Source organism: Blennius ocellaris (genome assembly GCF_963422515.1).
Source record: "Blennius ocellaris genome assembly, chromosome: 9".
Lineage (NCBI taxonomy): Eukaryota > Metazoa > Chordata > Actinopteri > Blenniiformes > Blenniidae > Blennius > Blennius ocellaris.
Genome location: NC_137658.1, coordinates 6,827,291 through 6,897,988, shown reverse-complemented (window position 1 = coordinate 6,897,988; position 70,698 = coordinate 6,827,291). Strand labels below are relative to the sequence as shown.

The window sequence follows — 70,698 nt, the reverse complement described above, 5'->3', positions numbered from 1 at the left end:
TATAAGTAAGTGTAAGACAGGCGAGGCATGGAAAACTTTAAATCTCATACCCATTAACTAACTACCATGATTGATTGAATTGGTTGATCGTGACATGACATCTCATGATTGTTTTCTTCAAACACACCAATTCAAATGTTTTTTTTAATGTGAGGTAACAAAGTCAACTCAAACCTTTGAAAAGGCAGTGATGATCTGACATGACGCAGCATACAGTAACCTTTCAGCATTTAAACGGTACAATCAATAATGATTGAGTCGATAAAGATGATCCACTGATCTGAACTAAGATCGCTGGACCTCCCGTATTAGATAATGCTTTAATTTTGAATGTCACCTGACTTGCAACCTATTTGGTAAACGGCGTCGGTCACAGGTTCAATACGCTCATGTGTTGATTTGTGATCTGGACCGACAGGCTCAACTCATCTGTGCCATCCGCTCAGCCGGGGTCACTGCATGATTACGTGACTTCGCTGCAGGTTCATAGATATTTTTTTTTCTTTTCTTTTCTTCATGACGGAGCTTCTGAAGTCAAACATATCCTCACACCGTCTATTTTTTTTTTTTTTTTTTAACTGGAAAAAAAAAGTCTTGACAGGATCATTGAAACGAAACATTCATTGCCGTGCATATCCGACTGTTTGCAGTGCTCTTTTCTTTGTGTCACAAGTCAATACAGATAAATATATACCGGTGAATGATTTTCAATAGCGACCCACTCCTTGTAGTGCAGTGTAATACCCTAGAGACAATGCAATAGATTCTCCTTTTTGCTTTTCTGGTTTGTGTAACTTGGGAAAGTTTTTTTGTTTTGTTTTGTTTTGTTTTGGGGTTTTTTTACAACTCAACAGAAATATGCTCCTCTCCTTTTGGCATTTGAACCTTGATAAACAGCACAAAAAGAGCAATTTTGCCTTCATGCAATGCTTTCTGTTTCCATAGCTATAACAGAGGTAATTTTCGCCAGAGAGGAATGTAAATCATAGGGGGAAATATATATTATATAAAGTTGTATAATATACAAATATATGAACCAATGTTATTTATGTGAATTTAAGTCCAATTAAAAGTCTGATCCCCAAAGTGCTGGAAGTGTTGTCGTTTCTCCTGTGTGCAGAAAACACCGTTGGACTGTAAGTTGTACGTCATCCACCATGATTCTCATTGAAAGAAATCTAAAAGAGACATGAGAACAGCTAATACAGCTTAAAACTTATCAAGCAATGATATTTTAAGTGGCACGGCCTGCACAACAAGTGCTTTTGGATGCTCACAGGACCTCCAAATTATGTCGCTGCTCAGTGAGGTTACCCGGCTGGCAGGTCGTTCGGAGCTCTCGGTGAGGTTAGTAGGGTTTTACCCTGTTAGCCCTCATCTGTCATCACTGGCACAAGTTCCTCATTACTACATAGGGGCTGTACTGCGTGAGTCCCAGTCGTGCCTGCGAGCATGGCAAGTACACATCCCCACTCTGACCCTGAAACCATGAACAATATGCTCATTTATTTTGCAGGTCACTTCTGTTTGGTAAGCATGGCCGTCCTCGCACGTTATGATGCAAGTAATTTCACAGGCTGCAGGTGACATGTGGTTGCTTTCTCAAAAGAAGAATACAATGACTCTTGTCCCCCATGTCTGGTCAGTAATAGCTCTTTGACTAGCTGCTACAGGTAGCATTGGGACAGAAGGGCCAGGCTGCTTAGACAGAGAAAATCGGGGGAGCAAAAAGACACAAAACAGCCTATGACTGTATTTCAGACCACTGGAGTAGGACCCCCACCTGCAGAATTCTGAGAAGAAAAGAATTTATTTTTGAGTCCGGACTAAAAGTAAAGTTTTTTTTGGAACAGACATTTTGTGCTTCTCAATTTGAAACAACTAACCTGCCGTCCTAATCAAAACAACATTCTCCTGCCGTTTTTGCACGCTGTTACTGCGCAGTGCCGACATTCTCAGGATTTAGTTTTTTCTGCTTTTCTAAATCCAGGTTTTGTTTGCGTTGACGGATTACAGGCCTCGCTGACAAAACCTTCACTCTACCTATCGCCTTCACTCCACAGCCTTCCACAGTTGGCCTGTGATCAGAGGCCTGTCTACCTTTCCATGTGACACAGTTTAGTTGGGTGGTAAATGTGATACTTTCTGTCTCTTCTCTCTCACACTGCTAGGCAGCTAGCTGTTGGAGCAACCCGTAATTACATTTCTAATTGCAGAATAATTAGCACTCCCTGTGAAGCTCGTTAAGTCATTTGTCACTAAAGCCTTTAATGTGGCTTACAACAACTCTCTAATTACAAAAACTGAAAAGTCCACATTTAGGGATGATTTTTCTTTTCCTCATATGGGTTTTGTAGGAAGCACATATCTCAGATTCACATCATTAGGAGGAGTATCATACATTTATATATCCACACCAGGGCTGGAAGGCAAGGAACACCGGACAGCTCATCAGTGCAGGACAATCACCTGGAAAAAAAAAAATTTTAAATACACTAATTACCCAGCATACATGCCATGTATTTGAGTGATTGCAGAGTAACTGAAAGAAACGACCACAAGCACAGGAGAATATGTAAACTCCACACAAAGGTCCCATCAGTTTGACTCGGAAACCTGTTATCAGGGAGTAGTTGTAGTGGCAACTGATGCATCATCATTTTAGTGAGTAAGAATGATTGATAGAAAAAAAACAAAACCATGAGGCTCACAAAACACAGAGTTACTACGTGTGCTTAACTTTCACAGACACATTAGAGATAAGGCCAAAATGCTTCCTTTTCACCTTCGCAATAAATCAAGGTCAGGTTGATTCAGTCTCCAGAGAACAGTGAAAGTCTAATTCATACTTTTATGACCAGCAGGCAATAGATGGTTGTAATGGACTCCCATCTGCTCTCCCAAAATAGACAGTGGCTCAGCTGTGAATAGACTTTTAGAAAATCATTTGAAATGTTTGGTCTTTATAAAACTCTGCATGGAAGTTTTTCTGTAGACGCTGTCAAATCTTCCATTTTTGTTCTTGTTTTTTCAGCATAGACTATAGAGCAGTGATCTATAGGAGCGGCAGGGTGGATTACACTCAATACAAATGCATTCCTTGAATAGAATCACAAAACAGCTTTGCAGCTGCTGATGTTACTGAGGGATATAAAAGGTATCCCTTATACATTTTGACTTTATTTTTGACATGACTTTATTGCAAAACCTACTGAATTGTATGACTCTAATGTTGCTGGTGGTATTTCTACTGCTGATGCTGCTGCTGCTTCTTGAGCATGGCTGGCATGAAATTATGTACTTTTGATAGCTCATTGAACGCAGTAAATTTGACAGCTCAATAAGCCGTACAAATGTACATGATTCAGGAAATGCGAGCACACACAAACTCCTGCCCTCTGAGTCACTCCCCCATTTCTACATTATTTGGCTTAATAGCTTTTCCTCTAAACTCATCAATAACATAATAAATTGTGCGAATAACAATTAAGAGGGCACACCCACAGCCGCCGGGCCTCTATTGGCATATCTTATCACTTCTCTGTATTTGTCTTTTTCTGTTTCACAAAACCAAGAAATAAAATTTAATGCACACGAGGTCAACTGGTCTTCTATTTGTCTTCTCAGATAGCCGGAGTCTTCCCCAAATATCCAAATGTACTATTAACATTCTCTTCGTATTTCTAACCCCTCTACAAAATACATCCAGATCTGTCATTGACTGTGAATGGCCAGATGTGTTTGTTGGAGGTCTGTCAATGCAGTTTAGTTGTCTCAGAGCTTTAAATGCACAGCTGGATATAATGAAGTACAAATCTGCATGGAGCCCCTGGCACCGTGGCACCGACACACACCTGCTCCAGCTGCACCTGAAGTACCTGGACAGAGTGTCATGATATATACCCACCCGCCCCAAAAAAGTCTAATTTCATTACCATCTGCTCGGGAGAAAAACAGACGCTTTATTTCAATCTGTCTGAATTAGAGTCTGATTTGGCTTCAGATGGGAGTTTGACAGTGTGAGTGGGTGGTGGCTCATGTCTCGTAATAGGGTTGTTTTCTTTCCTTGGCTTCATCTACTTACCTTACTACTTAACCTTTGCAACACTCCAGAGAGCTTGAGACCTATTTTCCCTTTCCTGCTAAATATATGACACAGGAAAAAAACCCAACAACAACAACATCAGACTATATGTCAGATAAGAAAAACAGTGGAGTGAAAGAAATGAGCTGCCTTTGGACCTGTTGAGAGACGCAGAGCCTGACTTCACCTTTCCTAAGTGAGGATGAATTAGACCACCGTGGTATGAGAGACCGGGAACTTGGCCTCCTGCCCGCAGGTTGATGGAAGAGAGCTATGAACTCTGGGAAATGAGGGTCTAAACAGGCGGTAGATCACCAGGCCCACTGGCTCTGACTCCACCAGACACGGCCGCCTCTCTCACTCAGACTCAAACACCCAGACACACTCCAGCACCCACACTGCACACAGTCAATATCTAGATTAATCTCTCAGGGTGGAATCAATCAAAAGACCCGCTGGCACCTCGTAGAGCCTGGAGGCTTGATGGTCCTGCTGAAAGAGAGAGATATGTCCAGGCGCTTTGAGGAAATCTTAACAGAAATCTCTGCCTTTCCATCTTTCTCTATGGAGACGACGGAGTGTTAGTTTCATAAAGATACTCTCGCTATCACTGACGGATTGATGGACAGTCTGCAGAGGAAGTCTGAAGGAAATGTGAGAAGGATGGTTGTTCGGAGGTTCAGGCTTTATCCTCTTAGGCAATAAATGTTTCTGTTCCAGTTTTGTTCTTTGTTTTTACAGGAAACTAAGGCCACATTTACACATACCTGGGTTTTTACAAAAAACTGACATTTCGCCCTCTTTACAGTCACAAACAAATCTTCATTTACACATACTCATATAGTTCCGAGCGAGTATGAGCTTGTATATATATCAGTCCTATATTTCTCAGAAACATAACCTTAATATCTTTGCATGATACTATTTATATATTAGTTGCTGTCAAAGTAATAGTAAAAACAAATTCATAAGAATTTACTTCATAAGATGTAGCCAGTTTCATTGATCCATTGTTGTTTTTTTAGAGAGATTTTTTTGTTTGTTTGTTTGTTAATCAACGTTGATATGGAGCATGATGTTGTATTGGAGTTGCTCCACTAGGCGGTGCTGTGGTCACAGTTGGTTAAGGGGAAGAAAAAGAAGAAGTTTCAAAATGTTGTATCTGCTTCACAAACAAACCTGTGTTTTTTTTTTCCTGAGTTTCAGACTTCCTAATCTAGAAGGTGCTCCACTGCACTGTTGGACTCATTCCTGCTTTCACTTCATCCAAACACCTGAGGAGGAAAACCAACAGGAAGATAAACGCAGGCTCTACTGCCATCTTGGAACAGGTAGAAAATGGAATGCAAAGACAGATGACAAGAGTTTACAGATAATGAGAAGTAAATAGGTGTGTCCATGTATTACTGCCAGCTTCTGTGAAGTAAATGTACAGGTTTAACCTGTACCTGAGCTCTCTGAAAATCAACTGGAGCAAACTGCACAGACCCACCAAACTGAAGCTTGGCTGTTCATATGGTGAGTAAAATCTGCTCAGAACTTTAACAGATATTGATTTAGTGATGATTCATATTCAATGAGTCAGTTTGGAAAGCTATGAAGATTGCTTATTGGTTTATTGCATTTCTTCAAATCCTTTTGAAGCCACATGATGCACACCCTTCATGGAACTAGTTTATGTACCAGTGTAGATCTACTCTTTGTGCATTTGACTCTAAACCTTTTCTCATGCTGAACAACTGTGTTCAATGTCTGACTTTGCTTTTAAAGATGATATTTTGGTTATCATGTCATTCTAAAAACAAAATGGTTTTAGTCTGAATATATTAGTCGTGTTTTGTTTTTGGATTTTTTTGGTTTGGTTGTTTGTTTGTTTTCTGAAACTCAGTCTCTACACAGCATGTTTAAGTAACTGTCACACATTTAAAGTACCCTGATATGTTCTACAACCCCGATATATCACATTCCAGAACCAAAAACATTGTACAACTTTGAAGAATTGCAAAACTGACATATTCTTCTTCATCTTAGTGTTAAACATTCACTCTGTATTCTGATTGTTGTTAACTTATCAGTTTGAAGTCCAGAAGAAATGTGGGAGTCACTTTTCCCGACAAAGGGTTAAATATTGTGACAGTAAATTCTTCAACGATTATGAATACAAAGTGATGAGGAGAAGAATAACATGACAAGTAACTCAAGGGGCTTAAACAAACACTCAATACATTTACTCAACCTCCATTTACTCATTATCTCATCTCATCTCATTCATTTCTCTTTGAGAATTGAAACATTACATCCTTAGAGATGTCAGACACCTCATTAGTATTTTGAATGGGTCTGATTTGTTAATTTGAAGTGTGTGTAAAGGATAAAATAATTTACATATCAATTATCTGTCATTTTGACAGCTCTGTTCAGTAAAAAGTGTGTCTGAAACACATCCTTATGACCTGGGCTTACAATCGCAGTACAGTGTTTAGACCAAGCTGTCCTTAAGATTGAGTGCTTCTATTCATACGAAACAATCAGAGAGGGGTTTGGCTTTAGCTGGAGGGGAGTGAGTCTCAAAAGAGCACTTCATCATCATCTGCAGCCACTTTCACAGGTTAATGAATCAGGGAGATACATTCAAGACTTTGTTTCTGAATAGCAGCAGAAGCAGTCCCTGCATCATTTTTATCAAGTTCATGGTTTCAGATAGAAAATACCGGAAGAATCAGTGTATGCAGATATATATTCTGCTGACATAAATAAGCATTAAATGAGCTTTGTTGAAGTATCTTTAGAAAAGTCATTATGAGAAAGTTCTGAATTTGGAACAGTAAAGCACATAAACACAGCATAAGTGACTGAACTACAATTGATTATCTAAACCCACAGCGTAAATCTTTCCCTGTATGAGGACCATAATCAAAATGAATCTGCTTGGTAATTTTGTTAAGTGAACCATGATGACTCCTTGATCCATGTGTGTCTGATCCAGGCACCGAAACAGTCAGCACCATTTAAACCATGCTCTGCAATATCATTAATATCAAGCTGCCTCCTATCTTGTCTTCCTTGATCTTTGATATGTATCGAACCATCTTTCATGCCGATGGAAGCCCATTAGCCGCAGATGATTTCAAGCCAGCATGTTGACTTTATTGGAAATAGGCTCCTGCTATAAATAACTGTCTTTGACCCATGTGTCAGGTTTGACATGGTTGCTCCTAAGGAAGGGCATTCGATAGCCAGATGGAGACAGATATTTGTTTTAAATTGGATCCTTTTGGCAACACAACATGATGATTACCTGCCAAAAGTTTGTTGTTGTTATTTATTTCCAGCTGTGTCTGAGTCTCCTGTCCTATATGTACAAGTGTCTTCACACCAGTCTGTGTGGATCAGGGAACACATTCAGGGCAGACTATACTCTACTATTAGACACGGTGCAGGTTGTGTGGTGAACATTCACAACCAGTTCTTTTTCCCACTTTTGTCCAAATGCCTCACCCACTGGCAGAGCACTGTGTTTACAGCCCTTATTGGCTTCTTCGTGAAACTTGTTGAAGAATGTTTTCGAGCTCTGCAGCATCGTGTCTTGCTTTACTAAGTGCATAACTATTTGTAACCCAATGAATTATTGAACTTTTTTGTGACTTTGCTGCACAGAGCATTTGTAGCCTCTCTATGAGGTGTTACAAACACAGCCTATACATAACTGTTCCTCCGAGTCCTTGAGAGCTTCATCTTCATAAAGGGAACTTTTATACCCTCTCACTCTTTTACTCTCTCTATCTGGTCCGAGTCTCGAGCAGCAGGATTCCTGGGAGTGAGGATGATGATATTGTTATCCCGGGCTGCAGCACCCCACACAGTTTCGCGTCAATATCTTCCATCTACCTTTGATGTTCTATAAAAAGCAAAACCTCTCATTCTCATCGTAATGAACCTGGACTTGAAGCTGTTTCTTGCCTGTTCCACCACTGGCTGAGTTAAACAGAACTCAACAGATATGGCTCATTAGTGTACAGAGGCTTGTGGACAGTTACTTTGAGTCACCTCGATATGATAACATATTATGAGTGAAATGCAGCGTGGAAGTGGGGAGAGGCCTTGTGGGTCACATATGGTGGCGTTGGATCTAAACCAGTTTTGAATATGCTGTCCTCTCCACTTGCAGACACATCCATAAGGGACGAGCGTTGGCTTCCTTCTTCAGCAAGCTGACATTTCATCACAGCCAAAATTTAAATGTCGCCATGTGAGGCATACAATTGTGTCACAGATCTAATATAACTCATAGTCTGGCAGAACTGTGCGACTGCAAGATTATTCCTTCATGATACACATGTTTTCTGAATAAAATCATAAGGAAAATAAACAATCAGATTGACAATAGCTTGCTGGACCATGTTTTAAATGAGTGGATATCAACATGGATGGATGCTGCAAGCACAAGTAATCCGTCGTCAAATAGATGAATGTGCACACGGTTAAGTTTTACCAAACAGCAGCAGATTTCGCTGATGTGGCTCACATGATGAAACCTCTCTGATGTGTGAAGAACATTTTAGGAGTGTCAAGTTCATGATCTCTGTGTGGGTCTGTAGAGCTGTTGTATAAATTGAAAACATTAAACTAGAAGATGAGAATTATTTGAATGTATATACTTAATCAGCATAGTTCAGACACTGAGAAATTAAGGTGGCTTCATTTATCAAGGTCATCAAACCAGACAGTACACAATTTTTGGATCCCTGTGACCCCGTACACATTTGCACCTGTCCCGTCTCAGAGAAGGAAAACTCATAACCTATCAGCAAAAACAAGGTAATGTGGGATCTTCCTTTAATCAATCTGACTGAGGCTTACGAGAGCATTTGTTTTAGTTCTGCCAGCTCCGAGCCTTTAAGCTCGGCCGCATCCCAACACTTTGCTGCACTGCTTGCTCGTCTTGTCAGACCTTCCTCCTTTTAGCTCAGCCCTCTGGTGGTCTTATATCCTCCTTTGTTTGAACAATTACTGCAGATGGTTGATTGGGAATGCTTCAGATGGTTTTGTGTGATTGTCTGCAGCAGCTGGCCGTGAATGCTCTGGATCACATCGTTAATGTCGGTGCTGGGGGGAAAAAAAACAAAAAAAAAAGATATGCAGCTTCCAGCAGAACCGAGTCTTTGAATACTGGACACATACAAACGCGCTTCTTAATATACGTACATCCTAGTATCCCGTGAAGAACTAATTATCTGTCTTTACGTACGTTAAAATATGCTACTGTACTCTCTGTACTTAAGTTTTCTCTTTCATTGCTTCACATTTCTCCACTGGCTCATCAACTTTCTTTCTTTAACTGACATTTAAATCAATACAGATCTGAAGGAAGATCAATACAGAGAAACATGGATTGTTCTGTCTAAAGCAGTCATCGTGTTTTTTTAAGAAATGAGAGCTACACAAATAACAGCATGCAGGTTGATGTAAGCAGCAGCATATTTAAGCACGCTAAAGCAAATCAAGCTAAATTGCATAATTTGTTTGATTTTCTTGTCATGATGAAGATTAAAGAAAAATAGGTTTTATGGTGTGAAATACTGAAATACCCTACAGAAACTGTAGTTTCGTTTTTGTACTTTTTTTTTTTTTTGCATTAAAAACACTAAAAACAATAATTTGCAAGACATTGTGACTGTTCAAGTTGGTGTGTGTGTTAGGCCAGATATTAAGCTAATTGGTACGCTTATCTGTGCTCGACTTGCTATCATTTACAAGTGCATGAAAACAATTTCTTGCCCCGTTTTCACACACGTTAAGAAGAAAAAAATGAGAGTATTATAACACAGTGGCCATTTCCACTGCAAAGCAGCCTTCAGTCTCTCCCTTTACATAATGCATAATGCAAACTATATATTTTTCCACGCAGCAAAGCAAAAGACAATTTCCATGTAGGTTTCCAGATGACATGCACATCTGTCAACTCCAGTTGCAGTTTTAGAAGGTCAAGTCTTTGAGGGCGCAACGTCGTGCACAGATCTATGAAGATCAAGCAGATATGAAAACTGAGAGAGGAAATACCTACTATTGACTTTGCAAGAAAAGTGGTAAATGGTAAATAAATAACAATAATAAAGCCAACACTGTTTTCACGGCCTTGTTTCTTTCATCTCTATATTGAATATTTTGTGTGTTGCCAAAGTAGTGGCTCACATGCACTGATCACTGAAGAACTGCAGTCCCATGAATAAAAATGTGGCATACACTGTCTCTCTCAAGGACAATTCAACTTGTAGGTACGAAGACCAAGCATCATAGTTATGAGGATTAGTAGATGTCCTTCTTAAACACCTGAGACTCAGAGTGCCAATCTTACAAAATGGCATGAATTTTTTATATTTTCCTTGAAGCGTTTTTTTGTTTGTTTTTTAACAGTTTTGGACTCCGATTTAGATTGACTGACTGACTTTTTCCATCAGAAAATAACTCAAGATGTTGTTATAAAATAAAACTGTGAGAAATTAGAGAAAATTAGATTTTTTAATTTTTTTTATTTATGAAGACAAGATTTGCATTTGGCTTAGCATGGGGTCATTTTTATTTCACCTACAGCCAGCGTCATAAAATAGATCAGCTTTATTTAGTTCTGTCAATGTAGTCATCTGTGCCTCTTTACATCTTGATATGATAGTCTGAAATATCACATGTTTGTTTTAGAGGCTACACAACCTGTCTTTTTTTCTCATTGTTCTGTAGTTTCAAACAGATATACATGAAAAAACTGCCAAAACACAATTTCCCCCCGACTTGAAATCCTCCACCTTGACCCAGAAATCTCAGAAACACTCATTCACTCAGTAGTTGGAGCATCACACACTCATTCAATTGCCTTGTGTCCATGAGCCTGATGTTCATCTATATATTGATCTGTGCCTCATAATCGTAAAAGAAAAAAAAATTGGTATTTTTCACATAAAATGCCCATATTAATCAATTCAATGCAATTCAACTTAATTTTTATAGCACCAAATACAACACAGTCATCTCTTGGTGCTTTTAACAGAGAAAAGAGAAAAACCCAACAAATTATCTCTTTGAGTAAAAGAATCAAAACGTATGTACTTCTCAATGTGTCTCTGCACCAAAAGCAGGGTCAACTTGAGGTAATGGCTGGAACTCTTGGAGGTGTGCAGTGCATATATACACTGCCTATATAATTTGGGGTGATTTTTAGCAGAAACACATTCATATTCAGAAATCAAATAGTACATTTCCTTTCTGTGCATGGTTGGCATATTCCACCTACATGTGTGGGTTTTTTTCAGGCACTATGATTTATTACTGCAGGCCAAACGCATGCTTGTGGATAATTGGTGATAATTAGTGACAAAGGTGTGTGTGTGTGTGTGTGTGTGTGATTATTATGTGTGTGTGGTTATTTCACTTTGTGTATTTTCTGTGATGAACTGGTGACCTGTTCAAGTTTGCACAATACAAAATGTATCAAAGATGGATGGATGGATGTATGGAAGGAAGTTCGCTCAAGCTAAGAAAATCTATATAAGCCAAAGTAAATATCAATGTCTGCATTTTGTCTTTGTGTGAGTAACTATCCAAATAACGTTTCAATCTCTATGCCTTGGCAAAACAATAGAAGAAATTTAAAAATAAAATGATGCATCTGATAAATCAGTCTGCAAAACACAAACACCACGCAACATTAGTTTTGAGCATTACTGTTTATTTTGCTCCAAAAGCCTCAAATAATGATTAGTTGTTACACTCTGCAGATGTCTGTGAGCATGGCTGAAGATTCAGGGTATCTGTGATTCTTTTGTTTGATTCGAGAGGAATTAGTTAATTTAATAATAAACACGTTGTGATGCAGTCAAGCACTTATCTTTTCTTTTAATGAGCGACAAATACTCCATGTCCTTCTTAGCGTTTACTGGTGCCATCTGTATGATTTATGTGAACATTTCCCAATTTCTTCCTCCGCAGACCATGGACCGGTAATAATTGTTTATTGTTATGGCTGTGTCAATATGTCATGTGTCAGTGCCTGAGGTCTGTCTGCGTTTTCTGGGTATAAACCAACGTGTGTCAGCTGGGACGAGTCCGTTTCTAACAATCACCGTTGAACCGAACACTCTGCCACAGGCCAGAGGACAAATACAGCGTCACCACTGAGCTCATACTGATGATTAATGTCTTTGTGGACCTATCATGGCATAATCTAGGAACGTGTGTCACACAGCATGGATCTGAAGGCAGATAGCGAAAACTGCATTTAATTAAAGAAAATAGTAATAATGGGCCTTTCCAAATCATCTGGCAAAATGAGAACAGGCTTGCAAATAAATAAAATGTATTTTATCATACTAATTTGCTGTTGGTCACAGTTTTCTTTAAAACCTTTCATCGTATAACCCACACACTGCAGGGTCTGGAGTGAAGGCAGGTATCTAAGATGAGGTGAGGCGAAATGATTTGAGACTGTTAGAATTTACAGAATTATGCAAATTGCAATGTGTATGTACTCTGAAGTTAAATTTAACTGAATAGAATAATGTACTGGGGGTAGTATATTTAAAACAATTTCCAAACATATAGAGGAAGTTTTTCTTCACTGACCAATACCCATCATATTTACTATGTATGCCCAGCCAGCAATGCTCTCATTTGTAAACTGCACACGTCAACAAAGAAAATATCACACTCGGTGGAGGCTGAAAAAAGCCTGGGTCATTTTCCCCGCTAAAGTGGCAGTTATTTCTACATTTCCTTTTGTGTCTCGGGTCTCAATCTACACACCTCCATATTAATCTGATTGAGTTATGTTTACTCCAGGCCGTGGACGGAAAATGTTCTCAGATGACGGTTTTAAAGGTCATGTTGTTTGCTTCATCTTTCTTTTACATAATGCAGCACTGAGATTCTTGAAACCTTCTATATTAGACCGTCTCACAGGGCCAATGAAGACAGCCGAGCTCTCAGCTACTGATATTATTGCCAGATGCATCATAATGTCACTCAGATTCGCTATAATTGAGCAGACTTTGTCAGGTAAACAATGTATTAATTTTTGTAACTTAATGCTTCACTACCATTGATTTGCTGTCTGATCTGTCACCAAGTGAAGCCAAAGCTAGTAATGCAGATACAATACCAATAGGTTGCACTAAGTGTGTTAGGAGAAAGCTATATAAAAAGTGGGCCTATTATTCTAGTTGTTGTTGTTGCTTAAATTTCTGCTTTCAAACGTACATGCGTTACTATGTATTCCTCATCTAGCCTTTTAGTTCCTGATTTCGAAATCCTGGCACAACTAATTGGAGCATTTATATCACTGTTCATGTTCCTCGGACTGGACAAAGACATAGTCGGTCCTACCAAGCAGTGAAGAATAGTTTCTCTAACTAAAGTAATAACTTTCTTCTGTGAAATAACACACAATCAACCATAATTAGGCAGGGTGGTATAGATGTTGATCCTTTGGCGCAAGAATTGATCCTTGAACTGATATATGTGGTATTGGAAGTATAGATTTCTCTGTATTGATCCGTACATCCCTGATAAATTGTCAGCCAGACCAATAAACAGAACAGGCTCCTTCAACTTTATCATTAAAACATGTATTTATCCATTTACTCATTTAGACTTGACCATAAGATGCAATGTTTTTAAGTTGGCAGAAATGCACATTATTATTATCTCCTTAATGCTGAGTTGTGCTGCTGTTCACTTGGCGAAGGGGAGACGTTCAGGGTGAAGTCGTGCAGGACAAACATTGCGATTGATGTCGTGCCACACCAGGTTGGGATGGGCGCAGTCCTGACCTCTGGCTGCAAAGATATTGATTCAAAAATTCATACTGCTTGCAGCTGATGTAGCGGTGGCAGGACCCTGTGCTTAGTGATGGAGATGGTGCTGGTGGTTCTTCAGCTGACCGATGTAAGAACAAGCCTCTCATTTGCGTTGATTGTCTTTCTGGTTGAAGATGTTGAACTGAAGCTCCTCCTGGGTTGTTGCGTTAAAGGGTGGGTACTCTACTCGTGGGCAAAGGCACCCAAACATTTTCCTCATCCTGAATTCCTCCAGGTAATGAAGGAACTGGATTTCTCACTCACACGTGGGAAAACATGTAAACTCCATACAGAAAGGCCAGGCTGGTATTTGAACCCTGGGTTACATATAAATAATTAACTTATTTTTACCTGAAAAGAAAGACATTAATTGTGTTCGATGATCGTTGTGGCAACGGGGCTTTCTTATGGCTCACACACCTTGCAGAAAACTTGGCACAATGTGCTCAAAAGCATTTTGGTGCCTCAGGTTTGGCTGTAGAAACGATGAACAAAGAGCCAGAGAGTTCATTTAACAATACACGTGAAACCACCTTGCCACCAACAATAGACTGTTTACGGTCACGCTTATTTACCAGAATGCCATGTGTCACAAAACAGAGTAAAAAGGAGCATCCCTTACAGACTGAACAGACTTCACATGACTTCATTCCTGCATGCTATTTCTCTTAGTTGTGTGAAATGGCCCGGAAAGAACTGTGTATCCCTCAGACGGAAAAAAATCAAGTGGCGTACTGTACATGCCTGCGGAAAGACAAACCAACCCCAGACAAGCACACAACAAGCACAAGTGCCCCATACACACACACACACACACACACACACACACACACACACACACACACACACACACACACCAACTTACAGTGAAGGCTGCAGCTCCTCTTCTAAACTTCCACATACGCTCCAAGATCACCCAGCACTCCACCTCAAATCCTTCTTAAGCCTCCTCCTTGACCTTAGTGCTGACAGGAGTTTGATCCATGTAGAGGCTTTCCTCTGATTTGTTTTGACATGTTTTTCCTTTGTTCATCTCTCAACCATTTGTCTTTTTTTTTTATTTATTTCTGTCAGTCTTTCTCCTGCATGCTCAATTGCATTCCTTATTCTTCCTTTTCTTTTCTCTCTCCTTATAAAGCCATTTTCTACATTTTTATGATTTGCCAAAAAACTGTCATCTCTACCAACCTTGGGGGCGCACTTCATGGGATTAGATCTTTGAATTGTCAGGGCGAGGAAGGTGCTAAATGCTCGGCATGTTGAAGATGGAGGGCTTGTAGACAGGAAAACCACCCCTCGGGTACTGATTTTCAATCTGATGGTGGGAGGGGAAAAAAATAATTACCCGAGGTTGGTGATTTATGCTGCCACGCGAGCTTCCAGTAGTGCCTTTAGTTTGCTTCACTGTCTGATTCATTGCGCCGTTATCATGGGCTTCAGTCTGCAGGTGTCAGTTTAAGCATGAGGAAAAGCTCAGCCATGTGCTTTCAGAGACGTAGTAGTAGAGGCAGCTGCCCTCCAGGCCCTGGAAACCTGAAACAACTTTTATATATCAGACCTGGTTTGCCCGGTTTTGCTTTTTAATCATATAAATTGAAATACCACCGAGTTCATAAGTGGTTAACCAATGGAGGACAAAGATCACTGCTTTGATTACCGTAGAACTAGTTGGTCTTTAGTTTTAACAGTGAGGTGCAGTTCGACCAATTTCAGCGAGGATGCTCCAGCCATAAACATGCTTGTGCAAATACTACTGCCAATTAAAACTTTGGTAGCTTTTAAGTTATGTTCCTTTGTCAGTGACATGTACTTTTTAATGATTTTGAAGTTTCCAATCAAGGGGAAAACTGACATCAACAAAACAGAGTCGGTCTGGAGTCTGGATGAAAGCTTCTGAGTGGCTATTGTCATAAAAGCCAGTAATTCAAAATCCTGATGGGAGGAAAATGTGATTAAAAAAATTACAGGGTAATAAATCCTGAAATATTTCGTACACTCATTGTAAAAATTGATTTTCACCTAAAACAAGAGATTGCTTGTGGTCCACTTCTGGTCCAAAGGTGAGAAATCAATCAACTCCTTCACTACGACAGTTTGTGCTTAAACTCAACAAAGTTTATGAGGACTTTTGATTTGATCAAGCTAATTTTCGACAATAAGGTATATTCATCATTCCCTGTGTGAACGCTCATGTTTTATCCACTTTAGTATCGACCAGTTAAAACAAATCACGTCATAGTTAATATTAACATTAAACTGCACAGCCGCATTTAAGCCGTTTCCAATCAACACATAAATATTTATGAGTTTATGTTTTTAGTTAAAAAGCCTTATTATTCTGGCTGTTGTGTTTCACCATTTATCCATTTTCAACACAACTTTATCTGACTGTCAAACATAGAGAGGCAAACAACCACACACACTCACATTTACACGTACGGGCAAATTAGAGTCACCAGTTACATCAAAACATTTTAAAATAATGTTTCCTTGGATTCACTGCAGTTGTTCTGTATAGTTGATATTGTTTCCCTGTGGCTCGTCTGCTACACGTTGGTTTACGTTCTCTTGTTCAGAGCTCAGCTGGCCAGCTGCTTCCTGTCACACACACGAACAGCAACCGTGATGAAAGGTAAAAACTGTTTCATATCTCTTTCACGTCCTATTGTTTTCAGTGACACCGGCAATTTGGAAACGGATTAGAGACATTAATTCTCACTGTTAAAATTGATGCATATTATCTCAGCAAGAGATGCAGGACACCACACCACTTCAGACCAGCGGTGACGTCGAGATTTGTTTGCACCCAGTGACATCGAGATTTGTGTGACGAGTTTGCACCCAGGTGGTTGCAGGTTCTGAGCCCTAATAGAAATTTTATTGGCACAAGAAATCCAGCCATTGTCCCCAACCTAATCCCCATTAATATGAGCCCTCAAGCAAGGCCTCGCAGACTCCTGCATTGCACCCCAGGCGTCACACAGTGGATATCAGCAACACCTCAGGGATGGATTATATGCAGAGCATGAATCTCACATAGAATTTATCCTTCAGTTCACATGAATTTAGAGCGGCATGATGTGGTTCTCAGAATAAGGTTACGCCAAGGTTGGGGGTTGGTTAATCAGTTGTGATTATTGAGGTTAGGGCAAGAGGTGAATCTATGAGAAACTTTAGTGACCTCTTGTCATTCTGTCATCATTCGTTTTCTTTCACTCTATCAGATTGTTGTTCAATCTGATTGTTTCCAAGGGCATCTGAAATCAATATAAGTAAAGACGGCATCTCCTATTGCTTTTTAGATTTAGCCACCTTGACAGCAGCTTTTAAGACTTTAAGAAAAGTTGGAAACGCACACACACACACACACACACACACACACACACACACACACACACACACACACACACACACACACACACACGTACAAGGTCTCCTTCATGTCTGAGCGACCACAGAAATTATGTGCTGATGACACCTAAACAGATTGTGTAATTACTTTTGCCCCGGTGGCCCTGGCCTGTAACAGAGATTTCCAAGTCCTAAAGCTGGTTATTATCAATCCAGAATTGTTGTGTCTGTGGATGTTTGGATACAGCTGACATTTACGATGAGGGGCAATATAAATACAAGTTCATGCTCAACTTGATCCAGTCCAGTAGAAAGGGGGAGGTCCTGCAAGGTTAAGGGCTGCAGGTAACACCAAAGGGGTGGGATGATTAAATCCGACTCACAGAGGCAGTAGCCTGCACACACAGTAACACACACATACACTTAAACTCCTGCGGTGTTAAAACTCATTTACTCAGTTGAATGCCAGGAGGCAAAGGTCATCTGTTTTCTCTGAGGTCTTGTGCTCCCGAAAGCTCTGGATTCAGACGAAACATCATGCCCTGCTAAACATAATAAACTGCAAAACCTTGACAAAGTGATATATTCAGCCTATAAATGTAGCATTTACAAGGAGCTGGAGGCTATTGGGACTGATGGGTTGCATTTGACCTGACATGCCCAAGTCACACATTATTCTATAATTTTCTAATTTGCCCATTTATTGTTCCTGCAGGCATATTCTCCCTTCAAACCAAGAATATAGCAACGTACACTCACCTGTGCAATGAATAGATGAAATGAGAAGGGTGAGAGGGCTGACAGTAAGAAATGATGAGAATAAACTTTCTCTGTTTTAATTGTCAGGGTCAAGTTCACTTGCGTATTAGAAGTGAGGTAATCCAGGTTGAGGCTTTTCCCTTTTGTTTTTTTTATTCTCTCTTGCACCTCCTTGCACAGTCCAAACACATGCATTTGTGATTAATTTGTAATCCTAACATGTCCGTAGGTGTGAATGCAGGTGATGCGTCGGATTGTCTCCCTGTGATCGACTGACAATTTGCCCGAGATGCAGTCTTTTGTCTGGTGACACCTGGCTGGGATGGGCTCCACGCTCTGCAACAATAGTTTGTATAAAATAGATGCAGAAGATGGACGGATGTTCTGAGCCATTGTCGCAACCAGAGACTCAACATTCAGTTTTCTATTAAGTGCAGTGATGATGGCTCACTTCAAGCACTTCAAGCTCGTATACTGGTATTTCAATTTCAGAGTGAAACCCCCTCTGTTGACGAATTGTAATTCTTGTTTGAGGTGTGTGCTGTTGTCTCTCTCGGGTGGGGAAGCAGGTATCGGCTCAATATCAGCAGGTATCAGAAAAAATAAACAGAGGCTGCTTCAAACAGTTTCATCCCATAATGGTCGTGAAATGATTCATCGGGAGCAATAAATAACTGCTGCAATTACCCAGCAGATGCAATAAAGCAGCGGTTGTGCTGCTCTCTACAGGATTTACATGCAGTTGCAAGGTAAAGGCGGACACTGCCACCTACTGTGCTGAATTATGCATCTTCCTATTAAGTCAGCTTCCATCCATCTATACATTGTTTATGTTGCCAGAGCCAATCCCAGGTAACCAGCGAAGTGAAGGCGGGCTACACCGACACAGAGGCCTGGCTCAGATGCATACATCATGAGCTTCAAAAATGTTTTGGTTTTTTTTCACATTTGACATCAATACACATTTGTATATTAATGTATGAAGCCAAATTTAAAGATCGAATAAAGTTTTCTCGTTGCATAAAACATGCAATATGGGATCATTCAGGATGAGGTAAGTAGGCGTCGTAGTGCGGCTAAACCTCAACAGTGTGCGATAGGAAACAACGGACAGCTGAGGAAATCTGTTTTATTCAAGCTTTGTTGCTGTGTTTGTTTTTCCAGAGATGTTGGGGACAGCTCTACAGCTTCTGCGAGAACTGTTTCAAGTCTACTTTCCATATCTTTCCATTGCTTGTTCTTGGTTTGACTTGACAGTTTGATGTTGTACTGAATGATGTGCACACAGTTTGACGCAAAAATCATCTAAGATTTCTGTGCAAGTATACAAATGAAGCATATGCATAATCTCGAAAAGCAAAATCTGTTTGTGCATTTTGTCCTTATTCGTTTTTTCTTTGGTATTCCCCATGGCCATTATTTTCATGTCTTCCACTTTCTCAGGCAGTCAAAATCATTATCAGTTTCATCATCACTACTATTGCCAAATGATGTTGCCCGCATTTTTCAAGCCAATCAAATTCGATTCTTGCTGTAAAACATTCAATATTTTCGTCTCTCTCTGACGATCGGAGACAGAACATGTAAACAAAGATATTGAGTGACTCTGAATTGCATGCATGTGTATTTCTAAATTGCTGATCTGTTCAGGCTAGGGTCACCCATTGTCAGCTGGGATCAGATTAATCACCTTTTTAAGTGGCATGAAAATGGATGACTCCTGAATTCAAGTTTCCTTCATGTTAGCAACTTTTACACAACTTGAAATGGGGAAACAAATCTTCAAACCACATCCACTGAGAAAAGAAAGAAAAAGAAAATTCTCAGCAAAATAACAGAACTCTCATGTCCAACAGAGAAGGTTTTGAAGTGAACAATATTTATCTATTCATAAATTCAAGATGTCTCTTTTCTCTTGGGTGTTGAGGGTAAATCCTGCACAGAACGATGCTTCCTCACCCTTCCGCGCAATATTCAAGTACCGGCACCACGCTATCTACAGTTTTAGTCCCTCAGCGACAGATTAGGCAGGTGAGGATTTGCCACAACGGGTAGTCTTATTCCATGCATCAAATCGTGCTCACGGAGCGTGCCGGCCTCTTGAGTTTCACAGTCCTGCCACTTCATTCAGCTGGGACACACACACCTGCTGTCGCCGCAATGGCTTGCTGACATGCCACTCTGACGAGACCTCGCATCCTTTTCAAGTGTCACCGTATCAAAGTAAAGAAATTAGATTTTCAGAGGTCATACCACCATACTCACAGAGCCATCGTCTTGATGAAACAGCCACGGGTTGTCAAGCATAACTTTGAGATTAGCTGCAGAAATCTGCAGTGTTTGTTCTCCACAAAAAGTCGAGCGGAAGCTACAATGAAGCCCCGGCTTTACGAGTCAGCCAATTAAGTAAGAAGTTTCCAGAGAAATCTTTTTTAATACAATATTTGGTCTTCGTGCTTGAACAGACAAAGTTTCCCCACTGATATTATGCTTCGGGAATTTATAATCTGCCAATTTAGTTTGGGGAGAGAAAAGTGAACTTTGGACTTTTTTTTTGAAGGTTTGTATCTACACCTCAATTGGAAAGATATGCACATTATTCTGCCACTGTTGGGCTTTTTTCTGTCTTTTACTGAAGCATAAGACATGTATTTATAAGAAAGTCGGGGCTGAAAAGTTAGGAGTTTGAAGTTTGAATCCCACTGGCTGGCAGGCTGTACCACTGTGGCTCCGGCCTCACACCCTGGCGGTTAAGGTTAACTTTAAATAGTTGCAAAGAAGCATTTCCAGAGGGATATTAAATGAAACTTAACTTATTCACACTGACATACTTAGATCTGAATGATCGCTTTAAGAAAAAGGGAGTAAAATGTTAAACTCAGTTTAACATTTACCAAAACTAAGTTTTTATTATAATTACAAAAGTTAGCCGATGTAGGTTTGTTTTGACAGGGAAGTGTGGCTCTTATTTGGATTTTTCCTGGTTATTTGTGTTGTTATTTAGTTTTTACATCAAACCCTTTATAGGTTCAGTGGCCATATTTCAATCAACTTTGACAAGTAACATTAAATACTAATGACTTCAAAGGTTTCCTTTATTGTGCTGAAAAATTGGTACATACTGAAAATGTACTGAAATTCTCCCTGTAACAAAGTTTCTATTCAGAATATTGTCTGTAAAAGCCTGGTGCGTCTCCGGCTGCATGACTTCTGCAGCCTTCAGAATCTGTTTTCACAAACTGCTGCTGATGCTGAAGCCATTTCAGTCACTAAAAGGTTGCAAATAGGTGCCACTGATCTTTCCACTACAGGGATTGCTGCCATCTCATCTTCTCTTACTGAAACTGTGTGACGCAATCGCAGTAAATTAATTTACTTTTTTTTTAAATAATTTTACTCTTTGCATCCAGTCAGCCAAAAACATAGCCTATTTTGGGGCTGGTATATGAATATTATTTGTGTCTGTGATGAATGTTATAATGTGTACTGCAATGGCCAAATTATTTAAATACTAAACAGCTAAAACATCTTGAGAGCAAATCCAGTGATTTACAATTGGTTTTGAAAAATAATCAAGGTTTTCTCAATGCATTCTCAATGTGAGCAAAGTCTCTGCTTGATGCTCCAGCTGCCAGCCCTCTGGCAGTGGATGTAACATAGAAACCCCCTTTATCCTGAGATGAAGCCCTTTATTTAGAGTCGAGTCCAGCCATCTCACTGCATCTCCAGCATGGCCACACTGAGCCAGGATTGATCGCCATGTTCCGTCCGTTATTTCCCAGAGTCCATTTCAAAAGAAACTGACTCCCATGTGGATTGGAGACATGGAGCCAGTGGCACTGTCTGCTTTGTCATCCCTCATTGCTCCCCAAAATCTCCATGAAAGTGGATCTGATGATAACCCTAAAAGTCATTTCTTTCATTTTAACTTTCCAATCTTTGAGTGAACGGAGAAGATTTTCATCATTATTTCTTAGAAAGAGGACACAGACTCGGGGCATGTGAGGATATTGATAACTTCTTTGAGTCTCTATTTGCCCTTGACAGATGAGAGAAATGAGGGGTTTGAGAAAGATACACAACGGAGTGTTCACACTGAGATCAATCGATGTCAGAGGAGTCCTGACTGGGATACAAATAGAGGAGGAGATGATGGAGGGATGGGTAAAAGGGGAATGGATGCACAGAAGACTAATCTGGATACACACACATACACACTATGGTTCTGTATAACATAGAAGTGGAATCCTTGTAGTAGACTCTATAAATAAATGCATTTTCCGTATAACATGATCGCACTGGTGCTTTACGCTACCTCACACTTTCCCTCATGGGAATGACAAACCTGGAACAGCTGTGATGTGGTTGGTGAGTTTTCAAATGAATCTTTCATGTGCAAAAATGCTTTTTGTCCCCATAGTGACGACTCATCTGCACTCAAGTTCAAGTGAAGTGCAATTACTTTGTTTTCTCCCTGGGATCAGGCACATTGGGTACGTCGAGTTTATTTCTCTTATCCTATTAAAACAAACAAATGTTTGTTTTTTTCTTTCTCTCTTTTCTTGGTCTGCTGTCAGCAACTACCTACACAAGCACACACACAAACTAAAAGCTACGCCTTGTCTTCCTCTGAGAGGAGAACCCGTTTGTAAAATGGACAAACACACTCTTCTGTCCCGGGGGAAGCGTCTAGTTTCGGAGCGCAGAACACGAGACAACGCGGACACGTCTCCACATGAAAGGCCTCATAAATATTAATCTGTGATTATCACAGTGGGCTGTTGTTATCACTGCACCTGCCTTCTTGCAAGAAATATGGTGCCTGACCACTTGTGCAGCTCCATTTGAATGTTTTTCAGGTTGAGTGTTCAGGATTAGATTAGAAACTGTATTTTAACACTGTTTTTAATTAATAACCAATCCCCATCCACACTCACACCTATGGTTAGCTGGGATTGGCTCCGGCACACCGTTACCCTGCACCAGCTAAAGTGGGATAGATGGATGGATAGATGGATGGATAGATGGAAAGCTGAAGCACCATGCACACACAGGAAGAACATGCAAATTCAACATATAAAGTTTAGTTTGGTTTATTTGTTGTTGTTGGAGCTTACTATAAAAAACATACTGTAAATAGCATTAGTGGTTTCTAAGTAGAATTGTAGTCATCCATTAATTTCTTGAATGAACTTCCATTGATGCATGAATCCATCTTTTATTAATAATACAGTATATGCAATTCAGGGTTGCCTGTTCTCAGCTAGCATTCAGCGGAAGACGACGTACACTGGTTGCCAGGCAATCACACGATGGACGGTGTGAGGAGGAACCCTTGCTCGCACAGGGAGAACATGCAATCTTCACACAAAAAGGCCCAGAGTGCAGAATCGAACCAGGGTCTTCTTGCTTATGAGTACTAAGGACTGCGCAGCCATGTAGCCCCTGTATAAGAAATACATTATCACATCAACACCATATAATCCTACATCAAATTAAAGCAGATGATACATGAATGATTTCTTCTCTCCTCTGAAAACAATTTCAGAATATGCCCGACTTGGATACTGCTTACTACGCTGAGTCAAGAGATCACATCACATAAAAAGCCCAATCACAAACCCCCCATTCTCTCTGTTCATTTGGTTGTATAGATCTCCACCTTGTTACACGCTGTTGTTCATTTCCTCCATCTTGTCCTTTGCTGAGTTTGTTTTATCATAAAGGCTTTGATGAAGCATTCTCCTGCTCCACTGCGAACATGATGGTTTAATGAGCGTCCTGCTCTGCTGCTTTTGCCAAACTTCAAATGCTATAAAATGTGTCCCAGCTGTCATTTCTACTCTCGTCTTTTATGTGATTTTAATATCGTCTGAAAGACGGCGGGGGATGATAATAGCAGTATCTAGATTCACTGTGTGAATGAAACATTCCACTGTGACTACCTGTAAAGTGCTCAAGCTTTTTTTAAATCGTTTGTGGACCTTTATTGACATCTAGTGGACAAAAGTGAAAGTGACGACAATAAACAGAACGCATACATGAAATCCTGACCCTGGAGGGTCACTTCGGTATATGACTTCCCAGCGTGATTTGGATGTTGCCTTGTTAGAGCCCGATATATAACAACAACCCAAAATGTACCACCGACCCGAATTGTAATAGAATTAAATGTAACAAAACCCCAAATGTAATAATTTGTCAATAATCGCTGAGCTGAGCCCAAAATGTAAAAAACCTTTAATATTACATTATGGGCTAAACTCTAATGGTTTGGACTATTTGTTTATACATCTATATCTATATACAATTTATGGTATTTATGTATGATTGTTGTTGCTCTAGTCATATATCGTCTTCTGTTCTCTGAAGAAATAAATTTTTCCACTACAACATTTTTTTTATAAACATTAGACATTTTAAGATCACATTTAAATTTGTGTTAAATCTTTTTACATTATTGACCAGTTGTTACGTTTTGGATTGTTACTACCTATCAGGCTCTAACATGCCCACATAGACAGACAGTTATCAGGCTTTGATTTGAACCTGTTTAATTATCAGAGATAATTATGAGACTTCAGTCTTTGCATCTGCAAAATAATTTCCCAAGGGGTCTCATTGAAAACGTGTGTAGCCACATTCTTTTCTCTCTCGTCTTCCAGCCTCAAAGCCTCAGGTTTCACAATTTCTGCGGCATGCACGTTTGCACAAACTCGCCTTCACAGCACGGTTATGACGCCAATGTAATTTCACTAAAAGCAAGCAAGAAGTCACTGCAGAATCTTAATAGCATAACCCTCTTCAAGTCACAGTGTTGTCCGTGCCAGTATTACTCACACTCAAACATCTACTGCATAAATAAGAAGCGATGGTTACATAAATCAAAGAAAAAAAATTTTTTAAAAAGGGAGTGAGTGTAAATGCTGCATGAAATTCTTTTTACTTTCAGACTCACTGTTTGTAAAACATCTGTGTGGAAAATTAGCAGAGTTTTACAAACTAACCATTTTGGAATTTGTTGCATTTGTTAGGGATCTGTTTTTTGTTGTCTGTTCCCCCTCCCTTTTTCTGTTTCTGTGCAGGGCGTGTGTGACAGGGGGCGTGGCTGGCTCCTCCAGGAGAATGAGGCACACCTGAATCTACTCCACACAAATTGCAGTCTTCAAAACCCTGGTTCTCACTCCACACCTCTGCCAGATTATTCCGTCTACTTGGTAGTGCCCTGTTGGAAGTCTAAGTCTAGTTCTCTGCCATTTTTTGGATGTTAATACTTTTTCCTGTGCTCAGGTTTTTTGTGCCTCTCCTGGAGTGACGTTGCCTGCCTGCCAGCCAGCCCCCTGTCTCCACTGCCTGTCCTGCCTGCCGTTTGGAAAATACATTTTTGAACTATGTTTGATTAGTCTCTTGGCTCTGCTTTGGGGTTCTTACTTCAAACCCTAACAGCATTTTCTGTTTCGAGTCGCTTAATTGCTGTAAACAACCTGTGTGCAACACTTTAACCTTGTGTTGTTTATGGCATAATCAGACTATTAATCTTTGTGGGGAATTAAAACAGATTTTTTTAATTAAAAGTCACAACTGCATACGTTGTTACCGGTACTTTTAAACTGTTTATGCTTTGTGTTTGACATTTTCAAGCGAGAGAGGCACAGGCCTCAAAAGTCCTGACTTTTCTGTCTCAGGACACTATAATCTACAGTTTGAGGTCAGGATGCACTGGATTTTTGCTCAGTATTCCTGGGACCACGCTGGCATCAACAACAAGCTGTGAAGAATAAATAGCAAACAGTGTCTCTGAATATCCACGTTGCGTCCACTGAAGGTGTAGACACGTTTAAGGAATAAGTCTTTAACCACGGCAGCGCGTCACTGCTTCAACTGTGAGCAATCATTTACCATCTCCTCTTTGAACTGCACTTCTAAAGTTAGACATTTGTTCTCAAACCCAACTTGCAGACCTTCTTACAGGATTTGTCTTCATTAAACATGTTCAGCATGTGAATCCCGATGCTTATGGAATGTTGCTCGCTTTTTTTTTTATCCTATTTTAACGATACTGCAACACTTCTGAAGGCCTCTCATCATCTTCCAATGTGCACTCAGCCGTATATTTTTTCACCGTTGCCTTCTTGCAGTTTTTAGTTTGAAGATCTATTTCCTCGATTCCATTTAATCTACATTCATCTCTAGAATTGCTGCGCTGGTGTTGTTGCATCAGTGAAGTTCTTTCCTTGTACACTACCTGCCTGCTCAGAAGACCCCTCGGCCTCGTCTCAAGGGGCCAAATCCCACCTGTCAATGGATCAAATCTGGCTCCAAATTGCCCTTACATTGTGTGAAACGCACAAAGAAGACATCATCTGTACTTCTTTTTTTTAAATAAAAGTCAATTAATTTTTTTATTCCCGGTTCACAGAAGGAGAGAAGAGGCTTCTTAAATATCAGAGGGAAAAAATAGGTGACCAGGTGTTCTCAATTCAAGTGCCAATTGTTTGTACAAATACATTAAGGTAATGTCCGGGTTTAGAGTTTCCCGACCATCAGGCGTAATTATCTGATCCAATGTGGTATCAGTGGACTTTGGATGTGGTCGTGTTGGAACTGTGCGAAAGGTCAGAAAAGCACATTTTCACTAGTGTCCACCATTACACAGATCACATTCTGATACAACAGCCAATGGCAAAATGTGTTTTAATGACGGCGATAAGATTCAAGTTTCTTCCTTTGAACTTAAATGATTATTATTTGAACACAAATCTAACACGACGCAATATCTCCGTGGTTTGTATTTTTCATTTTATTGTGAAATATTCATATACATATTTCCAAATAACACGGGATATCCTCATGTGTATATTGAGGACAGGCTAGTCACCAGACTATGTGATAATCTGCATCAGAAACAAGTGCCTCTACAATACAATTCAGTGTATCAGTCATATCCTGAACTGCAGAGTTGTGGATCAGAGATTTAAATTTTGTTGACTTTCATGACGGTGTAAAGTAAATGCACAGAAAGTAATGGTGAATATATGAATTTTTTTTTAATGCTGCCAATAAAACACAATCCAACCTAAAAATGCAGCTTATCAGCATCAAAATATCTCTCATTTATTCTTTTAACAGGGATAAGTATGGGTTTTATTTTTATTTCGATGTATATGTACATATATGTATATGTATAAGCACCAGAAGAAACTGATGAACAGATATGCAGGACACCTTGCTTGCACCTTAATTACTTACGTATTAAGGTTTTTTTCTTCTTCTTACAATTAAGTTTTTGTTAGACTAAATTGTTCTGTCTTTCTCCTTTTACACTCTTAGAATAACCAAACAAAGTTCACAATCAGACCTGTTTTAGTTTAAGTCACAGTTGAAGAGTCCTCAGGTGAACTATAAATGGAAGTCATCAGGTGACGGCCTGCCCCACAATGCAGAGAACATCAAACAGCTCAAAAGTTTCATTTCTGAAACACATTTATTGCAACTAAGTTGCATAGAGGATTGTTAATATTAATAAATTAACTTGGATCTTTAGTGCATTTCGAATCCCATTCAGAATAACCTAAAATGTTGAAATGTCACAAACCTTTTTGTTTTTGAGTTGAAAATGAGGTTGTATCCAATAATGTATACGTAGTGTTCCTCTATTACCCAGTTACCCCCGTAAAAGAATTCTACAATAAAGTTATAACAACTCGAAATTGCCCTCAGCAACATCTTTGCACTTTTATCAGTTGCCGATGTCTAAGTATTTCTGTGTGTAAAGGGTTCAAACCTGAGTAATCTCAACCTTTCTGCTGTCACTCCTGTTGCATCATGAGGCAGCAACTGAAAGAACGGGAGCAATTTCATTCAGTTTGCTTTCATTCTGCTGCAACAGTTACTCAAATTGCATAATAAGAGCTATATAGCAAGTGTCTCCTGTTGACTCCAAATGGAAAGACACACTGGCAATTAAAAAGAGAAAAGTCAGTGTGGTTTTAAGTGAGCAATACTGTATGAGCTTTGATGATCAATAACTGCAGTGAAGCAGTTGATTTGTCGATGATTTAAAACCTGACTGTTCTCATGTATTCTCTCGGGTGCCTTTCTCCTCCTCCTTGTTCACACATCACGCTTTCACTCCACCTACAGTCTGAGGCAATGTTGCGCAATCGGCACACACCACGTGTCATTTCCCGCAGGTCAGCACAACCGAGCCGATCTCACCCGTCCCGGGACGCAGACGTGACGCGACACATCCACCTGCCGTGAGTGCACTCTTTAAACTGCCTCTCTCTCAACATCTGAACGTATGTGCTGTTGGCGCTCTGCGGTGTTTGTACAGTCTCCCGGCACGCTCCTCATTTGATACCCTGGCCTGCAGACCTTTGCTCCTGTATGTTTATTCATGATGTCACCATCAGTCACTGGTATTGGGCGCATCCTAATGGCCAGATTTCCACCTGCCGAGCACCTCCTCCACACGACATGGTGGGGCTGCTATTTAAAGAGCATCCATGGCTGTTGAAAGCTGCCAGAAAGAGGTCACGTATACCCCTCATTTAGTCATTTTCAATCTTGATTTATTGATTTATTTTTTTCGCCCCCTAAGTAATCAGCCAAAGATCACCATGGAGAAAGGTATGAGCAGAGGAATCGTGACTTTTCGACTGGTGTGAATCTGTGTTGGTTTCTCTAAACATGCCTTTACATCTGACTCAATGAGGACTGCAAACTGTGGGTTTTGTTGGAGTTGCCATGTGTTATTTCTGCGTGATGGTGCACTCAGCTGGTGGAAGTAATCCCGCGAACACTGAGCTGGAATGTGTCCGTGATTTTGTCTGAAGCTGTCAAATGATCCCTGGTTCTTTGTAAACTTTGCTGGAAAGCTGCAGTGGTCAGGTTGATTATATGTATGTGAAGTCGCGATTTTATTAACCTCCCGGACCCAAACTTGAAGTTTGACATATTATGTCCTGAAATAAACCAGAAGCAAGTGTCATTTCAGCGCGTTATAGACGTCTTAAGGGGAATTTGTCTTATTTATGCAAAACCTATTCTGTTGATGCATGAAGCCATGCCGCACCTGTTGTTACAGGAGGATAGAAAAGCTTCCAATGTTCAATTAGAGAACAACTGTAGAATAAAACAAAACTAAAAAAAAAATCTTCAAGGCTGTGAACGCATTACATCACTGGTTACTTAACCATGTTTGACTAATGGTTAATCAATGTACTAGTTAGGGTCTGAGGGAAGTGTCAAAACTGTTAGAACTGGAATATTTTCAGTGAAGTTATGTAATGACATAATATGTACAATATCCTTTTCAGAATAATGAGTGTCAAACCAGTTTATTTTGTAACATGTAATGTCTTTATTTAATCCCAATCACTGTTTTATAGTGAGCTTCCTCTTTTGTCAGTTTTATATGTGCGCGTATTTGTGCTTTAGTTACCATAGATTACTGTTATTCATTCCGACACACTCTCATGAGTTCCCCACTTTTCAGTTTAACCAGATTGCCACGAGTTTGTTAGTGTCAGGAATGAATACTTCATTTATGATGCCATTTGTGTTTACGTGCCCAGCCTAATTTGTACATGCTTTCCAGTTCGGAGTAACATGACTGAGTTCTGGAAGGAGCACTCTCAGGGCGCCACGGTGGAGGAGATGATGCTGGACTCTCGAGCCAAAGAGCTAACTGAGCATGAGCTACCAGAGATCCTCTCCATGCTGCCTCCTCTGGCTGGGAAGGCAGTTCTGGAGCTGGGCGCAGGGATCGGGTGCGTTACACTGAAAGGGCTTTTTAAGGTCCTTCTTCGCTTCGCTGGATAATCAGAAAAATGCCGGTGCTATTTCTCAAATCTCCATAAGAGGTTAGGATGATCTGTGTAATATAAGATAAATGCAATGATTTCCAATTTCCACAAAGAAACATCTTCATCACAATTGAACATGTATAAGATGTTGGATATAGTAAGACATTTTATGGTTTCTTGGAAAATCTTAGCTGATTGGGGTTTATTGCAGCAAAATGACGGGACTTGATAGCAACAGTCTGAATCAGCTGTTAGAAATATTTTGTTCTAGTGGGGAAGTTTTAAAAGATTCAAAAAGAACATTTTAGAAAATTAAAGATGAACAGAGGTTTGAAAAAAAAACTTGCATTGACACTGGAAAGATTGTGAGGCATTTGTAGAAACGTGTGACTTTGAAAGGTTTTTTCTCACACTTCTACAGTCTCACACTTCTGATTTTATACCTGGAAGTCAATATTAAACACTTTTGAGTTCCATAAGCCCTGAATCGACACCAGAAAGACTCCCAGAAGTTATTGTTTTTGTGCACAAATGTTGGTTCATGCAAGAAAAAAAAAAAAAGAAGCCAATTGGGAATTCAATGCAAGAACCATACTATCCTGTCTGAATTAAAGTTATGACGCCTTTTTAGAAGTGATGGACGCCGTGTCCTGCAGGGGGGGAAAAAGAGGAGAGGGACAATATGGTTTGTTGTTAATACAAAGTTTAGTTGCTTATTTCATCTGCGCCAGTTGACTGACGCTCCAGAGATGTGATGCTGTGATTTGTGTCCACAGTCGCTACACCGCCCAGCTGCTGACACAGGCCGTTCACGTGACGGCCGTGGACTTCATGGACAGCTTTGTGGAGAAAAACAGACAAAACAATGGTCACCATAGCAACGTCACCTTCGTCCAAGCTGACGTCACGAAGCTGGACATCCCCCAGGAAAGGTGTGTTTTAAAAGCCCCTCCTTGCGTTTCGCTGAAATCTGAATGTTTATAAACATTTTCAATAATAGAACACTCTGTGTGGCTTCATCGTTAAGTCCTGCATCAACAAAATTTTTATTTTTATATCATCATTTTTAAAATATACAGTAACTTGTACTGTTGCGCCGTCATTTAAATTTTCCATGGAGCATTTTCCTGAAAGATTTAAAGTATCCCCCTCATTTTTCTCTACAGCATCGACTTCATCTTCTCAAATTGGCTGATGATGTACTTGAGTGACGAAGAGTTGAGGACATTATTGGAGAAAATGCTTCGCTGGCTGCGACCTGGGGGCTTTGTCTTCTTCAGGGAGTCCTGCAACCACCGGTCAGGTATCAAACATTTATGGCTCTTAGATCAGACATGGAGATCCAAGACTTAATGTAAAGTTTACAGTTGTGAAAAAAAAATACAAATACTTTTAGTAGATTGATGCAATCAAACTTTCTCCCAAGGTGACAGCAAGAGGGACTTTAACCCAACCTGCTACAGAACTGAGGCCCAGTACAACCATTTGGCAACATCAGTGCAGGCGGAGCCACTGAAGGGAAAGAAGTTTGGTTTTGACATCATTTTGAAGAAAAAAGTCCGAACCTACGTCGAGGTAGAACCACTTTATGTATTACAACATGTTATTCAGCAACAGTCTGTGAAATATGGCCAAGCAGCCGAGGTGGCAAATATACCCCCAATTCTCTTTATCAGTACAGGCAATAATGCAGGGTATGTTGTGTATGAAAGTAAAAATTCACATTTGCTATATTGAAGCAAGATTTTGAACATTTTAATGGAGAGGAGGGGGACTGTTATGGTAAACTAACATTTATCGGTGTAGACACATAAGGTTATTCAATGGCAATAACCAAGTCTGGAGTCAACTTGTATCAGAGATTTTAGTTAAAATCATCTACTTCTAAAGCTTCATTATCTCTGATTATTAATATGAGCTGTTTTGATCCTTTCACTGTGAAAACTGAATCATTATCTCTTGAGTAGAGAATCCAAATATTTGTCCAAAATACTCAAGTTTGTCATTTCATAATAACTCAGAGTGTGCAGGTTGATGGCAGCACCTCCAAGTTACTACCTGTGTCCAAAGGTGTTCCACAGGGGTCGGTCCCTGGGCCATTGTTATTTACAATTCACATCAACAGCCTCGATCAAAATGTTGTGAATTCTAACTGTCATTTTTATGCTGCTGGTACAGTCAATTTTTGTTCTGCATCTTCATTAAAGGAGGCCCTTCGTAAGCAGCTTTTTCAGCTGTTCAGTTCAATGTGAAAGACCCGAGGTTAATGTTAGATGCTGAGAAATCCAAAGTCATGCTGTTTCCACACTCCAGGAAGAGGGAGACCAATCTGACCCCCATCAGTATCCTACAAGGTCACGTCATTGAGGAAGTTACCTCTTAGAAATTCCTTGGAATCATAATCGATGATTCCCTCTCATTTGAGCCTCAAATTGAGCAGATTGTGAGGAAGCTTAAATTGATATTGGATTTTTATTTTAGAGATGGATCGTGCTTCTCTTTTGAGACTAAAAAGTCGCCTTGTTCAGGCTGCTTTCGTGTCCATTTTGAATAATCAATCATTCATCTCACTGTGGTTCTCCTGACTGAACACAGACTAACGAAATGAACGAACGTAATCCCATCGCAGATGAAAAATAATCCGAATCAGATCTGCTGGTTGCTGGAGAAGGTCCCGCGCTCCTCCGACACCCAGAGCGGATTCAGCACCTTCCAGCAGTTCCTGGACAACCAGCAGTACACCAGCCGAGGAATCCTGCGCTACGAGAAGATGTTTGGGGCCGGTTACGTGAGCACAGGTGGACCCAGCACCACCAAGGTACCAACAAAGTCTACCGATCACAAATACAAGAGAGAGACTGAAGTTTACATGCACATCATGACAATGACTCCAAAAAATATCTTCATCAAGTCAACAATGCAGTTATTTGTTGTTGTTTTTTTTGTTTTTTTACTATACTTTTAGGCTTTCATAAAGCACATGTTTGTCTGGTTTGTGCTTCCAGGAGTTTGTGGACCTGCTGAATCTGAAGCCTGGTCAGAAGGTGCTGGATGTCGGTTGTGGAATCGGTGGAGGAGACTTCTACATGGCTAAAGTAAGAGCAATAAAAACTGACACATGTGAAGTCCTGCCAAAAGGGATGACCCTGTTATTTATTATAAGTGCACGCCATGTAGTATCAGTGACAGTCAGCGATTGTGTCATTATCCAGACGTTTGGCGTTGAAGTTCTCGGCCTGGACCTGTCAAACAACATGGTGGACATTGCTATGGACAGGGCGATGGCTGAAAAACTTCCATCAGTACGTGTTTTTCATATATGAAATAAATCTGTTACTATCCAGCCTTGAGCTGTAACATCATCTGCTTTATCTCAGGTGCAGTTTGAGGTGTCTGATGCCACCAAGAGGACATTTCCAGATGGCTCATTTGACGTGATCTATAGCAGAGATACAATCCTGCACATCAATGACAAACTGGCTCTCTTTAAACGCTTCCACGTGAGAACTTTATCTTCGTTAATGTTTTCCTTTTTTTGAATTCTATGGGGCAAAAAAAAAAACATTTGGCAAATGCTCTTCAAATTCCCAATTTTGTCTGTTTTTTGTGTTTTGGGTGCAGTCATGGTTAAAGCCCGGTGGACAGCTGCTCATCAGTGATTACTGTTGTGGGGATCAACCTTGGACACCAGTGTTCGACGCTTACGTCAAGCAGAGAGGTTACGTCCTATATACGCCCGCACAGTACGGCAAGGTAAACATAAACTAAAGGCACCATCAAACTACAACCTGGAATCGTATCTATGACCAAGGACATGATAATATAAGATTGACTTTTTACCTTTACCTTTGCTTGATAGATTCAGTTCAGAATACGTTGGGGTTTTTTTTATTGATCACTGTGGAGCAGTGAGCTTCTGCAGTGGACCTTGGGAGTTATCTGAGTTTTTGCTTGTCTTGCCTGAGGCTGAGGGCCCACAATGGTAGTAGTAGACACTACAGTCTTGTCCTGGGATCTTCTTTGTGTGTATCACTAAAATACTCGTGTACAGCAAAATATCCAGTGCAAGTGACCTCAGGGCTGAGCCGAGGTGTTGCTGATGTGTCGCTTTATTTCATCCTCTCTGTTTCTCTCTTTCCGTAGTTCATTCAGGAAGCTGGTTTCTGCAACGTCCGGGCCGAGGACAGGACAGCACAGTTCATCAGCGTCATTAAGGCGGAGCTGCAGCGAGCGGACGCCATCAAAGATGAATTCATTGAGGTTAGTCTGCGCGAGCGTTGACTCACGGGTGGAGATCGTGCCAAAATTCAACTTTGCACTCATGTCATCTTAATCTGATAAAAACCTAGCTTCCTTTTTAAGTCTGGATGGACTCAGTAACAATCCTGCCTCTATCCATTGCAGGAATTCTCAGAAGAAGACTACTTCGCAATAGTGAATGGATGGAAAGAAAAACTAGAACGCTCGAACAGTGGAGACCAGCGATGGGGACTCTTCCTTGCAACGAGGAACTGAGTGATCGATTGGAAATAAAGAAAATAATAAAAGACCAAAAAAACCCTTGGTGGAAGTCTTTGTCCCTGTTCCGTGAGTACTTTGTTGTAGTTTTCCAGGAGTGTTGATTTCTATAAACAGACATGACTTGATCAGCACTCATTGGTCTCGTGCTTTCCAGTGAGCAACGATCTCTTCATTCATGCACGACAAAAACAAAACTTCCCAAAGCTACATCTACAGATGTAATCCCATTGTGGCTGAGCAGGTTGTTCAGCATGTTATGTTGCACTAAGTTGTCAAAAATCAACTGGTCTCATGTTGTTTATTTCGGTGTCTGTAACTGCTGTCGGCCGCTGCGGCAAAACCACTGACTTGACACACCCAACAGACAGAATAATTGCCACAAAGGACAACAGCATAAATTCTATCAATTTTCATTTATTTTGTTTTATTTATTTTACCTTTATTTTACCCGAAAAACCTTGTTGAGATTAAAAAGCTCTTTTTCAAGTGTGTCCCGGCGCCCTGGCCGAGACAGGCAGCAGTAGAGTAAAGTTTCAGACAAAACAGACACATAAAACATGAGGAAAAATGTCAGTATATTAAAAGAAAACACACAAATTTGCAAAAACAAAAAATATTGTCCACAAATTATAATAAAGTCTATTATTCAAAACATCTGTTGGCCTCTAAATCACTAAGTAACTTGAATGCCTTTTTTCCACACATGAATGTGCCATTACTTTTTGGGGACTATAATATAAACCAATACAAAAAGATTGAAAACTTTTATGTCTTGATTTTTTGGTGTCGCTCTTGTGTCTCCTAAGTGCACTTGTTAAAGGTTTACTGTGACCATGCACTGGAGCAATGAGTAACAGGATCCACGATCTCGGTTGAACAATAAGCCACAATGATGAAAGAAGGACCCAACATTCAAAATGTATCTAATTTGAGAGTATGAACAATTGAGCAATAGAAAATGGGAAGTGCTGATGTTGTTTAACACAGAAATGTGTTAAACATTCATCATATTACAACAACATATATAAATAACAAGGAATCTATTGTTCATATTGGGTCATGCTTTGTAAATTTCTGTAGATTCGTTTCATATGAAAGCATATATTTGTGCTTTTTCTTTCTTCAAATTAGGCCTCAGTTATAATATTTGCCTTTGAAAACTTAACAAATGAAAACACCTTATGCAAGCTATTTGCAGAGGAAATTAGGTCCTTTGGTCCTAAATGACTAGTGTTTTAATCTTGCAAAAATGAAATAGAAAAGAAAACATTTGTTAATACATATAGAATTTTCTCAATATATAACAAAAGAGCTTAATTTATAATATTCTGTAATATTTAGCCAAATTATATATATGTTTGTTTAATTACAAATTGTCTACTTTATTGAGTGTTGCCACATCATTTTAAAACCGCATAAAACATCAGAGGGATCTGAATTAAAATTAGGACCACAAATGCTTTTAAAAAGAAGTGCATGTGCACAATCAGTGTCAGAGACCATTGATAGATTAAGATATAAGCTTGGATCTGTTCTTTAGGTGCCTAGTTTTATGAAAATGAAAGCAGGTAAAACAGGTTGGTCAAGAGTTTTGCTTCTTTGATGTGCATTTCACAAACTAATCGAATTTAGAAACTGATTCTTTGTGGAGTCAGAATAAAAGCGCCAACTTCCATCTGTGAGTCTTTAGACCTACAGTGTGACCGGTCACATGCAGAACCAGGTTCATGGCATTAAAACAAAGAAAGGGCCAGACTCTACAAAGTGAGCGTAGTGCAGTTAAGACTAAAAGAGAAACCAAAACATTTATTGCACCTACCCTTTGTTCATTTGTTAAAAATATAAGCATTCTCTGTGAGTTTGGTTTTTGGATGGATCCCATGTTCACGTTTCAGTTTCTTCAGAGCTTCAGAGATCATGGCTTTGATGGCTAACCCTGTTCTCAGCAGCTGATGAGTCTCGTCTGTTCCTACTTGGAGCTGCTACTCACTGCACAACAAGGCCTGATCCATCAGATCATGTTTACATGCAGACAAAAAAAAGAAATCTGATTTTTCAAGTATTTACATGTAAGCATTGTATTGTCATCCCTCATTTTGTGTTGCTGGCCCAATGTTTTGGAATAAGCTATCAGACAAAAGCTAACTCAGACCATAGATCACTTTTAAACTATGCTGAAACCATGTTTTTCACATTGCATAACATTAAATATTATCCAGTTTAATCATCAAATAAGTCGAATTGTATTTCATATTGTTATAATGTGCAACAGAATATTCAAAACATGTTGCTTTCATACATTTATTCATGTTATTGTATTACAAATTCACTTGGAATAAGCTACATTTAGTACTATGGTGGGTGTTACTTTGACTTATTTGTCACTCTATCAATATTAGGCCGAAACATGTAAATCAGAGTTCTTTAACTATTGGATTCCTGAAACAAATGTGAATGCGATCCAGTCTGAAATCATACGTCAAGCCGTTTGGGAGAGCTTAAGGAGCCAGAAGAGCCGGTTCTTGTCAGGGAAGCAAAAGATCGAGTCATTAAAGAAATGAGCCAGCCCTCAGGACCTCTGCTGACTTCCTCCTGTGGAAGGTCAGTGGACCGCGCGCGCCTGTAGCCCGTGCGCTCCGCTACCCGACTGCGCGCACATCTGGGACACACCGCGGGACGTAAAACACTGAAAACCATGGCGAGGTTAAGCGAGCACGGGATTCGTCTGAGCGCCGTATGTATTTTACGTGTTGTGGGACGAGGTGTTTCTTTTTCCGAGACACTTTCGCTGCAGGTTGACTTGAAATGTAATTCTGGTGCGTTCATGCGCTGATGCAATTCTTTAAAACAAATGACCCTTTCTAGGTGAGTCCTTCATTCCTGAACAGCAACTCGACAAGTCATACCTGGCCGTACAGCGCGGTGGCAGAGTTAATCGGTAAGATTTGCTCGATCTTGCACATTGTTTGTTGTTGTTTATTGTTTATAAGTTGCCAGATGCGCTTTTCCTGTGGCGCACGCATCAAGCGCGCCTCTTCATCTTCATGATCGCACATTATTGTTGCTTTCACTTCTTTCTTGATTTGTAAATATGTATTGAAAAAGAGTTCCCACTGGTGACTATAAATCACTTGGTGGTTTAACAAACTTAACGTGACGTGTCTGAGCTGTTAATTCCACTGGTTGTTGTTGGCACCGAATAGCAATCCAGAGTGCACGTTTGTGCTTCAGCAACAAACTGACATCTGGCAACAGTGACTACAGAAAGTACCTGTTTTGGGTTTTGCGTTGTTGTTTTTTTTCAATGAGTAATTTCTTATGAATTAACACATTCACTTGGAAGTAAAATTGTGATTTAGCCTACACTCACAATGCTTTGAACTGTTCGGGTTATTCAGTCACTACTAAAGTCTTCTGCACTGGTATGTGAAAGGAGGTTACAGTCTGGCGCTGTCATGCACCACCAAGCATGACACTTCTACTTCTTGAGGGAAATAAATGTCTTCAACTGACAATGAGAAACAGCAGATGGATTACTAAGCTTGTAGAGGTCAGTGTTTAAATCTAACAAATGTAAATTATGGTGGACAGAGGCCAATGTTGGGTTAGTGGGAAAGTGAGATATATCATTAAATATACAATAAAAAATAACTGCATAAGTGAATGGCATTACTGTAAAGCATTATTATGAATAACCTACTTAATGTGTATCAGATCATCATAAGAGATCTTGCATCCATAGTTACATAAGAATCAAACTTCCTGTTTTGTTTTGTTTTGTTTTTGTTTCGTTTTTAAGCTGTCTGATCTTATTGACCTTGTTGCCTGCTGTGTTGTATTGAAGGTCATGTTATGAAACATGAAATGTATAATGTAATGGCCGAATTCTTAAGAGCATTTAAGGATCAACGTTGTTTTCTTGATAATTTTTTGCACACTTTAGTAGCATTTTCTTTTCTTAGAATTTGTGAATAAATGGGGTGCTGCTGGAGCTGTACAGGCCAACAGATTATTAATCAACTAAATCAAAGCATTGAGGATTTATCATAATTGGGTCTAGTTATTTGCAAAGAAATGTCATTATTGGTCTTATCTATGTTGAGAATCCAGCATGTAGTTTATTCACTCTGTTTGGTGGTTTTGAGTGTCTTTCATAGATGTCTGATGAGTGCGTTGTGATTGGATAAGAATGTGTTTATATATGTCAGTGCAAAGTTCACCATAAGTGAAGTCGTTTTTGTTTGCCATCAATCATTTGTCCAGACAATGCATCAGACCCAGGAGTGTCCGCTAAACAGATCTGGATTGATGTGGTTAAAGAAGGCGATGACCTCTGTCTGACCTTCACTGACAATGGAAGCGGCATGACTCCAAACAAGCTGCACAAAATGCTCAGGTAAATGATATGGATCAGTATCCTATCTTTAAATAGTCCCAACAGGCCTGACCTTTTTCGTTCTCCCCTTGTTTCCAGCTTTGGTTTTACAGAAAAGGGCTCGGGTCAGGCCAGTCAGCAGGCCATTGGCGTGTATGGGAATGGCTTCAAGTCCGGCTCCATGCGCCTGGGCCGCGACGCACTCATCTTCACCAAGACCGGAGGCTGTGAGAGCGTGGGGCTGCTGTCTCAGACCTACCTACAGAACATCAAAGCCCAGGCTGTCATCGTCCCCATCGTCCCCTTCAACCAGCGGACTAATATCCTTCAGAAGAGACAGAGACGACGTCTCCTCCGGAAACAACATTTAAACTGTTAGACAAAGGAAGTGGCCGTTGGTTGTTGAGCATTGCCTTCAGGGCTGAGGCCTCCCGTGTGGAATTTATACACTTTCACTGTGTCTGCGTGAATGGTTTTCTTCAGTACAAAACCCAAAGATGAGCAATCTTCAGATAGTTGGTTACATTACAACATAGCAGCTCCGACATGTCACACATTACAGGAATGAACTGCTTGATAGTGTCTCTCTTCATTGGCCCGGCGTCGGACTGGCGACCTCAATAAGGTGTGCTCTGCACTTTGCCCTCACTACCAAATCTTGGCTGATGGGTTTATAGAAGAAAGCTGGATTGCTACTAGCCAACAATGGTTGCAATGACATATGGAAAGTAATTTGAATGTCGCGTTGTTACTCATTTGAATGGTAAGTCGTCCAAGTTCCAGGGTTGCTGCCAAAGCAAGGCACCTTTATTTGTGTCTGAACTTTCAGCGGCCGGGTAAATTCAGCGTGCCTTCACAGCAATGAGTGCACAATAATGAAACATTTTTAACATAATGGGAGAGAACATTCAAGCGTTATTGACCTGCGAAAGTAATGTGGTCAATTATATTGTTTTTTTGTGAGCATACAATGCGATAAATGAGGTATGTGTGCGGTAGAGAACAATCTACTTCAGGCTCAGCAACCTGCTGAATCCCTCCACTCCTCTACAGACTTCATTTGTTACATCATTTTTTCTGGCTCTTCAGACAGGGTTTCCAATGTCCTGCAATAGTGGAGCAAATCTGTTTTTCAGTTGCAGCAGACTCGTTGAATATAGGTTTGCTCCATAACCCCCCCCCCCCCCCCCCCCCCCGGACTGGTTTCTACAGGTGAACTTGTGTTGTTAAAGCATGACAGCTGGTGGGATTGCACAAATATCCCATGCTTTGCATTGGGTTGCACTAAGTTCAGTCAGTGGTGAAGTGGTGTCCTTTTACCTCCATTTTCACTTCAGTGAGATTTCCTCTCCATTGCTGTAATAGATCATACCATAGAGGTTTGTCGTAGTGCTCTCCAGAGAAGGCAGCAATCTTTCTGCTGATAAGCAGTTCCTCCACCACTCATTTCCGAGTGAAGCGGTGAAAATATGACAATAGTCTTCTGATTTGTGCATAGCCAGAATTTACTTTTTCTGTTGTTTCTATCTCAAAAATAAAGCACGTCACAGAATGAACAGTATGAACGCAACAAAAGACCTTAACTTGGTGTTTACGGTCTCTTGTTGTGACCGAGGACTCCGAGGCCAGCCTGGCTGCCATTCTTCAGCACTCCATCATCAACTCCGTGGAGCAAATACGCCAACACTTTGACTCCATTCTCTCAACAAAAGGCACCAAAATATTAATCTGGAACCTCCGCAGGTCAGAGTCATACATGTATTACTTTCCACCAGCTCATCAGTAATTATACTGATGACAAAACCTCATTAACATATTTTTTATATTTTTAATATCTCTGTATTAATATGACTTTTTTACTAGCTTAACTTCCCTGTAAGCTTGATGATCTGAGTTTTTAGGTCTGTGTGTTGAGTTCAATTTGAATGAGTGAAAAGCCATAGATATCATGTATTTGTTTCAGCGTGGCATTAACCAAATTCACCACGCAAAGTGACACAGTCAAAACCAACCCTTACCTTTATACAAGAGGAGCGATGTTTACATCTTGAGTTAGTTTTCATTTTTTGTTGTTTTTTTTTGGCACGTCAATTTCTGAAGAAAGAAAGTTGAAACTGTTGCTGAGTAGTAAGAACAGTTTCATAGATAATCTTGTTTCACTTCCTCTTCACACTGGAGGCTGAAAAAGTCTCAAAGATGACCACAAACATCGGCACTGATTCTAGAAGATAAGCCAAACACATTTATATTATAGCTGCAGAAAGCAGTAAAAAAAACAACAAAAAAAACCCTTCTGTTTTTCAAACTTAAAACTCATCAAATATCTTTCAAAGACTGTTGCTTAAAATGCGTATATTTTCCAACAACTTGTTTGTATTTTTCTTCGGTAGAGCCAAAGATGGAAAACCTGAAATTGACTTTGAGACTGATGAGAGTGACTTCCGCTTACCTGAGATCCAGATCGATCCGCTGACAAGGGACCTGAAGAACGGTGGATCCTTCAAAGCTGGGCAGAACATCCCCGACATGCAGTACAGCCTCAGGGTGAGTTGGTTAATTCATTTTTGACATTACGCAACCGGAACCACAGAAACGTCGGGATATTTGTGAAATTGGAGGTGAATGGACTTTACTGACTTTACACATTTCACTGCTTTATCAGTCCCGGTAACTTTTCCATGATCAGTCACAAGCTGTTGTCTTTGGCTGATGCTGAATGTCACATCATTGGCAGCAATCAAGGATTCATTGTTTTGCCCAAGGGCAGGGCAGAGTTTTAAAACACAATACTGGTTTGGAAGACGGTTTAAAAGGACTGCCCAAACAATAATAACACAACAGCCTCAGACCCTGAGGCTGTATGATACTGCAGGTGACATTGTAGATGTTGTAGTTTGAGAATTTGGAAGTGTGGAGCAGGAGTGAAGCTTGAATGCAGTCTTGTCTTTTACTTCAGTGGAAAGCTATAAATGATCGGTTGGTCATTTCCTGCTGCTTTTCGATTGATCAGTGTGTAAATATGTAAACCTTTAAAGCAGTCACACTGTCAGGTATACTAAAATAGCTGGCACGTCTTTGAAAAATTGTGAGTGAAATTGGTGTAAGACCTTGAAAATAATGAATGTCTTTTGATACAAAATTAATGGTGATGGAAATTTTCTTTTTTCCGTGTGTTTGTCTCAGGCCTACCTCAGCATCTTGTACCTGAAGCCGAGGATGCAGGTCGTCCTGCGGGGGAAGAAGGTTCAGGCGAAGCTGGTGTCAAAGAGGCTGATACACATTGAGCACGACGTGTACAAACCACACTTCAGTGTATCCGTTCACATCATCTCCGTTATGAAGATATTTAAATGGCCGCAATAATAGGAAGACTTGTTGTTTTTCCTGTCAGCCACTTTCTTAATCATAAAGTCCAATGCAGATGTTTGATTATACTGTAGTTGCATATTTGTTTCTGAAGTTTTGGTCTACCAAAAAAATCTATTTAATCATTCTTTTTTTCTGTTGTCTAGATATTTTTCCTTGTTTATTATTCACATTGCTTGCTGTCGTTGTGAAGTGTGCCCGTGTCCAGTGCTGCTGCCTTAACTGATGTCTGTCAGAAAGAGAAGGTGAAGGTGACCTTCGGAATCGACCCAAAAAACAAGCAGCACTATGGGATCATGATGTACCACAAGAATCGACTCATTAAAGCCTACGAGAAAGTCGGCTGGCAGCTTAAGGTTGAGTAAAACAGTGATACCGATACCGCTGAACGTGCCAACAAAAATATTTTTTTTAAAACCACTCCATCGGGCAGCTGCCTATAAATACATCTCACTCTGTATCCTCAGACCGCAGGTCAAAGAGAAGGAATGGGCGTGGTCGGCGTAATCGAGTGCAACTTCCTCAAGCCTGCTCACAACAAACAAGACTTTGAGTACACCAAAGAGTACAGGTACAACAGTGAAAAATAAAATACAGCGCAACATTTTTACAGCATGGCAATACTCATTTAAAGGCTCATGAGGTCAAAGGTTATAATTGAATCAGGTCAAGCGGACTTGGTCTTGTGTTATGCAGTGCTGAGCGCTGGTCCCCGGAAATGTGTCGTACAAAGAAAAAGACGCCGCCTCAGCATGCCAGACCTTCCATTTCAAACAGCCTTCTTGGAGGTGTCGGCCACACCCATGACAATAGGCCGGTGTTTACGCGACTGGTTAAGTTGGGAGGTGATGACTTGTTGCCAGAGAATCATTATTTTCCAAAGTGATCTGTGGCCTTGACTGTATCATACTGTTTCAGTAGGTTTAATAATGAACGGTTTTATTCTATTGTCCAATAAGACACAGACGGCCAGGCATTACTTAAGCGTTTTAAACAAAGGCACTCTATTCTAGCGTTTAGGCCTCAAATAGCAAAGTAGGATAATTATGTGTATAAGAATAAATAGTGGGAAGCTCAGGTATTTATTTTCTTTGGGTTCACCCGAGGTTTATTTGTTTATGGGCCGTAAGGCTCATGGTGTAGCTCATGGATACTCAACTGTGCTTTTGTTGACAACTTTTATTGTGGCCATTGGAGTCACGCGAGGCCACCTAAGATTCACAGAGGTCCCTTGTGCTTGACCATGAACATTAGAAGTTTGATTATGGAATGTCATGGAATTTCTTTGTCAGACAAGGGAAAAAAAACAATGTTGTAAACGTCAGCGATATTGTGGATTCTACTATTTTAACCCTTCTCTCAAACCACCTTCGAGTGTTGTCCTTGGGATGTACCACTTTCTGTCAGAGGGGGTAAAGGTTTCAAAAGACACTGGGATGTGTAATTCAGTTTCTCACATACATCCAACACAATGTTGCCTCTTCCCTTCCTCCCTCACCGTGCTGTTATTTTCCTGAAAGTCCAGCTGGGGTAGCCACATGTTTTAAATGTTTTCCCTCAAATGCTTGTGCTCATTTGTTTAAGTACTGGTGGGTATAATACCAGCTCTGTGTTGACCTGATGACATCCCAGTTTCTGTTCCTATAGAGTCAAAGAGCAGCTATTGGTCTGTATGTGTTGTTTTCCTGTACAACAACAATCTGGAGGCTCGAACAAGGGGCTAAACATCTACCAGGCACAGTTCCCTGATTCGGTTTGATTTATTAAAGGATACCTGAATATTTGTGTCGTTATTGTGCTGTCCTGTTAATGAATGCTGATGTGCATGCTTTGCAGACGACACAACTTTACCCTGGTAATTCCAGTATGCATATATGACCCCAATCACTTGTGCTCTTTGATAAATCCTAAGTTTTATTGCCATTTTATTATTTGTTTTCGGCAGACACCAAGGTGTGTGCGGCTGTTTATATTTGAATGCTTTTTGTCTCTTTTGTTGCTCCTCAGGGCTCTACCCTTGTAGAGAAGAGGGAAATAATGTAATGCCTGGGGGGAAACATGAAACATGACACACACAACATTGTCACTGCAACACAGCTGCTCTTTCTTCAGTGACAGTAAATGTCAATATAAATATTCATCTACTTCTCTCTTAATTGTGTTTGCGATACAAGCATGGTTATTTAAGTATTGTGTGTCTTTCATGAAGACTCACCCTTGGAGCATTGGGCCAAAAACTCAATGACTACTGGAACGAGATGACAGCAAAGAAGGACAAGGAGCGAGAGCGTTGGGTTGCAGACACGGACTGTAACAACGAGTGAGTGTCAAACACTTCTGTTTTCACACAAAATAAATCATCTCCTCCCCAACAGGGCTTTCATTGCTGTTGTGAACAAGCAGAGACATTTATGATCCCAGTTTGGTATTTTTATTTAATATATGTATAATGACATGTTATCTACTAGATTTTTTTTTCTATAAAGATAATATCATCACTGTGTGTTGTCCTGTCTTCATGTGATCTCGGGAAGGTGCACTTTAGTTGTGAAACCTCTTAAACGGAACAACTTTATCTTTTTATCTCAAAGCTTGAAACCATAGAAGTAAGATGCCTCTCGAGTAGAAAAGCTGGAACAAGACCATACTGCCCCTTTTTTATTTTCTTACCCATTTAAAAAGTTTAATGAAATCAGAAAGTGAAATCATGTTTAGTTTTTTTTTGTTTTATCTCTGTTCTTGAAACCAGAGCACTAAATGCATCTGGAGTACAAATTTTGAAACAAAAAGAACCTGTTTTTGCTGGTACAAAACATTTTCTGAAATATAAAATATGAATGGATTCAACCGAAACAAAAAAAAAAACATGTTTTTGTGGTATACTTCCTTGCTCATTATAGGAGCTTGTCTCTCTACTCCCTCGATACTAATTATTCTGATCCGTGGTGAGTAAAGCTGGACTGTTTATTTCAGCTTTTGCATACAATATGTCTCTCTCCGTAGGGGTCCCATGTGGTTACAGTGTGAAGACTGTCTGAAGTGGAGGAGTGTTCCTTGGGATCATTACAAAGTCACTCCAGAAAGCTGGAACTGCAGCCAGAACCCGAATCCACGTCACAGGCTTGTATTTCTCATGATTTGGCGGTTTTTTGTTGCAAAGTTCAGAAGCATCGGTTTCATGATGTTTCATCCTGGTGTAACTGAAGCAGGAATTTAAATATGTACATTTCTAAATGTTTAGTGGAGGAACAATACCTTTGTCTGATTTGGGCTGTTGCTCATTTGAACACAATAACGTCTCTGCCGCAGTGCAGTTGTTGGCAAAAGAAAGCTACATCCAACTTCACCATGTTTTTATTGGGGCTTTTTTTCCCCTTGTCTTGTGAGTAATTGAGGGTAAAGACTGAAAATGTTGGTAGGAATAGTTGCATTATAGAAAGTATCTGAAAAAATAAACTATTGTTGACCAGTTAAAGTGTATAGAAAAGAAAGAATTGAATCAACAGAAATATCAAATGGAATTTCTGCTTCTTGCAGAGTACAATATGTGTTTGAGTTGAATGGGTCACTAAAAGTATCCCAGCCATTAGTTGGAGAGGAATATTTGTGACATTGGATCCCCGAATTAAATGGTCAAGTTTGAGTTTGTACCTAGAATAAAAGCTGTGACCTTCTCTTTATGGGGTGAAGACGTCAGGGAGGTTGTGTGGGGTATAATACAGGTATATATAATTGACATTTTGACTTGGGCGAATAGCTTTTTTGTTATAACACTTAAAACATACACATTTTAAAGAGAGACAGAAACACGTCATCTCACATGCCAGTGTGTTGTCGTGTGAGCTGGCCCAGTCCCCCTGCAGTAAGTCTTGTGCTAAATGGGCTTTCTGTGTGCTTCAGGAGCTGCTCTTCACCGGAGGAAGCAGAAGACAGCGAGGAGCTGTTAACTCCCAGCTACCAGAAGAACCCCAAAAAATTGTAAATTCTCATTTCAACTAACCTAGTGAATTTTGACTGTTTTATATTCTGTACGTGGCTTCATGTGGTATCATGCTCATACTCTCAGAAGCCGCCCAGAAAGACAAAATGTATGTTTTGCAGCAACTTTTTAAAACATGGTACTCCGTTACTTAATCAACTTTTCCTTGCAGAGAGCACCGAAACAGCAGAAAACCAGATAAAGCAGTCAAGGTATGGAGAGTGTATTGTATGATTCTATGGTTTTGTTTTGCCCCATTTGTACATATATGTGTTTGATTGTGCTGCAGGTTTGTGGGCCTCAAAAGCGAAGTTCGTTTCAACCCATTCGGTCCACAGTCACAGTGGAGTCGACGGCAAAGCAGCACCACACAAAAAGAAACACTCCTGAAAACAACAAGAGAAACACGGACTGCCCCCCAGAAGATGACACAGATGTTGATGCCGATGCACGGAAAAATGATAATGCACAAACACAGCAAACCGCTATCATCACACAAACGCAGGAGAACGACAAGAGGGACGTCTCACAAACGATTGTTCAGGGCCTGAAGGATGGAAAGAGCAACGCAAACATGCAGACCACAGAGGGAAAGAAGGAGCATGCAGATGATCTGAGGTGAGTCGCGTTGCAGTAACAAACGTCAACTCGATATGAAACCTTTTCTTACTCCCTCCCTCGGGGGAGCTGTTCCAAGCCTCCCTCCACTACAGCTGATTGATCAGGAGTGAGGAACGGTCACTGTGTAACAGATAAATGGTTTGCAATTGGATCCTGGCAGTAAATATTGATGGTACATAGAGCATGTAAACATGTTCAGGCTCACAGGAGAGAAACAAGCAGAAAACTTGCTGTAGGTATTTAACTATTTCAGGATTAATACTTCAACAAACACCTGCAAAACTAAACAAAACAGTCTGTCTCAGTTCTGTTTAACCTCAGATTATTAGGTGCCCATGTGTACATTTTAAGTTGTCAGAATAACAATGAAACAACGGTCTTGACTTTTAGGTTGTTATGAGTTGTTGTCAATGTTGTTGGATAAAACCAACACCCTGCAGATATGTGCATTTGCACAAACATAGTATTGCTGACTTTTGTGCTTCTTATTATCAGAGTGATAATAATATATAACCTGTTTTATTGTAAATGAAATCATTGTAAATGTTCTTGTATTTAACTCTTTTGAATGACCATCACATCCTTGTCTACAGTAGGAAGTCCAACTCATCGTTATACTGCGCGATGAAGAAGAGACACCTTCTGGGAAAACGTCACTTTGATACTGAGAATCAGGCACAAAATTCACAGATGAAGAAAGAGACAAATGCACTGAAGACTTCATCTTCAGATCGAGATAACACCGGCTGCAGCAACAGGGTAGAGAATCCCAACGCAGCAAATCAAGACTCCTCCACGCAGACTATGATGGTGTCTCCAGTGAGCCGGATGGCGGGGCGGCAGCTCAGCCCGGACGGGGGCGACAGGGGGGCGAAAGTGCAGAGATTGGCCGTGTTGCAGAAGGAGGTTCAGAAGATGCAGAGTCATCTTGGCCTGGAAATCACAAAGACTTATCAGGACACCACGACAGATGCTGACAGCGGCGGCGAGACTCTGAAACAAGGCCTCGTGTCGGCGTCGACCGTGAGCAGAGACGTGGGCTGTCAGACGGCTGCAACTCAGGTCAGAGCTCTCAATGTTAACTATATTTGAAAATATCTACGCAACTGGTCGAAAGTTGTGGAGAACTCCAAAGAGTTCCGACTTTTCTGGATTACTTACATCATAAACTGTTGGAAGACACTGTGGTACCAAACCATCATGAGCATCAGTTCAACAGTGTTGTTCTGCAAAAAGTCATATGTTAATTATTTCCTTTGACATTCAAGCATGACAATACACTTCTTTCTAATCCAATCCATCGCAGTCTGACACTGTGACTTAAAAAGGCATCTTGAAGGCGAACTGATTATTTTTCTTTGGTTTTTTTCAGAGCTCTACTGTGTTCACTGGCCCGGCTCAAGCTGCAGGACCTCCGGGGGCGGTCCTCCTCGGTCAGAGAGTCATATTTGACCCGAAGGAGCCGCCTGGGCTGAACAAGGTGAGAGGAGAGAAGCCAGACAGTCAGAGCAAGTCGAGAGTCAGCGACAGCGAGGCCTGCGAAGACAGCCGGTGAGTGTTTCTAACAGAATGACGTTTTCTGATGCTCTGCATGAAGAAATCTCCATTTGGACATAACTTTTTGTATGTTATTTATTCATATTGGTATTCAGAATATTGCTTATTGAAGTTTCACTGTATTGTCAATATTTCAGATGAATTAAATGCTTTTATTCTTTGTGCATGTTAACACCCAGAAAAGTCATTTCACAACTCACTCGGACATGATCACAGAATTTGAATTCTAACAGATTTATACAAGAACACATAATCAACATATTTCACGACATGACATACTTCAAAGATAAAGCTGCTGAAAATCTGTAATTATTAGAATATTTCATATGATCAGATTTGTTTATTTTTTAACCAAAGCCCACAGACAGACATAAACGCTCACACACTCGCATTCACAGCGACGTCCAATTTAGAGTGACCAATTAGCCTCAATCGCATGTTTTCGGACCGTGGGAAGAAACCAGAGAAAACCCAGGTGCACATGTTCTAGTGTACAATGGCTTGCAAAAGTAGTTGTTGAATTTTTCCACATTTTGTCAAATATTTTATTAGTATTTTTACATGATAAGGCAACACAACGTGTCGTATGATTGTGAAGTGGAATGAAAATGATGCATGGTTTCTAGTCTTCAAAAGACTTGAAACTGGGGCTTCTTCCAGAAGGACAATGTCCCTAACCAGCCAGCGCTACAATGGAAAGGTTTAGATCTGAGAAAATACTGGGCTCTCCACGTACCAGTATCACAGCTGAGCTGAATGTACATTAGCAGAGTTAGCTGCAGACTTATTTCTAATATACCTCATTTAAATATCAATTTCATATGTTTCATATGTTTTCAATCTATGTTCAATATGTTTTCAATCTACGCTTTCTGCTATTTTGATAATTTTATATACAAGTTTTATTCAAACAATATATGACTTGCCCCAACACACCACTAGATGGAGGTCTCCTACCATAGTTTGAGCATCAAGGGTTCAGATTAAAGCCTAAAGCATAGAGGGTTGGGGGGGGGGGTTAAATGATGTGACAAAATGTTGAAAAGCTCAAGTGCGATGAATACTTTTGAAAGCCACTGTACATCTTGTGAGTGGCAGAATAATAAATGCACCTGTGCATACAAAACACATTCTTTATGATGGAGGTACATAGATGTTATCAGTGTTGGGTCATGTGGAGACTTTGAACATGCAAAACTTGCAGTTGCTGTTTGAGTTCCTGTTAGTGTGGTATATCGGGAATCTAGTTTGCATATGGCCGTAGAAATAAAAGCTGTTTATGACTGAACTTATTGTCACTTCAACTTTCTCCTCATTCAGCACAATGTCCCAGCTCAATGCAATATGTTCATGCCTTAGAAAATGTGTCAACTTATTGAATGAGACTCTTTTCATTTGGCTTTCCAGCAGTAGATCCACTGAAACAACTACCACCAGTCAACCTGCTAAACTACAATCTCAAATTTTATTTTACAATACCTTTGTTTTATGTATGACGCTGCATTAATCACCAATTGAATGTTATCCCCATTGGCATTAACAATAACTTACCAGATGAAATGACTGGAAATTAGGAAAATTCCTTACAGAAGATCACACATTGATTCTAACGTGTAACTTTCCCCACGTGTCATTTCCTGTCACTGGGACTTTCTTTTTAAATTGAGAAATTTTGTGAATTACGGGTATTATTGCGCTTTAAATCAATTATCTGAAACCATTTTCACTTGAGTGTCTGCAGATGCTTTTAAGACGAAATAATAAAGTTTCTGTCGCGTCAGATCTGCGCAGGAGAAACTGCAGGACATTCGTAAGAACGTGGTGGTGCTTCTCACGGCCCTCCTGCCCCACCTGGACCTGACTGGAATCAGCCTGGAGACCACCGACGTGGACAACATCCTGCAGCAGACCATCGAGGTCAACTCATTCAAACTATGATCACGACAAGTTTGTTAGGGGGTTTTGTACGTTTCTCTTTTTACCGACCGTTTGGATTGACTTTTTCCCTAATATTTGTCCCCGTTTGTGATCACAATGTCTGTTTCTTTTTATTGCCCATTTGGTACTTATTTTAATTCACATTAGGTTGTTCACATGGTGGAGAAATTCTACAAAATGCTCAAAATACACTTGTTATAATATAACTAGAAACATTTTAACCTGGAGAGAATTCTGCTTCCTTTCACTATTTTGCAAAATTTGGGGGCAGAATTTATATTGACAATGATGAAACAAATCCATGGTTGTGATGCAGTTCGTTTTCTTAAAGGGGTCATATTGTACAGCTTTTCAACACTTTCACATGGGTCTGGTTGGTCCAGCTTTTTCTTGAATTTCATCCATTTGAATATTGAATCAAAGGAGCGACATTCAGAATCTGCTGTGTCTGTGTGAGCTGGACTGGCTCCGCCCACACATGACCATCTTAGGAAGACGGGAAAGTACTTCCTCTCGTGGTGCCATGTGCCAGAGCAGAGCTGCCTAATTGTGGGAGGTTCAAAGGGAGGGCCTACCTTGATTGGGATTGGCTAACCCCCCCATAACATGATATAGGGTATAGAGTTCTGATTGGAACAACACACTTTTTAAAATTGAAAGAGAGAGAGAGATGACAGACTTTCTTCATTTGTGGGAAGTCATTCCCAGATATAGGGAGATTCCAACATTACTGTTGGAAACCCATTAGGAATGAATTTTGCATAATATGGCTCCTTTAACCCATTAAAGAATTAAGATGCTGTCTGATACAGCCGAGTTGTTTGTTACATTCCGTTTATTATGAGCTCATAATTTAAGACTGTTTTTTACTTATTTAAAGTCCCTATGTTGTGTGAGGTTTCGCTCCAGTTTTGTACTCAGTGATGGAACATTTTGTTCAGATGTGTTTGGTTTACTTTTATTATTACTTTTTTTTTTCTTGTTTTCAATAAAGCTGTGAAAATATATCCCCCGTATGGCTTCGAATTTTTGACGCTTCTATCCCCACTGAAAGGCAAATTGAGTTTATGCAGTACCCACTGTTTGTCACGAGGTGGTGGTAAAAAGTTTGGAAACAAGCTTCTCAGTATGACTATTAATTTAAGATGAAAATCAACACATTTAATTTGAGGACTTTCTTCTGTAAGTATTCCTCGGGACATTATATATTGATAGTTTAATTTCCTCCAGGGGTATTTACATCCCTATGAAACCGAACTCTCATATGTAGATTTTAGTTCAGTCAGTTCAGTCTTTCTGTAAATAACGATTCTGCTTTGCAATATGTTGTTATATGTATTAACCTTTATGTTATATTCTGGTCATATCTCACTGATTTTCAAGTGTTATTGCTGAAAAAATTTAGTTTGTTTGATCAGATGGATAGATAAAATTCCATAATTTAATAAAATCAAATAATTCTAACACAAAAAATTTATTTTAACATGAATAACAATTTGTGAATTTTGATGCTCAGGTTTCTGAGCCTCTTCCAACACCTGAGCCTCGTCGAGTTTTTGAGGCTCTTCCAGCCACTCACAACTCCGTCTCCTCAGGCTGGGCTTTGGCTCCTCAAATGACTGATCGTCCACCAGGACCTCTGGTTGCTGAGGCACCTCCATCCCCTCTGGTTTCTGAGCCTCCTCCGGCAGCTGAGATTCCTCCAGCTGCTGATGCTCCACCAGGAGCTCCGGCTCCTGAGGCTGCTCCGGCCTCTGAGAGCCTGCGACTCCTCCAGCTGCTGAGGCCCCTCCAGCTTCTCATGCTCCTCGAGTTTCTGAGGCCACTGAAGACTCTGTCTTCTCCGGCTCCACCAGCTGGCCTTTGGCTCCTCAAACGACTGATCCTCCACCAGGACCTCCAGCCTGTGAGGAACCTCTGTATCATCTGGCTTCTGAGCCTCCTTCTGCGCCCCCTCCAGCTCCCCATGTGCCTCAGGTTTCTGAGGCTGCTCCTGCTTTTGAGGCCTCCGGCTCCTCCGGCTGGGCTTCAGCACCTCAAGCTTCTGAGGCACCTCAGACTGAGGCTGCAGCTGCAGCTCTTGAATCGGGCTCATGCTCAGCTGCTCCTGCAATTTGAGGTAGAAAATGTGAGGATAATGAGGGTGCGGCCAATAAAACAAGCAACCACATAATAACTGAAAATGAGGCACCTAGATGTAGGCAAGCATGCACACAAACAAATAAACAAGTCCAAAATTCAGGATTATGCAGAAACAAGAAACAAAATTCACTCTCTCGTGCTCCCTAGAAACACTAAAACGGGCACCACGGCCTGTAAGAATGTCCTAAAGAGATCAAACCAAAACTAATTTTTTTTGTCTAATCGAGACCTAAAAAACATATAACATATGTTATAACATAACATAAGCATGACCTAAATCCAGTAGTAAGTCTGCAATTTGCCTTTCAAAATAAGATTTTCACAGAAAAAAGGCCCTCACACAAATGCTATTACCTCTGAGGGAGATGCCGCCTTCAAAACACAATGAAATTACTGTCATTATGACAGAAGAGACTCTCCTGCTCAATAATTATGTTGATTTTTTTAATGTCATCGAGCGGTTTCGTTTTTATCAGCCATCAAAGCTCCGAGCGCCGAATTCCGTGCCCTCGAATTCTTGTTTTTTTTGGTAAGTATTTTTAGAACATGACAGCGTAATAAGCATTTCGTAGTAAAGAAAACTTTTACTTGTAGTAGGATACGGCCTTGTGAAAATCATTATATATCAGCTTAGATTATTAACTTGTAAAAAAAAAAAAAATGCATCAAATTCGATGTTGCTGCCAATCATTGACCCATCTCCGGGCCGAATAATAATAATAATGTTCAAACACTCCTTGAAATGCATATTATTGAAAATATTTGTGTTTTTTGTTGTTTTCTTTTACCATATAAAAACGGCAGATTTAAGTAAACACACTGGCATTTAAAGGGTTAAAAATAAAAACGTATTAATATTTGATATGGATGTTTCAGGGTGAAGTAGTATGAAAAGATTGAATCATTTAAAGTGGAGAAAAAAATATTAATGTATAATATCTTTATAGCAGTTTTTGTGAGAGTGACATTTTTTTGCCCTTAGGGAGGAATAAGGGAGTTTTTTTTAAGGATCTTTTGGGTTAATGTCATCTGACTTTATCAAAGCAGAGCGCGCGCCGTCCCACTCCCTTAATAACGCGCGGACCCACGTGCTTTACCGTCCCGGTGTAGTGACCCCCCCCCCACCCCACCCCCCACCAGCACCCCCCCCTCACTCCCTTTAAATGTTCCAGCCCCGGATCAGAGGACAGTCTTCACCGGGCAGAACCACCATGGAGCCGTCAGGTGCGATCGCCGCCACACTCGCGATCTTGCTCCCGGTGCTGTGCGCCTCCGCCGCGGCGGCGCAGCAGGACAAAGCGCCGGCCGCGCACTATTACATAGCGGCTGTGGAAATCGGCTGGGATTATGTCTACTTGGACGAAGTTGACCGGACTACAGACCAGAGGTGATGAACCCATTCCGCTGTTTGTTCTTTAATCACATTCAAAACTTGAGTTGTTTATTGAAATTGAACATATTCAAATGGGAGTCGTGGACTGTATTCCCTGACAATTCTCTGACCGTTTTATTCGTGATTTATTTGGAAGGAGATCCAAAGACATTCCTCAGAAATACATCAAGGCAGTTTACAGAGAGTACACTGACTCCACGTACACTTCTCCCAAGGAGAGATCTGCATGGACAGGTAGGTCTGGTCCACCTACTCCTCTTAAATATTTCACATACTTTTTTTTTACATTTATAAATCAATAATATCTGGTGCAGTCAAATCTTGAAACACACAATACAGACAAACACTGTTAATAACAGGTAATTTCAGAGCATGTTTGTGTCTCAAAGATTGTGATGTGTTTGCAGGCATCCAAGGTCCAGTGATAGCTGCCCGGGCTGGTGACAAAGTGGTGGTCCACTTCAAAAATCTGGCTTCTCAGTCCTACAGCATCAGCCCTGTGGGAATCAGCTACTCCAAACAGTCTGAAGGTAAAATGGCGAGGTGCACAGCACGAGCCGCTGCCAGGCTACAAACACAAACTTTTCAGCTACAAATTGTTCATTAGGCAGCAACATGCTGTTCTTTCATGGACAAGCAGTGAGTTCACTCAGCTTGTTGACGCATTCTCATTTTTAATGCGGAACAAAAAAAACCCTATTGCACACCGCTTGGTGCCATTTAAATCTGACTCTACACATGTGTTGTTTCTTCAGTTTGAAGTAAACTGTGTAAATGTGCCCAGGTATTTATCGAAATAATTAAAGCCAATTTAATCAAATAACTACCAAAATAATAGTTCAAAACGATTGTTTTGTTAAAACCGTAAAGGAATCAACTTGACGATCGATGACTTTGTGGGTTGTTTTTTTTTCATGCGCTCAATAAGTCATGTACTTGTTCTTTAGAAATTCTGGAGAGCAACGGTTATCATTATCCTGTGTGAGCAGATAAGGATATAGCCTGTTGGAGTCAAACAGTCAAACTTGTTTCATCTTCAACTGAACCCAACTGTAGAGGATGTGAGTGAATGCCTGCAGAGGACTGACAGTTAACGCCCTCTGCAGAGAGTGTTGGCATGTGTCCTAATGCCGCTGTCGATCTTCCTGTAAGCAGCTCATGTCTTCCTGCCACAGGGTAGATTCCTTGAACTCAGCTTATCATAATCTGCAAAGTTGCCCTTATCACATCCAGGAATGAGACTTTGTGAGGATTATCAATGTGTAGTATTAATGATGGAGAAAAGTGCTCATGCTCCCAGTTTGGACATTGTTCCTGTGCATGTGTTGGTTTTCACTGGGTACCCCTGCTATTTCCGCCTACATTCCAAAAAAAAACATGCATTTGAGGTTCAGTAGTGCCTCCAAGTGTGCAAGTAGTGAATGTGAGTGACTCTTGGTCTGGTAAATCTGTCAAGAAGGTGGACGGATCATCATGAATTCAAGGTCGTTATCTCAACAAACTACAGATTTATCAATTCTTTTCAAGCAAAAATAAGAAAAGAAAACAAGAAATACATAATCTGATATGTCATCCGACTGAAGTGTTGCACCTCTCTGTTATTTATTCATGTTGTCTTTAATACCACCCACAGATTTCTTGTCATGTGCGCCCTGCTCGCTGAAATATTACTGGGAATTCAGTCAAGCTGAATTCTTTTCCCTCAGGTTACTATTATGACTGTAGTTTTCTTGTGCCAAAGCATTTCTGCTGCCGAAACTAATATTGAGGAGTCAGACAGAGTCACGTCATGCCTTGTATTTTGCAGGAGCCGGGTATGATGACTCCACCGCGGGTCAGGAGAAGGAGGATGACGCTGTCTCTCCCGGAGGATACTATGAGTATGTGTGGGACATCAGCCCCGAAGACGGTCCCACAGCCAGTGACCCCGACTGCCTGACCTACACGTACTCATCCCAGGTGGATGTAGTCCGAGACCTGAACTCAGGACTCATCGGAGCCCTGCTCATCTGTAAATCAGGTCAGTGCAGCACGGCGAGGTCATTTACACTTTCCTTAGCACCGAACATTTGAGAGACCAGAGATGGCTTATGGCCTAAATGGTCAAATTAAACATTTTAAGATTGACTGTTGTCTTGTTTCTCGTGCAGTTATGTTAGACACATCACACCAGTATGATATTCTGCCAGTAAATTTCACGACTTACTAATGATAAGCGGGTTTACATTCCCTATTTCAGGGGTTTTATCACATTAACTGGATATTTTCTGCATAATGATGCTCCTAGAGCAGTAGAGGGTGATCAGATGAATCATCTGAAGATGCACATTGAAATGGGGGATACAGGGAGGGATATATTTGCACAGAAGAAAAGTTATGAATACACTGCGATGCAAGATGTCCTTGATGCGGTTCGGTTATAATCTACCTCGACCGTTTACTCTGCGTACATTCTGATCACTCCTTCAGGTGCCCTCACGGAAAGCCGGCAGAGAAAATCTCCAGCATTCGTCCTGCTGTTCGCAGTGTTTGACGAGACCAAAAGTTGGTACGGGGAGGTCGGCGAGAGGGTGAGCAGAGAGAGATTCAGGAGGACAAAAGGCAGGAAGGAATATCACACAATCAATGGATATGTCAACTCTACGCTGCCAGGTAATGAGGTGGTGGGAGGGGAGGGGTTGTTCCAGAGTTGCTGACAGAGTAGCGGCAGTAACTTTGTCTGCGCAGGAATTTGGCTTCACATCTCTCTTTGCGTGTGTGTGTGTAGGTTTAACAGTGTGTCAAGGTCGCACGCCTGTGTTTTGGCATCTGATCGGGGTTGGAACAGCTCCAGAAATCCACTCCATTCGCTTCCAGGATCACTCTTTACAGGTGATTTAGGCTTTTTATTAATAAAATATTTAATTTAAAAAAAACACACATAAATACAGAAATAGGGTTAGGGTTAAGAACGGATACATCATTATTATTATTATTATTATTATTATTATTATTATTATTATTATTATTATTGAAAAGTGCATGCATAAAGTACAGTCTAACATATTCATTTTCTAATAAACAAATTATCTGTTTTTATCAATCTGGACATGAATTCTAAAGATAAGATGTTTAGTTGTGCAACAAGAACAAAAATATCCCATATGAAACTTTTTTTGGAGACTTTTGAGATTTGAGACTTTTCACCAAATAGCGAAGAAATAAAAAAAAAATTTTTTCTTTGTGTGCCAAAATCCACTATAAGTTATGATTTCTTTTTCAAGGTTTTGACTCATCGTAAACTCACCATGGAGGTGACCCCTTTGACCTTCATCACTGCAGAAATGAGACCCTACGCCACAGGCCGCTTTCTCATCAGTTGTCAGATAAATGCTCACCGGCATGGTAGGAAACATCCTGTCTGTCTTTCTAACATAAATCAGTTGGATTCTACGTATATTATTCACCCTGGTTGAGGAGTAATTACTATTATCATTGTTCAGAAAAACAAGCAAAAACAACTTCATAAAGTTTCCACTTTTGCCTCCTCCTGTACCCAGATGGCATGGAGGCCGTGTTCACAGTGGAGAAATGCCCCGACATAGTTGCTCCGCCAGTTCCCGACTTACGTAAAGTCAAACACAAGGATTACCAAGACGACATCGACGACTACTATGACGACAACATGTTCAACACCATCAGCTTTCAACCTAAAAAAACAAAGTTTCAGGCCCGAACCACCCGAGGACAGCAGTCCACAACCTGGGTGCATTACATCGCCGCTGAGGAAATCACCTGGGACTACACACCTCACCTCGCAACCACAGACAGGTAGGACAGAGGAGGAAAACACATGACAGTGACTGATGACTCCACAAATAGGAAGTGACTTGACACACTTTTTTTTTTTTTTTCTTCGTCTTTACTTCAGTGAGATGCGGTCCAAATATTTGCCAGCAGCATCTCATCATCTTGGCTACACCTATAAAAAAGTGGCATACGTGGAGTACACAGATGGGTCGTTCACACAGAGGAAACACCCCAGCAAAACACTGCTGGGACCACTTCTTAAAGGAAAAGTTAACGACCAGTTCCACGTGAGTACATCAGATATCTGACAACTGAGCTCAACACCAGGCACAAACACAAGAGAACATATGTTAAATTTTACTTCCTAAACAATTTGCTCTTCGTACGTTGTTGTATTGATCATTTGGCTTGGTTTGTTTTCAGATCACATTTAGAAACATGGCCAGTCGACCTTTCAATATCTACCCCAATGGTCTCAATAAGATCAATCCACTGCAGAGATCCACCAATGGTAAGTTGTACGTGTCGCATGATGTGAGAAATGCTGCAATAAAAATAGAATTGTAAACATAGTGGCTTTAAATTCAGCCAGCATGTGGATTATCATGTTAAAATATTCCCACATACACACAAAGCGGAAATCAGGCTGTTGATCTCAATCAAATGTAAAAAGGAAATCTATGTGAGAATCAGCTCCCCATTTGAAGTTACTGGTGAAAGAATGACGTATAAATGGTTTCCTGACTGTTTCTACCGATCAGGTTTCATACAAATGTGTTCTTATCTAATGAAACAGATGCAGAAAAAGACTTGCGCTCAATGGAGGTTCCCCCGAATGGGACGTTTGGCTATGTTTGGAGGCTGACAACAGATGATGGGCCTCTGGAGGGCGACCCCACATGTCTGACCCATTTGTATCAGAGCACCATCTCTCCAGAGAGGGACCTGGCCTCCGGACTGGTGGGCACGCTGCTCATCTGCAAGTACGACGCCATCGACCTCAAAGGACGACTGGTGAGGAGAGCATGAATGCGTTCAAGCCTCGAGAGACAGAGTTCAGTTTGAACAAAATGTAATATAATGTCATGTGTTGTTTTCTGGCTGAGTGCAGTTGGGACCCGATAAGAAGCTGAGTCTGATATTCGCCGTGTTTGATGAGAACAAAAGTTGGTACTTCAATGAAAACATGCAGCAGTCCAGTCAAAACTCATCTTCAGACCCCGAACTCTATAAGACCAACGTCATTTACAGTAAGTACTCGCCTGGGTCACGTCTGTCTGCATGTCTGTTTATGTTCATGAGAGGGATTGATCCAAGAGGCCGACACATTCGACTGTACACGTTTGAGCAGTGGGAAACAATGTAGACAGACAAAACACGCAGATGGCAGTAATGCAGCTTTATGGATGTAAACTTTCATTTAACCAAGAAGAAGAAGAACAACAACAACACTGACCAGAGCAACACTTACAAGATGTACCATATGAAACGTTGCTGTACCGCATCAAATATAATACTTGACAGGGATTTTAGCGATCACTGAAATAATCATCAATGTAAAAGAAAATGCTCCATCCGTCTTGTTCTTGTAGTTTATTCAGAGTAGATTTGAACATCTTCTGAGGAAAGGGACTTTTTTGATACACACTTAAGGATGTTAATGCTGTTGAAAGAGTCAGACCTCTTGAATCGTATTTAATTTTTAACCTAATGTTAAACCTAAGCTGCTGTTGTCTCCCTCCTGCAGGTGTGAACGGCATCATGTTCAGCAAGCGTCAGTTTGTCATGTGCAAGTCTGACGTCCTCTTCTGGCATGTGGTCAGTGTGGGCACGCAGAGCGATTTCCTGTCTGTTTATTTCCCCGGAAACCTGTTTCAGTACGACGGCCTCTACCGGTCCGTCCTCACACTCTTCCCCATGACCGGCGTGACCGTTCCCATGGAGACCGAGCTCATCGGTAAGGTCAACAACGTAGAATGGAAAATATCAGCTTTTAATGCAAAATTGTACACTATATTCAATCAACCAATCTCTTCGTATCATTTAATTTTTCACTTAAATTTGTGCTCATTTTGAGGGTTTTTCAAATTTGATGGCATATAAAATTACATTTGACAACATTTTCATTCAAATTTTTAATTGCTGTTATACATGTAGCTGTGTATTTCCATATATTTCCTCTGCTCATCAACACTGAATTTAAAGTTATCACAATAACCAAACCTGAATGTAATTTTTTATGCCACTGCATACACATTTTTAAAATTATTATTTAAATTGTATTCTGAATGTAACCTTTAATTATAGGTTCAGTTCATTTTATTTAGAAAACGAAAAGTCGGGGGGTCAAAATAAACCACTTTATAACTTAAAGAAATGTCATCAAGGTATTATTGAAGCATTGAACACTTTTAAAGGCCACACATCCATGGATCTCGTTATGTTAATATACTTGGATAGTTGTTTTCCATGTCCACAAATGCAGAATAGCTGGGGATGGTCAACATGTTTGCGTGTCGTGTGTGTCCAACACGCCAGTCATCTCAGCTCTGATCTTCTTGCAGGTGAGTGGGAGATCAGTGCCTTTGACAGCAGCCTGAAGAATCGAGGAATGAGCATCCGTTACACTGTTCGCCCCTGCAACAATGGAGAACTCCCCATGGTCGATCACGACGAGAACGAAGACATCTCCGACTACCTTGATGAAATTGAATTCCAAGCGAGGGGCTTCAGACCCCAGAATCGCACCGTGTTGGTCAAAGTGTGTCAGAAAGTCCTCGGCAACAACGACACTCAGTCGGTAAACTCCACTGGCTTTAACGTCACAGATGACCGAAGTGGAGTTTCAGGTACGTCGTGTCACTTAAAGAAAGTGATCGTACCCACAGTGGACTCCTCCGATGGGGGAATCCCCCTGGATATCCTGGAAGATCTGGAGAGAGACGAGGAGCGGGGGACTTCACAGAACCAGAGCGAAGCAGGTGAACACAACAGCGTGAGACAGAGGAGGCATGCGGATGGAAACTGGACGGAGGAAGACGTGACGTCCGGCGCGTTCGAAGGAGAAGGAACTGCCGTGGAGATTGAAGGAGACGTTGGCGCCAACCTGACGTATGCAGGTGTGGAGTCGACGGCCGAGGAAGATGACGAACTGCAGAGAGAAAAGAACGAAACGACGGGGCAACATGGCGAAGGCAATGAGATTTTATCAAACAGAGAATCGCCGAAAGACGAGAAGATTCCGTCTTTGGAAATAAATAACTCGGAAGAGACGCATCTAAGCTCAGTAACACAAAACTATATTCAATCCAAACTCGATCTGGTAACGGACGATCTTCTTGATCTGGAATACAACTTAACTTCTCCAAATGACACAACGGTGAACCTGTCCTCCGAGTATGATGACTACAATGAAGAGGTGTGTTGACAGTGGTTATGTTTTACATGCTGGGAAGTAAAAAAAAAAAAAAAAAAAAACTTTCTAAATGCCAGAAGTGAAAAAAAAAAAAAACCTGAATTTTTATGTACAGGAGAACAGCATGTCAGATATATCTGCAACAGACTACCTGGACATGCGCTCTGGAGAAGTCCGACCTCGTCACTACTACATCGCTGCAGAGGAGGTCACCTGGGACTACGGCATCCGAACTCCACAGCAACTCATCAGACCCAAGTACAAGTCATATTTCATTTTGTTGTGCTGATTTCTTCCCACGACAGAGAAATAAATGAGACCGTAGCCTGAACTCAGAATGAGAGTAAAGAGTAAAATGATACAAACTTCGTTCCATGATTCATCTGTAATCCAGAGGTCTACCAACAAGCTATATTTCACATTTCACACTCATTGATTACAACAATCCAAAATACCCAGGCATGCAAGAAAACGACCTGACTTTGTTGATTAAGTTACTTTTCGTGTTGTTTATGTTCCACATGACGGTCCAGTAGTGTCACTTACCATTCTATTTGAGCAAAGAGCCGTAAAGATGTCATTGCTTTCTCCAGTGAAATGCGTCGAGGGATGAGGAAGTTCCTGCCCGAGTATAAGAAGGTGGTGTTTCGAGCTTACCGGGACAAAGACTTCCTGCATCCTGCTGCCAGAGGAGAGCTCCAGGAGCACCTGGGAATCATGGGACCCGTCATCAGGACAGAGATCAATGACCTGCTAACTGTGAGCACACTGAAACATTGACTGCAGCCCCCAGTCGCTACTTCAAATTTGTCTCGAACCATCCAGTAACCTCTTTGCCTCCCTCTCCATCTCATCCCAGGTGACCTTTAAGAACAACGCCGTGAGACCGTACTCCTTTCACCTTCAGGGAGTTTATGACCGAAGCCCAGAGACCAGCTTCATCCAAACTAGTTCCTCCTCTGCTCCGCCTGGGGTCCCGGGAGAGCCGGTGCCCCCCGGAGAATCCCGGATCTACAACTGGAGAGTCACCTGGAAGCAGGGACCCACCGAGTCTGAATTCGACTGCAAGGCAGGAGCCTACTACTCCACCGTGGACAAGGTCGGCATCACCTGGTTAAAAAAAACACCAGAGCGAGAAATTTCATAATACGAGACCATGGACAGTGACACATTGTCTAGACGTGTTGTCTCATTTGACCATTTAGTGTTTTGGTTAAATCCTGAACTTTGCAGCCATTGAAAATGAAAATACATGAAAAGTATCTTTATAAAGAACTTGCAACCATTATGCCTTTTACAGATGTAGTTTTGCACTAGAAGTTATCCTATCTTTTTGATTTGTTTGACCTTTAACAAGAGGATCTTAAAATAAAATATGCAAAAAGTTGCTATTTGAAAATAAACACAATCACTTTTATTTATATCCCTGCAATAACTATTAACTATCACTGTCATAATATGATCTCTGATTAGAATTCACGTGTTTTCTTTTCACCTGACGTCATTTCATTCATATAATTGGGAGGAAAAATGAAAGTATATTTCTTGACTCATTTCCAGGAGAGGGACCTTCACTCTGGACTGATAGGTCCTCTGGTGATCTGTAAGTCTGGCACCCTGCAGACTCACCTGAACACCCAGCGAGGTATCCAGGAGTTTTCCCTGCTCTTCCACACCTTTGATGAAACTAAGAGCTGGTACATGGAGGAGAACCTGCGGCGGTATTGCGCCCCACCTTGTCAGGCCAACACCGCAGACCCCTGGTACCACACCAGCAACACGTTCGCAGGTAGGGACGGGAGTTCCGGTTTCCGCTTTGGTGATCGTTGCTTCTGATTCTGATGGCGAAAATAACAGCGATGTGTTTTGAAGCAATAAACGGCTACGTGGCGGAGACTCTCCCCGGTCTGTCGATGGCTCAGCACCAGCCGGTCCGCTGGCACCTTCTGAATGTGGGGAGCGACAGAGAATACCACGCTGTGCACTTCCATGGCTTACCTTTCACAGTTCACGCCAAAGAGGTGCACCGAATGGGCGTTTACAACCTCTTTCCCGGTAAATACACGCTTAGACACATTTTTATTTCTCCCACTCACGCTCTGTCACATCATTTATGAATGCATCCTCTGTTAATACTTGTGTAAAGACATTTGTGATACAAACAGATTCTGGCAGACGTATGTTTGAATTGAACATAAAATAACATTTAGACATAGTTCATATTTTTCTTCATCGGAAATGACTGCGCAGTTAAACAAATTTACTTAAACCATGCGATTTTTTTTTATTCAAAAGACTTCGGGGAAAGTTCCACGTAATCAAACGAGGAATGCTAAAGAAAAATATGTCTCGTTTAGCAATGCTTCCGACAAATACGCCACATGGGTCACTTGAAGTTTCACGGCGTTGTACTCCTCCCTTCTCCAGGTGTGTTTGGCACGGTGGAGATGAGACCCCCCACAGTGGGCACATGGCTGGTGGAGTGCATCATAGGAGACTACCAGCTTGCTGGCATGAGAGCTAAACTGCTGGTCTACAATCCTCGTAGGTTTCACCTGTTTGTGATTAATTGATATTCTTCATTTGAAAGAAAATAAAAAAAAAAAAAACAAGTGAAGAATATTTGATGTTTTTAAATAATGTTGTGTTTTTGACACCCTTGACATAGGCTGTTATAATTTGTGGGGGGAAATAAGTAAAGACTACAGTATAGTGGCCAGTATCATTCAAACGGGACCAGGTAAAAACAAAACATTTAAAATTTTGCCAAAAGATTACTTCAAGTTATTAGTTTGGAAAATTGACATGTATTTATAAACTTACAGTACAGAAGCTACTCCAGTTGTATAGAACATTAATAATCCATAGACTACAATTGAATATCAAGCTTTTTACACCTGTACTCTGTCGTGTTAAAGTATTCATTACTTTGTAAGGTTTCCCCATACAATGCACACTGCACAGTATTCAGTTGCTGTATATTTATATTGTTCTCTGTTTGTTCAATATAATATGAGAGGTTGGATCCAAGGCGGAATAAAAATGTGAAACAAACAAATCCCCCTCTATATAACTGTGTCGAGTAATCCTATACCGTCCAGACATGTTATGTGATCGAAATTGTATCTCAGGGCTCAACTGTATGTCGTACACACTCTGATACACGTTAATAAACTGGACTCTTGCAGGATGCGCCTTGCCTCTGGGGATGAAATCAGGACGGATTGAGGATTACCAGATCACAGCATCAGATCACATCGGTAAGAGAGCCGGTTTGAGGGGGGTCTTGGGTTGGGTTTTTTTGGGGGGGGGGTTTCAATTCAGCACAAAGAAGATTCATAAGAACTTTCGTTTAAAAGAATAAGTCATAGCTTATCACTAATACTCAGTACATTGAAAAATAAAACGGTTTTTATGAGCTAGCACAATGTACTACAACTGTGTGTGTGTGTGTGTGTGTGTGTGTGTGTGTGTGTGTGTGTGTGTGTGTGTGTGTGTGTGTGTGTGTGTGTGTGTGTGTGTGTGTGTGTGTGTGTGTGTGTGTGTGTGTGTGTGTGTGTGTGTGTGTGTGTGCGTGTGCAGATTACTGGGAGCCGAGGCTGGCGAGGCTTGAGCAATCCGGTTACATCAATGCCTGGATGGGTAGAAACAGGAAGTCGTGGTTACAGGTTAGTTATGTTTTTTTTCCCTTCTACATGATGTGAAATAATCTTAGAAACTATTCACTTTATGACGCAAACACATAAATCAAAAATACAGAACATAACTTGATGTGTGTGTTGTCAGGTTGACCTCCAGGAGCCCACCTTGCTGCACGGGGTCCAGACTCAGGGAGTAAGGTCGAAGCTGAGGAGCCATTACATCACCCTCTTCAGTGTCTCGTACAGCCTCAACCAGGAGACCTGGACCACTTACAGAGGAAACAGCACCAGGAAGAGCTACGTATGTCCACAAAATGAATACTAGATATGGAGATTGGTTGGATGGATGGATATGTCTACTGAATGTCGGTGTGTATTTTGATATTTCAAGTCTGAACTGAAATATCAAAGCACTCTAATATCATGAGCAAGATGGAGGATATCTTTCTAGTATGTTACTTCCTTGTCGAGTTCTGACTTGGTGTAAATACTGAAAAAGCACCGTGCACGGCGCCTGAAGTTAAACAGTTTGCCTGGTCCTGTTGTAGAATTTCCACGGGAATCTGGACAGCTCCAAGGTGAAAGAGAACCGCTTCTCCCCACCGTTTGTGGCGCGCTACGTGAGGATTCAGCCCATCAGCTACGAGCAGCGGCCGGCCCTGCGCCTGGAGCTGCTGGGCTGCGACCTCAACAGTGAGTTTCTCCGAACCGCCACGCAACCGACGCGGCATGCGAACGTGATGAGAACGACTCTGGTTTCATGACCGCCTTGTGTTTGACCAGGCTGCTCGCTCCCCCTCGGACTCCAGAGGAGGCTGATTAACGACAGCAGCTTCAATGCCTCCTCCCATTATTCCAGCCTGCTGCTGAGCTGGAGCCCCAGTCTGGCTCGGCTCCATGAGAAAGGCAGAGCCAATGCCTGGAGGCCAAAGGTGAACACGCACACGCTGAAATACAAATACACCCAGAATTATAATGTGCATGTAACACATATCAGTCAAAACTGAAAGGAAACGCCCGAGTTTGTCAAGTAAAGGCTGCAGACTCAATTAAACACATGTTTGTTATAACAACCAGGACAATCGAGCTGTTGCTGATGACAGATGGCATAAAAAAATAAATGTAAGCTGTTAGAATGAACATGTTTTACAGTATTCCAACGACCAGCGTTACATTTTCTTTACACAAAAGGTGCTTCTGCTCCCTTGATTTCAGTTTAATTAGATTCAAAAATCCATCGGTTGCAGCCAGTGACAGTATGCCTGAGCTGTGTTACAGATTTCACAGCTTTGGACAAAAAAAAAAGAAAGAAAGATAAAGGTCAGTCTAGTCTATTTTGCATTTGAGTGTCAAAACCGTCACAGTTATCCAGGGACACTTTCACAAGAGCTTGATTTTCTCCACCAAATACTCTCACACATTCCTCATCCTTCCTCATCACAGCTTATTCTCACACTGAGCCGTCGGTGTCGCCCCAAGGCTGAACTGTTACACTGTCGTTTAACTTTAGTGTGTGATAATGACCAGAGGTCAGTTTTCAGGCCAAGTATTCACCATGATCTTGCATTAAAATGACAGCGTTAGTGATTTTCTTCGTCTCCAGGAGATTTAAGATGAGTTAAGTGCTGACGTTTAACTGCAGGGGACCCTGGTTGCTATAGGAGTAAAACCAACCAAGCCACTAGTGCAAGTTGTAATTACTTTCTGTTGCTTCCTCTGGGGAAAAAAAAAAAAAAAAAAGCAAAAGCAGATGAATAGACTCATTATCATCGTTGCTTAAGTAAGAGTGAGACATTGTAGCTTGATGATAAAACTACAGTGGTGCTTCAGCTGCAAACCACACTGAGTTTTATCTTTGAGTCACTTTTCATTATGTGAGTTGTGACCAACCTCTTTCTCTGTTGTGTATAAGTTTAAAAAGGAACAAATAAATGAGACGCGCATTACGAGTTCATCTGGCTCCGGCTATTCAGAGCTATGTCATGCCCACGGAGCGCAGTGGAAAAAAGACTCGCTGCCAGTAGAAGTATTTTCCTAGTTTGTCAGTCTCCTCGGGTGAATGTGGGAGAGGAAGTGGTGTGGTGTGGTTTTTCCTTTTGGCCCTCTGTTTGCGTTCTTTTTTTTATCTACTGCTGCTTTATTTATTTATTTACTGCCATTCATATTATCACATAACATTTTAACATAATATATGACAATTCAGAGAGCTCATTCTAATAGAGAGGAAGTAATAACCATAAGTTTCATGAACTGGAACCATAAAAACAGCTCCATTTTCACTTTCCTTAAGAGGCTTTTTTACAATATGGGGTCTGTGAGCTTCTGAAAAATACAGTAATACCTCTTTTTTCTCTCTCTCTCTCTCTCTCTCCCCTCATTACCTCAGTACAACAACCCCCACGAGTGGCTGCAGGTGGACTTGTGGAGAGTTCGGCGCATCACAGGAGTCATCACACAGGGGGCACAGTCACTGCTGACCAAGCTGATGGTGACGGAGTTCTCAGTCACCGTCAGCCATGACGGACAGTCCTGGAGCAGCGTGCTGGAGGAGAGATCCCAAAGAGAAAAGGTATGCTCACTACTTTATTCCAAGATTTTTACAATTAAAAAAAAAAAAAAAAGGCTGTAGGTGTCATCCAGATTCCTGTGTAACTTACAAAAAGCAGTAAAAATAAAAAAAACTGACTCACGGGGCTTCTGCTTCTTTCATTTAGTCCGATGAATTCATTAGTAATGCCGATTGTATTCTCTGTTACACTATTTCCGATATCGTCAAGTCTTTTTTTAGGAGCTGACTAAAAGAATCTCGTTCACGTGTTTTCACGTTTCACTGACACACGGTGTAGTAAAGGCTGGGCATGAGTCCTATAAAAAAAAAAAAAAAAACATGATTCATCTGTGAACACCCAACATGTGTTGAACAGTTTTGCCAGGATGCGACTTGAAACCAGATGGATAGAGTATTTATTTATATATTTAGTTAGTGAGTTAGTTATTTAAGCACAAGAATCTAGAGTGCTATATTTTTGTTAAAAATGGATGTAAATACTTTTTTTTTTTTTTATTATGATAAAAGGAAAACAAATGTAAATAAACATGAATCTAATGGTGCAAAACGCTGCGTTCATGCAGATCTGATTAGGAACGTTACCAGTTGGAAAGGTCCCATTTCCCACTTTACAGTGTCCAGGCAGGTGACACCATTAATCAAGCAGCGGTCAGAATCCGGAACACAGGCAGAAAAGAAAGATCCATCACATTTGATAATGAGAAGGAGTGTTGTAAATCATGGCCTGTGGATATGTAGAACAATAACATCAGAATACCCTGATTACCATACATATTTATTTGTAAAACTTGCATGTTTCCTCTTTAATTCTTTAACTCCTCCTCTCCTTTTTTCGTCAGATCTTCAACGGAAACAACAATCCAGACAATGAAAACGAAGAAGCTCTGACTGTGTTCGACCCTCCACTTTTCGGCCGCTTCCTCCGTCTCCACCCGCGGGGTTGGATCAACGGGATCGCCCTCCGTCTGGAGGTGCTGGGCTGTGACACACAGCAGGGGGTCTGATCGAGGCCGCGGCTGCAGCTTCTTCTGCCGCGGGGCAGTTTGAGTTCACATAACACTGGTTTTACTTTGACATGTAGTAAACAGGTTTGTTTCACTGTAATGCAGAGCAGCACTTGTTAAGTTATATAAAAAGCCATCCTAAGCTGTTTTCTTTCTGTAGCCACAACTTTGTTTACATCTTCATCAATGAAATTTGGATTTTGATATAGAAATTTTTTGTTTCTTTTTTTTAGAATACTTTAAACTGAATGTAAGTTGTTACTGGAGACAATTCAGTCAAGTTGTCAGCACAAGTTGTGTAACTGCAGAGGAAACCCTGTGAATGTAAGCATGTGTAAATATTTCAGACCCAGATGGATGTATACTGTTTGCTGGTTGTTGTGTATATTTTTGTTCTTTTTTCCAAGTCCCTATAAAACAGCAAATATAATCATCTCACTTGTAAAGATTTCATTATTCCGGCTTTGTTCTGATGTTTCCGTAGCTGTGACACTTTATTCTCTTGTTCTTTGCTTTATTTTCCCCTCTTTTCAGCACATTCTTGCTGCTTTCTCTTCTTCCCATCTGCCTTGGATCCAAAATCTTCACGCATGAGGTGTTATTTTGGCTTATCCACCTCCACCAGGCCCTCCTGGCTGAAACAATGAGGCTCTCAGCCGACACATTGTGCTGTTGCCACTTCAAATATGTGCAAACATGTTTGCATGAGGACAAGAAGAACGATTACACTCAAGAACAGTAACATCAACAAGGTGTGTGCATGCCTGTGTCAGAGCGGTATCTTTCCCTCCAGTGTGTGATGCGAGCATGAAAACATGGACAGTTTGAGTGTTTGTGGGTCGAGAAAAATGTTATCGCCTCTTTATCAGCCGGGAAGTTTCCGGGCAGGCGGGGATGGTGTTTTGCTTGGAGGACAGAGTAAGAGCGGACAGGACATTGCATTGGCAGCGATGTGGCAGCGGGATAATTTCGCCTGGCTGTCGCACTTCTGTATCTCTCCGAAAAAACAAAAAACACTTTGTCTGTAATCTTCAGAACCGATTTGAGCACCTGAATTCCTCTATGACTGGATAAGATTGAAACCAAATGAAACAGAGGCCGGGGGCCTGCTGCACAGGTACCGTCACATAAGAGGCAAGACAAATAGCGGCCTCTCACCAAACAATGGTTTCAGAAAAGGGGAGTTCCCACTTCTGTAGAAGTTTCACTCTTTTCCTAACAAGTAGTTATGAAATAGCTTTCAGTTTGTTCTCCTTTTAGCAGCCTCTATTATGAAGATTAGCATCTTCCATTTGGTAAATAATTTGAAATAGAGAGCCTAAAAATGTTCTTATTTTCATTCTGGAATGATCGACTCATGATCTTTTGTCCAAATTGTTTAAATTCCCGTTAAGATTCATACCTAAAACCCAAAGACTCACAAAGAGCAACAGAACTTTGTTTGTCCGAGAAACACTACGCAGTGGTTGGAAATGTAGAATGTTTCCCTGAACGGAACAAACAGCAAAAATGAGCTTCAAATGTTTCTGATAAATTGTATGTTTGTGTTTTTTTATTCTGCCACATTACAACAAAAGACTTCCAGCAACTGGGCAAAACTGATTCCTTAGAAATTCATAAAAAAAAATAAAAAAAATACATTCAATCGATGGATATCCCCCCCCCCCCCCAAAAAAAAAGCAGTGTCATGTCATGTTTGAGGAGCTTTGATTGTCCGTCCATCTACTTTAACTACAACACTTTATTCAGCTGAAACCGGTGGAGGCAGAATACGACCTGGACAGGTCATGACAAGACGAACACAGAGAGACAGACCACAACATACAATATTATTATGGTTATTTATTCAAGGAGGGTTTGTTTAAATCGTTTGGTACAGATTCAAATCTGAAAGGCATATTGAGAAAGGTAGAACTTCCCAAAGTGGCCCGTCTGAGTTTCAGATATTCTCTGTGTTTTTGTACGAGCGTATGCGTATACCTCACTCGTCTTTCGAAACAATCTGTTGTGAGTCGGATTTCATGAAGGAAGGAAAACTGTGTGACACAATGTGAGAAAAGACTGACCGCAGTTTTATCAGCCCTCCTTGCATCACTTCCCGAGGCCCCTGATAACCTACAGATAGAAAGTGAAGGAAACAAGAAATAACGGAAGTAGACCTCTCTGAGCCTTTTCTTTTCTTTCTAACTCCTCTCCTTCTTTATTAATAACAATATGTTGCTTACCTTCAAATACAGAAATCTGATTTACATTTTCTGTCTTTCAGAAAACTCCTGAAACTGTCAATACCTGCACACTGACCTATTTATCTCCAGATGTTAAACATATGACCATTTATCTTTTAAATCATCAACTTGACCTTGAACCTGTTTTTTTGGGGGGGAGGTTTCCTCAGTGGACAAGCTGACACAGCGTTTTACTTTACTGGCTATTAATTTTCAAACCAGAACTTGTTGTTCGCCCTGAAGATGAATCAGCTCATCGCTCTAACTTTCCTGTTAATATGTCAGAGCTGCTCTCACCAATACGATATGAGAAA

General features: G+C 40.8%; 3 protein-coding genes across 5 annotated transcripts; all 3 read left to right on the top strand.

The window, feature by feature from the left end:
• Positions 1–29,652: 29,652 nt before the first annotated feature.
• On the top strand, positions 29,653–34,364 carry pmt (phosphoethanolamine methyltransferase; the record flags this gene model as incomplete). The annotated part of the gene is made up of 11 exons (XM_080502628.1): positions 29,653–29,813; positions 30,626–30,781; positions 31,016–31,152; positions 31,276–31,424; positions 32,479–32,667; positions 32,855–32,944; positions 33,062–33,151; positions 33,227–33,349; positions 33,471–33,602; positions 33,993–34,109; positions 34,254–34,364. The coding sequence occupies 11 exons, from the start codon at positions 29,653–29,655 to the stop codon at positions 34,362–34,364; spliced, it is 1,455 nt and encodes a 484-aa protein (XP_080358754.1).
• A 2,639-nt stretch (positions 34,365–37,003) lies between these two features.
• LOC308134215 (MORC family CW-type zinc finger protein 3) lies at positions 37,004–51,138 on the top strand. 3 transcript variants are annotated; one of them, XM_080501863.1, is made up of 17 exons: positions 37,004–37,104; positions 37,236–37,308; positions 38,634–38,766; positions 38,845–39,065; positions 40,341–40,488; positions 41,136–41,289; positions 41,929–42,057; positions 42,348–42,467; positions 42,579–42,682; positions 44,321–44,431; positions 45,115–45,231; positions 46,012–46,089; positions 46,263–46,302; positions 46,380–46,708; positions 47,308–47,773; positions 48,084–48,262; positions 50,050–51,138. In XM_080501863.1, the coding sequence occupies exons 1-17, from the start codon at positions 37,066–37,068 to the stop codon at positions 50,204–50,206; spliced, it is 2,598 nt and encodes an 865-aa protein (XP_080357989.1). In that variant the 5' UTR covers positions 37,004–37,065; the 3' UTR covers positions 50,207–51,138. The 3 variants fall into 3 exon arrangements, with proteins under 3 accessions (XP_080357989.1, XP_080357988.1, XP_080357990.1); XM_080501862.1 differs by having other exon boundaries at positions 47,305–47,773; XM_080501864.1 differs by lacking the exons at positions 37,004–37,104; positions 37,236–37,308 and adding an exon at positions 37,798–37,920 and having other exon boundaries at positions 47,305–47,773.
• Positions 51,139–53,559: 2,421 nt separating this feature from the next.
• On the top strand, positions 53,560–68,592 carry f8 (coagulation factor VIII, procoagulant component; the record flags this gene model as incomplete). Its single annotated transcript, XM_080502430.1, has 27 exons — positions 53,560–53,735; positions 53,878–53,975; positions 54,149–54,271; positions 55,549–55,761; positions 56,211–56,393; positions 56,509–56,612; positions 57,005–57,125; positions 57,281–57,551; positions 57,652–57,817; positions 57,954–58,041; positions 58,327–58,544; positions 58,642–58,780; positions 59,278–59,487; positions 60,095–60,948; positions 61,061–61,203; positions 61,539–61,704; positions 61,805–62,044; positions 62,506–62,734; positions 62,818–63,000; positions 63,373–63,489; positions 64,134–64,205; positions 64,528–64,613; positions 64,732–64,887; positions 65,135–65,279; positions 65,370–65,518; positions 66,973–67,155; positions 67,995–68,592. The coding sequence occupies 27 exons, from the start codon at positions 53,560–53,562 to the stop codon at positions 68,157–68,159; spliced, it is 4,998 nt and encodes a 1,665-aa protein (XP_080358556.1). The 3' UTR covers positions 68,160–68,592.
• Positions 68,593–70,698: the final 2,106 nt, after the last annotated feature.

What these genes read in the sequence shown, in the direction of transcription:
- LOC308134215 (XM_080501862.1), top strand. Translation starts at nt 37,066, where the DNA reads ATGGCGAGGTTAAGCGAGCACGGGATTCGTCTGAGCGCC. An exon ending in TTAATCTGGAACCTCCGCAG is followed by an intron (nt 40,489 to 41,135) that starts GTCAGAGTCATA and finishes TTTCTTCGGTAG; the next exon opens with AGCCAAAGATGGAAAACCTG. An exon ending in AACCCGAATCCACGTCACAG is followed by an intron (nt 45,232 to 46,011) that starts GCTTGTATTTCT and finishes TGTGTGCTTCAG; the next exon opens with GAGCTGCTCTTCACCGGAGG.